Below are 69,355 nucleotides of genomic sequence, written 5' to 3'. Positions count from 1 at the left end.
TATGCCTCGTTAGATTCCGCGAAATTTAGATAACGCGATAATTTGCCCAAGTTTGATATTTTTACGTAAGCGGCGTTTTGATAGATCGATCATTTCCAAAGATTTGATCATTCATCCAAGTTGCAAAAGTCACGAGTATCGTAGATTTCTGTCAAGAAAAAAAAAAAAAAAAAAAAAAACAAAACAAAAAAAGAAAAAATAAATGTGAAACAAAGCTTGGTGGCAGGGTCGGGAATTGAAATTCTAAATACATGCCCGGTGGTTTGTCTAACAATAAGCAAATTTATTCGGGCAGGTGGTCAGGCATTCACGCCAAATGTCAATTATTAACAACGGTTGTTATTCAATCGAATAAACTGCCCTCGGAGTTCGTCACCGCTGTGCCGCGATTCTCTCTGTATAAGCTCGCAGCGCGGAGAAATACGAACGTTTTGCCGTATAAAATCGAGTAAATTGAAACAGACCGAGAGGGGAAAAGTGTAAAATACATTTCCCGACCGACCCAGTCGCCCCCGTTTTCATTGTTCCCGGTGTTTTACATTTGCGGATGGATTTATATTTTCTCTATTGTCCGCAACGCAATTCAGGAATATATATTAATTTTAAATCCATCTGTCGAACAGCATTACAGAGCTCCGCAGCGAATGTTCGATCATTCGGAGCTCCCAGGGATTTTACGGTTTCGCAATCCGTCCTCATCAATAGTTGTACGTTCCATTCAAATGTTCCGAATTTAATTATTCAAACAAATTCCCTTTCCAAATGCGTAAAAGAATTTTCAGAAAATAATTTTCACTCGTTCTTCGAGCTGCGAACCCTGTATCCGAGCCGTTTTTTCGCGTTCATCATCTTGTCATCGCCGAGGTTGCGTCTCCGCGTTCGTCGACGAAAATTTGCGAATGCGGAAGCGTCGCTCGTTTTCCGATAATCGATGCGGTCTTGTTGCAAGGTGGAAATTCGACGATGCGAAATATCCCGTGCCCGAAGTGTATCTGAAAGGTCGACAGGTTTTCCTCCCTTTGGACGCGTCGTCCGAGTGTCGAGATGTCCAGCAGGGCTCGTCGTTTTCCGTACGTATTTCATAGCGCCGAGTCGACTGTTTCTGATACCAAAAAATTCTCCTTCACCGATGTCTAAACGCGGCCAAGCTGAATTTCCGAGTTATTTCCTCGTATGATTCCTTGATGTAGACCTTAAATGGCCAGGGTATAAAATCCTCAACGAACACGCTCATCGCGCTGCAGATGTCTTAAGGGAATCGTGCGATAAGATCGTTCGTTGCGCCAGTGCAGCGCGCACCGAGTATAATCTCTGAGATTTTCAAGCTAACATAATAGGATACACGTGTGTCTGTAGTCACGTAAGAACGTGAGTTAATATGATTTGTGAGAATCGTTACTACTGGCCGGCTCTCGCTGCTCGAGATATTATACGGTCAAAGTAAAAGCAGCGTCGTCGTAACATGGAATCAGATCGACACAGCTGCGAGTTTCAACGTATGTGAATATTTCTACATTTCTTCGTCACCAGACTCATTGGTTTTACTTGATATATCGGAACTCTTCTTACGGACAAACTTTTTCAGCTGAAACGAAAAGTCACGGCAAGAAATTTTTGGAAAAATACTTTGCGGAAATGATGAACGGCGCATGCAAGTTCAGGTCCATGGGCATGCGTACTTGGTATTGTATTATCCCCGGCAATAACGGCGAACCAGTGCCAAATGGTTGTATTACATGGTCTTGTGCTTGTATGGTTGGAAGAGTGAAGGATTCATGCATCATCCCTGAAGCAATAACTGTCAGAAGTAGATCAATTAGGAACGCCTCAATCGGCAATAGAGTTGCGGATTGATCTCATCCACATTAAGATCGCTTATGCACGCGTGTCACTCGGCTTCTTTGCAACATCATTCTATTTCAGGGGATGGTGTCATCTAATGCGCAATTACTAGTCCATGTAGCTTAGGGTGTGCTAAAAAAAAATAAAAAATTTTTTTCAACGCGCAGCAATATTTCAGGAGAGCATCTAATTTGCAATTAAATTATCTTGGTCTTATATGAGCTCTTAGTATTGATATGTGAAGGTATATATTTGATTTTTTCCATTTTCCATTTAAGTAGCACGTAATAAAAATCGGACAATTTTTGAATTTTTTTTGTCTCGTAAACGACCTTGCTTTATAAACTATCTAAATACAGATTCTTGTAGGATATTTTACGCTCTATAAAATAGCACTGATACAGAATTTTCCTATCTCTAACCGATTACGAGAGTTTCGCCTCTTAAAAATTAAGTCATCTTGAATATCTATTAATTCATTGGAGTAAGAAAAATTCTAGCTTGGTACTTTTTTATTGAGCGTGAAGTTTCCAATAAGAATCTGTATTTAGATAATATATGAATCACGCCATTTACGGGAAAAAAAAAATTAACAAATTTTCAAAATTTTCCTACTTCTTATTTAAATGGAAAATGTAAAAAATAAAATAGGCATCTCTAAATAAAAATAATAAGAGCTCATATTTGGCAGAGATATTCTATTTGAGATGGTCTACCGGAATCTAGATGAGCATTTGAAAAAAAAAAACTATTTTTTTCTTGGTACATATATCCTGAAGTAGCTAAATCGGAATGACAGAAGGTGCAGCATATTTTTGATTGTGATCCGTTATGAAATTTGCAAAAGAATCATTGCCAGGAGCTGAATTTTCACCATGCAGAGAGTTATGCGATAAGACTTAACGCAACATTGTAATAATGACAGAGGTGCAGCAATTAACATCACTGGAGGTTAACAGCGGTGTGGGTAATAAAGAGTTTTAGTAGGCTTTCGCGGTATTTGCGTGAAAGAATAAACAGCAAACGTGCAAAAAAAAAAACAAAAAAAAAACGAATTAAACACTACGAATTATAGCATTGTCTCTGCGAAAACGTTGCGACAGAGACAGAGAGTTTCGATCGCTCTGCTTACGGAGCGTTTGTACCGAGTACGAAAAACAAACCGGCCTCAATCAGTCATTGCAAACTCGGCGTTCACCGTTTGTTGCAACGACCGGTGTTTTCCACGCGACGAATGAACATCCGGTTGAAATTGTCGATGATTAACAAATTGCAGAACGTAATTCAGCGAGCGGTTTTTTCCCATTCAGCATTCAGGATATAAAAACGGGGAAAAAGTTCAAGGCAAAAGGTTGTTCGTTTTCAATGAAAAGAGCAGATCATCGATGACCCGGCAAAGTGCTCGGTAATTCCTGGTTCCACGAGTTCGGTTCAAACGGCTGACATTTGATTGAAGCGAATTTGCCCGCGTTCAGAGTCTCGCACGTTCAAAAACAATTCACCATAGGTACCAACTCCTTCGGATCAAGAGCGTTTGCAAGCACGGCTGAGAATCCGAAGGAAAATGCGATGACCGAGCGTTCGCTCGGCTCCCGTACAGCAGCTGACAAGGTGTATTAAAACTTGTGCAGAAAGTGAGATCTTTTGGTGAAATGATCGTTCAACGTTCAAAGTGGGCCCGGCAGCTGAGCACGCGTGAGGCCCATTCCGGCTCGACGAATGGTGGGGACCACCGGCCCGCCCGTCCTTGCCACTCGGCGATCTCGTTGTTACAGTTTGCTCCTCCGGGCCGCACGCGTGCGTTACGCAACGTACTTGCAGGTTTTTGGCGGGGATATGGGCGCCGTTTTTTCGGTATAAAAACCATGCACCACCAATGGTAGACATCACACCATCCTGTGTTCTCCAAAGGCAAACATGAAGGTGAGCAGAGCCCGAGTCCGGCGTCCGATCGTCTCGTAAGCTTCTAACCGTTTTCTTCTTCCAGGTCTTTATCCTCCTCTCGCTCTCCGCCGTCGCTCTGGCCAGTCTCGAGCCGGCTGGATATCGTCCTCCAGGATCTGCTTCTCCATCGGCCAGGTACCTGCCGGCCAGCCCCATATCAAACCAATACCTTCCGGCCAGCCATCACTCCTCCAGCTCTATCTCGAACCAGTACCTTCCGGCAAGCCACCACTTCTCTAACTCCATTTCGAACCAGTACCTTCCGGCAAGCCAACACTCCTCTAACTCCATTTCGAGCCAGTACCTTCCGGCCAGCCGGTACTCGTCCGCACCTTCGAACCAGTACCTGCCTGCCAACAAGTGGAGCCAAGTGCCCGCTGTCGCTCCTTCGAACCAGTATCTACCGGCCTCACCTTCGTCCTCGGCGCCATGGGCCAGCTCTGCATCCTCTCAGTCAGCACCTTGGGCCAATTCAGCATCCTCTTCGGCGTCCCGTTGGGCCGCCCCGTCGAGCCAGTACCTTCCGGCCGCTCAGAACAGCGTCCACAAGTCCTCGATAAGCGTGCCTTCCAACGTCTACATCCCAGCAAGCAGTCATGGATCGTCTTCCAGCTACTCGTCTCACAGTAACGCAGCTCCGTCGAGCCATTACCTTCCGGCGAATGCCGGGTACCGATACGCCCATCAGGATGACGAATCTGTGAGTTTGAGGTGCGGTGTGTGGTTGGGACAGTGATGATGGTTTTTTCGATCTTGTTTTCAGGCGCCGGCTAAGTATGAGTTCGAATACGAAGTCAAGGATGAACCCTCCGGCAATGACTTCGGACATCACGAGAGCCGCGACGGTGATAACACTCAGGGAGTCTACACCGTCGTTCTTCCCGATGGACGCAAGCAGATCGTACACTACGAGGCTGACCAGGAGGGGTACAAGCCAAGGATCTCGTACGAGGAACCCAAGCAGGGATACAACGGCGGATACAACCGTCAGGGTGGATACGCTCACGGACACCCGCAGGGACCCTACTGAGGGATTTGCCTCGGGATTGGATTATGTGCCAGTAACAACGACGACCTAGCGATCTAGATCTTAATATTCGCGTGCTTATTGCGTGCGCGTTTTTGTAATCGTCATTACCATTCGCGCACGGTTTACTTCTCTATTGTGTAAATTATTTTTTTAATAAAAAAGAATGAATTCGATTTGATAATAACTTGCGATTTTTTTAATGCGCGATTCGAACGAACCCATTGCCCCCTTCATTATTTTCATCTCTCTCATCTCGGCGTAAAAAATACAATCAACGGACGAGTGTGAGGTTGAGTTCCGATTTAAAATACGATAAAGGTGACCGCATCAATGATTTACCAAGACTGCTAACATTGGAGAAAGTATACAAGGTAAAGCCTGTTACGTTTCAAGGATTCGGAGAGCGTATGTCGATTCATTGACTCGTTCGATGCGTTGATTCTCGTTTCAAGATTTTCATTCTCGATTCAAGATGCAATCTGAAATCAGAAAAATTTAGTATAAACTAAAATATTCGTTATAGCTTAATACACGGAGCTATTGTTAATGAATTTGCTCTTGGCGTATCCATGACGGATGTTTCATCATTCGTTACGGTAATTGAAGAGCATCAGGTCTTCCTGCTTGAGAATGAGAAGCCATTTATTCAAGAATGGGATAAATTTAACAGTTGGTGATCGAATTGTCAATAAGAGGAACTTGGATGATTGCAATATTCTTTGAAATCACGAGGAATCAATCAAGATAATTCAAATTATTTGAAATTATTGCGAATCAAGTGAAATCATACGACAGCGTTAAAGAAACCAAGGGCAGGTGTTAGAAATCATAGAAATCATTGCAAATCTTGCGGTAAACGGCAAATGGTTACAATTAATTAACATCCAATTGATTTATATGCTCTGTCATGTTTTTTCGTTGGTTTACTTGGTCGGTTCACACAAATTTTCATTGATTTCCAATGATTTTCAGTAATTTGTTGTAATCCGTCGTGATTCCAATAATTCTGTAAATGACTGAAAATCTCCCAAAACGCTAAATTATTGGAAGTCAGGGCTAAAGTTGGTACGCAATGGAAATCACTCGGAATCAATGTCGATGAATTTGAGTCAGTTATTTGATTTTCAAGTGAATCAGGTGCCTCGTTCTTACGTGATTTGAAAGCAAGTTATAGTCACTGCCTTTATTAAAATGCCCGAGAACTTTCTTCGGAAGAGTTTCCTGGCCTAGAGGAAAACGAATTTCCTAGCATGAAAAATATATCCTAGTGATTTGTTAGGCTTACCACATTCACGGCATACTTAACCATAAATACCATAAAAATCTCATTCTTTGTCAATCACTGCGATAGTTTTACGCGTGATTTCGAAAAACTTGATCATTTAATGTCAAAAATCAAATTCCACGTTGTTCACTTCGCGGAGCTATCCGTTCAGACTATTTCAGAACAGAGAGAGAGGCTCTGAGGTCAAAGCCGAAGGTCGGGTGAGATCGATCCGTACCTGAGTAATGGGTAAGAAGAAAAGACGCGGTGATAACAATGAAGGGAGGGGGGGGGGGGGGGGGGAGAGTTTGAGAAAAAGGGCGAGTAGAAGTCGGGGTCTATTCGTTGTTGGAAATTCTTTCAGGATGAAAGAATTGAAACGTTTACAAGGCAGGAAATGTGTCAGCGTAGATTTTTTTTTATTATCTTGTTTTCCTTTTTTTTCACACCGTTATGAAATAATATATCACCGGCTCAGTTATACGTTTGCGAGAAAACTGTACAAGAAGTACCGTAATAGGGCTTTTGGGTGGAGATTGCGTAAGCAGGCGTGAGTAATGTTTCGCAGAGCGATAAATTAAACCCCGTTTATCGGAAGAGGGCTCTGACAAATGGGTGACAATTCTTTTCCTCGCTTGGGTTGTTATAATAACCCAGCGTGTACAATTTGACATTTGGAAATGACGAATGTACGATGCTATATATTAGATATCTTCCGCTCATTCTTACAGCTCTACTTATTATTCTTAAAAATTTCTTACCACCCGTCGGCTGGCAAACCCTGAAACCTCGACAAGACGAAGCGGTGCGAATACATCAGCGTGGTTAGCGATTGAGAAACATGGGACGGGGCCATGGATCGAATTAGAATAAAAAAATATCATCGGGATAAATTATGCGGTTTACATGGAAAGACGACGATCACCGCATGACGGTCCTTGCTAGAGTAATTGTGCGATTTGTCGTTATTCGAGAAAATTGAGTTCTCAGCACAAGGCACAGGTACGTATTCTCAAGAGTCGAATAACAAGATTAGTCAATGGATAACGAAGACGAGAAGCTAACGACTCATTATCTCTAAGATTTGGGGGCGTGTGGGTTATACCTGTTAGTTGAAAGTGCAGGCGATCCCTTTGCCAAATGAGGAAGTGATTGATTGGCACGATCCTGGCTCGCGCCGCGCGTCGGTTGCACAGTCTAGAAGCAACTTTGAAAGTGGCTAGCCGAGGAATCCTTGGAGTGAAATTGAAGAATCAAGGATGCCGCGTTCTCTGTGCAGCGAGATGGGCTGTGTGCGGCCTTGCTCTCGATGTTACAGTTGCGTTATGAAACACGACGGATAGAGATACACTCTTACCCACACCCGGGCACAGCCTCCATCGCTCATCTACGCCGAAGATGAATTATATATTATGCAGAATTTGAGAGAGATGCGCAGCTGCCGCTACATTCACACCGGGGGCATTTTTCACTCGGTTTTGCAACTCCCACATACAGCATACAGCGTACCTATGCAACTCGCACTTTCGCGATCGCCAGGGAACTATATAAGCCGGGGTGGATCCTTGCTTTTAATTACAACCGTTCGGCACGCAGAGGAATACATACCATGAAGGTAAGAGGAATGAACTAGATCGACACAATGTGATCTTTTGGGCTTCAGTTATCCGAAAAACGGTGCAACTTCTCTTGTCAATTTTCCAAACTGCAGTGATATTTCGAACACATGTAATCTGAATAATTATATCGCGACTCTTGTGATTCTACAACTACAACTGTACATTGAATTTTAACAGATCGTCGCTGTATTATGTCTGATCGCGGTGGCGTCCGCAAGCCTGGAGCCAGCCGGATATCGTCCTCCAGGCTCCGCTCCCTCGACGCGTTACCTGCCCGCCAGTAACTACCAGGCTTCATCGCCCCGTCAACAGCCCTCGGCCAGGTACCTGCCGGCCAGCCAGTCGGAGAACTCTGCTACCCTGGCTCGTTTCTCAGCCCCATCCAGCGCCTATCTTCCCGCGAACAACTACCAAGCTCCCGCTCGAGCCTCCCCGTCGTCCTCGACGTTCTCCAACGCCCCGTCCGCGTCCTACGGAGTCCCCGCTTCATCGCAGTACTCGGCGCCGGCTGCTGTTCCTGGAAATCGTTACCTCCCGGCCAACAACGCTTTGACCGGAGGTGCCAACTCGGGATACGGCTACGCGGATGCTGAAAATTCGGTAAGTCTGAGAATGAACTGATGCTGTAACCTCGTTTAACGGTAGACCGATTTTTGGGTTCCGTTTGTTGTTTATCGGTAAACGTTAAACTGGACGTGATTTGACGATGTGAACTTTGCTGCCGTTTCAGGAACCCGCTAAGTACGATTTCCAGTACGAGGTGAAGGACAACTACGACAACGACTTTGGACACCAAGAGAGCCGCGACGGCGATGACACCAAGGGCATGTACTTCGTTCTTCTTCCCGACGGACGCAAGCAGATCGTCGAGTACACGGCCGACCAGGAAGGGTACAAGCCCAGGATCTCGTACGAGGAGTCGAGGCAAGGATACAACAACGCATACAATCAACAAAACCGTCAAGCTGGAGGATATCCTCAAAGTGACTCCGTAGGGCCTTATTAGAACTTGACATGGATGATTCCTTGAATAATTTACATTTCAATGTATAGATGTATAATATATATGATTACACATAAATACACATAAAAAAAATTAGTGAACATTCGTCTGAGTTATAATTATAAAACCCTTGGATATGGGAAATGTCACACTAAAAAACCAACACAAGCCGCTTAAATGTGATTGAACGAGCCACGGCGAGACAAATACAAACTAGTTCGTTTTACACGTGTATATTATCAACTTATAACAAAGGTGACTTGGAACTAATCACGAAGATTAATCATACTGAGTTGTATCATTATTGCGCACGTTAGCCTTACTTTTTTCTTCATTTTTGACCGGAAAATTTTAGTCTCAGATACGTTTCGTATGACTCTTACCGAACTGATTGGGCCCCCCAGGAACTCAGAAAACGTAGCGAAAAGAGCGTGAGATAAACCAGAGAGAAATTACGAGGAAAAAGCACCTGCCAAAAAATGTCGAGAACACAGGTTCTCGTTTTTTGGCTCTAACTTTTGATGCGTTGATCGCAGCGTATTGGAACTGCGCCCAATCGATTTCTCTCGCGAAATTACGTCGGCATAGTGCCACAATTATTTTATTCCAGCACTTTTCAAAATCGCGAAAAATTTCGCCAAAAATGCGCTTTTTCTTCATTTTTCGACCAAAAATTTTTGGTCTCAGATTCGTTTCGTATGACTCTTACCTGACTAATTGGACCCCTGGAAACTCAGAAAACGCAGCGAAAAGAGCGTGGGATCAACAGGAGAGGAGTTACGAAGGAATTAGCACCTGCTGAAAAATGTCGAAAACACAGGTTCTCGTTTTTTGGCTGTAACTTTTGATTCATTGATCGCAGCGTTATGAGACTGCGCCCAGTCGGTTTCTCTCGCAAAATTACGTCGGAATAGTGCCACAATTATTTTATTCCAGCACTTTTCAGAATCGCGAAAATTTTCGCCAAAAATGCAAAGGGGTTAGCCTTACTTTTTCTTCTTTGTTCGACCAAAAATTTTGGGTCCCAGAATCGTTTTCTATGACCCTATCCTGACTAATTGGACCCCTGGGAACTCAGAAAACGCAGCGAAAAGAGCGTGGAATCAACAGGAGAGAAGTAACGAAGGAAAAAGCACCTGCTGAAAAATGTCGAAAACACAGGTTCTCGTTTTTTGGCTGTAACTTTTGATTCATTGATCGCAGCGTATTGGGACTGCGCCCAGTCGATTTCTCTCGCAAAATTACGTCGGAATAGTGCCACAATTATTTTATTCCAGCACTTTTCAGAATCGCGAAAATTTTCGCAAAAAATGCGCTTTTTCTTCATTTTTCGACCAAAAATTTTTGGTCTCAGATTCGTTTCGTATGACTCTTACCTGACTGATTTGACCCCTGAAAACTCAGAAAACGCAGCGAAAAGAGCGTGGGATCAACAGGAGAGAAGTTACGAAGGAAAAAGCACCTGCTGAAAAATGTCGAAAACACAGGATCTCGTTTTTTGGCTGTAACTTTTGATTCATTGATCGCAGCGTATTGGGACTGCGCCCAGTCGATTTCTCTCGCAAAATTACGTCGGAATAGTGCAACAATTATTCTATTTCAGCACTTTTCAAAATCGCGAAAATTTTCGCAAAAAATGCAAAGGGGTTAGCCTTACTTTTTCTTCATTTTTCGACCAAAAATTTTGGGTCTCAGAATCGTTTTATATGACCCTATCCTGACTAATTGGACCCCTGGGAACTCAGAAAACGCAGCGAAAAGAGCGTGGGATCAACAGGAGAGAAGTGACGAAGGAAAAAGCACCTGCTGAAAAATGTCGAAAACACAGGTTCTCGTTTTTTGGCTGTAACTTTTGATTCATTAATCGCAGCGTATTGAGACTGCGCCCAGTCGATTTCTCTCGCGAAATTACGTCGGTATAGTGCCACAATTATTTTATTCCAGCACTTTTCAAAATCGCGGAAATTTTTGCAAAAAATGCAAAGGAGTTAGCCTTACTTTTTCTTCTTCTTCCGACCAAAAATTTTGGGTCTCAGAATCGTTTTCTATCACCCTATCCTGACTAATTGGACCCCTGGGAACTCAGAAAACGCAGCGAAAAGAGCGTGGGATCAACAGGAGAGAAGTGACGAAGGAAAAAGCACCTGCTGAAAAATGTCGAAAACACAGGTTCTCGTTTTTCGGCTCTTACTTTTGATGCGTTGATCGCAGCGTGTTGGAACTGCGCACAATCGATTTCTCTCGCAAAATTACGTCGGAATAGTGCCACAATTATTTTATTCCAGCACTTTTCAGAATCGCGAAAATTTTCGCCAAAAATGCAAAGGGGTTAGCCTTACTTTTTCTTCATTTTTCGACCAAAAATTTTGAGTCTCAGAATCGTTTTGTATGACCCTATTCTGACTAATTGGACCCCTGGGGACTCAGAAAACGCAGCGAAAAGAGCGTGGGATCAACAGGAGAGAAGTTACGAAGGAAAAAGCACCTGCTGAAAAATGTCGAAAACACAGGTTTTCGTTTTTTGGCTGTAACTTTTGATTCATTAATCGCAGCTTATTGGGATTGCGCCCAGTCGATTTCTCTCGCAAAATTACGTCGGTATAGTGCCACAATTATTTTATTCCAGCACTTTTCAAAATCGCGGAAATTTTTGCAAAAAATGCAAAGGAGTTAGCCTTACTTTTTCTTCTTCTTCCGACCAAAAATTTTGGGTCTCAGAATCGTTTTCTATCACCCTATCCTGACTAATTGGACCCCTGGGAACTCAGAAAACGCAGCGGAAAGAGCGTGGGATCAACGGGAGAGAAGTTACGAAGAAAAAAGCACCTGCTGAAAAATGTCGAAAACACAGGTTCTCGTTTTTTGGCTGTAACTTTTGATTCATTGATCGCAGCGTATTGGGATTGCGCCCAGTCGATTTCTCTCGCAAAATTACGTCGGAATAGTGCCACAATTATTTTATTCCAGCACTTTTCAGAATCACGAAAATTTTCGCCAAAAATGCAAAGGGGTTAGCCTTACTTTTTCTTCATTTTTCGACCAAAAATTTTGGGTCTCAGAATCGTTTTGTATGACCCCATCCTGACTAATTGGACCCCTGTGAACTCAGAAAACGCAGCGACAAGAGCGTGGGATCAACGGAAGAGAAGTTACGAAGAAAAAAGCACCTGCTGAAAAATGTCGAAAACACGGGTTCTCGTTTTTTGGCTGTAACTTTTGATTCATTGATCGCAGCGTATTGGGATTGCGCCCAGTCGATTTCTCTCGCAAAATTACGTCGGAATAGTGCCACAATTATTTTATTCCAGATCTTTTCAGAATCGCAAAAATTTTCGCCAAAAATGCGCAGGGGTTAGCCTTACTTTTTCTTCATTTTTCGACCAAAAATTTTGGGTCTCAGAATCGTTTTGTATGACCCTATCCTGACTAATTGGACCCCTGGGAACTCAGAAAACGCAGCGAAAAGAGCGTGGGATCAACAGGAGAGGAGTTACGAAGGAATTACCACCTGCTGAAAAATGTCGAAAACACAGGTTCTCGTTTTTCGGCTCTAACTTTTGATGCGTTGATCGCAGCGTGTTGGAACTGCGCCCAATCGATTTCTCTCGCAAAATTACGTCGGAATAGTGCCACAATTATTTTATTCCAGCACTTTTCGAAATCGCGAAAATTTTCGTCAAAAATGCAAAGGGGTTAGCCTTACTTTTTCTTCATTTTTCGACCAAAAATTTTGGGTCTCAGAATCGTTTTGTATGACCCTATTCTGACTAATTGGACCCCTGGGAACTCAGAAAACGCAGCGAAAAGAGCGTGGGATCAACAGGAGAGGAGTTACGAAGGAAAAAGCACCTGCTGAAAAATGTCGAAAACACAGGTTCTTGTTTTTTGGCTGTAACTTTTGATTCATTGATCGCAGCGTATTGAGACTGCGCCCAGTCGATTTCTCTTGCAAAATTACGTCGGTATAGTGCCACAATTATTTTATTCCAGCACTTTTCAAGATCGCGAAAATTTTCGCAAAAAATGCAAAGGGGTAAGCCTTCTTTTTCTTCATTTTTCGACCCGAAATTTTGGGTCTCAGAATCGTTTTGTATGACCCTATCCTGACTAATTGGACCCCTGGGAACTCAGAAAACGCAGCGAAAAGAGCGTGGGATCAACAGGAGAGAAGTGACGAAGGAAAAAGCACCTGCTGAAAAATGTCGAAAACACAGGTTCTCGGTTTTTGGCTGTAACTTTTGATTCATTGATCGCAGCGTATTGGGACTGCGCCCAGTCGATTTCTCTCGCAAAATTACGTCGGAATAGTGCAACAATTATTCTATTTCAGCACTTTTCAAAATCGCGAAAATATTCGCAAAAAATGCAAAGGGGTTAGCCTTACTTTTTCTTCATTTTTCGACCAAAAATTTTGGGTCTCAGAATCGTTTTGTATGACCCTATCCTGACTGATTGGACCCCTGGGAACTCAGAAAACGCAGCGAAAAGAGCCTGGGATCAACAGGAGAGAAGTTACGAAGGAAAAAGCACCTGCTGAAAAATGTCGAAAACACAGGTTTTCGTTTTTTGGCTGTAACTTTTGATTCATTAATCGCAGCTTATTGGGATTGCGCCCAGTCGATTTCTCTCGCAAAATTACGTCGGTATAGTGCCACAATTATTTTATTCCAGCACTTTTCAAAATCGCGGAAATTTTTGCAAAAAATGCAAAGGAGTTAGCCTTACTTTTTCTTCTTCTTCCGACCAAAAATTTTGGGTCTCAGAATCGTTTTCTATCACCCTATCCTGACTAATTGGACCCCTGGGAACTCAGAAAACGCAGCGAAAAGAGCGTGGGATCAACGGGAGAGAAGTTACGAAGAAAAAAGCACCTGCTGAAAAATGTCGAAAACACAGGTTCTCGTTTTTTGGCTGTAACTTTTGATTCATTGATCGCAGCGTATTGGGATTGCGCCCAGTCGATTTCTCTCGCAAAATTACGTCGGAATAGTGCCACAATTATTGTATTCCAGCACTTTTCAGAATCGCGAAAATTTTCGCCAAAAATGCAAAGGGGTTAGCCTTACTTTTTCTTCATTTTTCGACCAAAAATTTTGGGTCTCAGAATCGTGTTGTATGACCCCATCCTGACTAATTGGACCCCTGTGAACTCAGAAAACGCAGCGACAAGAGCGTGGGATCAACGGAAGAGAAGTTACGAAGAAAAAAGCACCTGCTGAAAAATGTCGAAAACACGGGTTCTCGTTTTTTGGCTGTAACTTTTGATTCATTGATCGCAGCGTATTGGGATTGCGCCCAGTCGATTTCTCTCGCAAAATTACGTCGGAATAGTGCCACAATTATTTTATTCCAGATCTTTTCAGAATCGCAAAAATTTTCGCCAAAAATGCGAAGGGGTTAGCCTTACTTTTTCTTCATTTTTCGACTAAAAATTTTGGGTCTCAGAATCGTTTTGTATGACCCTATCCTGACTGATTGGACCCCTGGGAACTCAGAAAACGCAGCAAAAAGAGCGTGGGATCAACAGGAGAGAAGTGACGAAGGAAAAAGCACCTGCTGAAAAATGTCGAAAACACAGGTTCTTGTTTTTTGGCTGTCACTTTTGATTCATTGATCGCAGCGTATTGGGACTGCGCCCAGTCGATTTCTCTCGCAAAATTACGTCGGAATAGTGCCACAATTATTTCATTCAAGCACTTTTCAGAATCGCGAAAATTTTCGCCGAAAATGCAAAGGGGTTAGCGTTACTTTTTCTTCATTTTTCGACCAAAAATTTTGGGTCTCAGAATCGTTTTGTATGACCCTATTCTGACTAATTGGACCCCTGGAAACTCAGAAAACGCAGCGAAAAGAGCGTGGGATCAACAGGAGAGAAGTGACGAAGGAAAAAGCACCTGCTGAAAAATGTCGAAAACACAGGTTCTTGTTTTTAGGCTGTAACTTTTGATTCATTGATCGCAGCGTATTGGGACTGCGCCCAGTCGATTTCTCTCGCAAAATTACGTCGGAATAGTGCCACAATTATTTCATTCCAGCACTTTTCAGAATCGCAAAAATTTTCGCCAAAAATGCGAAGGGGTTAGCCTTACTTTTTCTTCATTTTTCGACTAAAAATTTTGGGTCTCAGAATCGTTTTGTATGACCCTATCCTGACTGATTGGACCCCTGGGAACTCAGAAAACGCAGCAAAAAGAGCGTGGGATCAACAGGAGAGAAGTGACGAAGGAAAAAGCACCTGCTGAAAAATGTCGAAAACACAGGTTCTTGTTTTTTGGCTGTCACTTTTGATTCATTGATCGCAGCGTATTGGGACTGCGCCCAGTCGATTTCTCTCGCAAAATTACGTCGGAATAGTGCCACAATTATTTCATTCAAGCACTTTTCAGAATCGCGAAAATTTTCGCCGAAAATGCAAAGGGGTTAGCGTTACTTTTTCTTCATTTTTCGACCAAAAATTTTGGGTCTCAGAATCGTTTTGTATGACCCTATTCTGACTAATTGGACCCCTGGAAACTCAGAAAACGCAGCGAAAAGAGCGTGGGATCAACAGGAGAGAAGTGACGAAGGAAAAAGCACCTGCTGAAAAATGTCGAAAACACAGGTTCTTGTTTTTAGGCTGTAACTTTTGATTCATTGATCGCAGCGTATTGGGACTGCGCCCAGTCGATTTCTCTCGCAAAATTACGTCGGAATAGTGCCACAATTATTTTATTCCAGCACTTTTCGAAATCGCGAAAATTTTCGTCAAAAATGCAAAGGGGTTAGCCTTACTTTTTCTTCATTTCTCGACCAATAATTTTGGGTCTCAGAATCGTTTTGTATGACCCTATTCTGACTAATTGGACCCCTGGGAACTCAGCAAACGCAGCGAAAAGAGCGTGGGATCAACAGGAGAGGAGTTACGAAGGAATTACCACCTGCTGAAAAATGTCGAAAACACAGGTTCTCGTTTTTCGGCTCTAACTTTTGATGCGTTGATCGCAGCGTGTTGGAACTGCGCCCAATCGATTTCTCTCGCAAAATTACGTCGGAATAGTGCCACAATTATTTTATTCCAGCACTTTTCGAAATCGCGAAAATTTTCGTCAAAAATGCAAAGGGGTTAGCCTTACTTTTTCTTCATTTTTCGACCAAAAATTTTGGGTCTCAGAATCGTTTTGTATGACCCTATTCTGACTAATTGGACCCCTGGGAACTCAGAAAACGCAGCGAAAAGAGCGTGGGATCAACAGGAGAGGAGTTACGAAGGAAAAAGCATCTGCTGAAAAATGTCGAAAACACAGGTTCTTGTTTTTTGGCTGTAACTTTTGATTCATTGATCGCAGCGTATTGAGACTGCGCCCAGTCGATTTCTCTTGCAAAATTACGTCGGTATAGTGCCACAATTATTTTATTCCAGCACTTTTCAGAATCGCGAAAATTTTCGCAAAAAATGCAAAGGGGTAAACCTTCTTTTTCTTCATTTTTCGACCCGAAATTTTGGGTCTCAGAATCGTTTTGTATGACCCTATCCTGACTAATTGGACCCCTGGGAACTCAGAAAACGCAGCGAAAAGAGCGTGGGATCAACAGGAGAGAAGTGACGAAGGAAAAAGCACCTGCTGAAAAATGTCGAAAACACAGGTTCTCGGTTTTTGGCTGTAACTTTTGATTCATTGATCGCAGCGTATTGGGACTGCGCCCAGTCGATTTCTCTCGCAAAATTACGTCGGAATAGTGCAACAATTATTCTATTTCAGCACTTTTCAAAATCGCGAAAATTTTCGCAAAAAATGCAAAGGGGTTAGCCTTACTTTTTCTTCATTTTTCGACCAAAAATTTTGGGTCTCAGAATCGTTTTGTATGACCCTATCCTGACTGATTGGACCCCTGGGAACTCAGAAAACGCAGCAAAAAGAGCGTGGGATCAACAGGAGAGAAGTGACGAAGGAAAAAGCACCTGCTGAAAAATGTCGAAAACACAGGTTCTTGTTTTTTGGCTGTCACTTTTGATTCATTGATCGCAGCGTATTGGGACTGCGCCCAGTCGATTTCTCTCGCAAAATTACGTCGGAATAGTGCCACAATTATTTTATTCCAGCACTTTTCAAAATCGCAAAAATTTTCGCCGAAAATGCAAAGGGGTTAGCGTTACTTTTTCTTCATTTTTCGACCAAAAATTTTGGGTCTCAGAATCGTTTTGTATGACCCTATTCTGACTAATTGGACCCCTGGAAACTCAGAAAACGCAGCGAAAAGAGCGTGGGATCAACAGGAGAGAAGTGACGAAGGAAAAAGCACCTGCTGAAAAATGTCGAAAACACAGGTTCTTGTTTTTTGGCTGTAACTTTTGATTCATTGATCGCAGCGTATTGGGACTGCGCCCAGTCGATTTCTCTCGCAAAATTACGTCGGAATAGTGCCACAATTATTTTATTCCAGCACTTTTCGAAATCGCGAAAATTTTCGTCAAAAATGCAAAGGGGTTAGCCTTACTTTTTCTTCATTTTTCGACCAATAATTTTGGGTCTCAGAATCGTTTTGTATGACCCTATTCTGACTAATTGGACCCCTGGGAACTCAGAAAACGCAGCGAAAAGAGCGTGGGATCAACAGGAGAGGAGTTACGAAGGAATTACCACCTGCTGAAAAATGTCGAAAACACAGGTTCTCGTTTTTCGGCTCTAACTTTTGATGCGTTGATCGCAGCGTGTTGGAACTGCGCCCAATCGATTTCTCTCGCAAAATTACGTCGGAATAGTGCCACAATTATTTTATTCCAGCACTTTTCGAAATCGCGAAAATTTTCGTCAAAAATGCAAAGGGGTTAGCCTTACTTTTTCTTCATTTTTCGACCAAAAATTTTGGGTCTCAGAATCGTTTTGTATGACCCTATTCTGACTAATTGGACCCCTGGGAACTCAGAAAACGCAGCGAAAAGAGCGTGGGATCAACAGGAGAGGAGTTACGAAGGAATTACCACCTGCTGAAAAATGTCGAAAACACAGGTTCTCGTTTTTCGGCTCTAACTTTTGATGCGTTGATCGCAGCTTGTTGGAACTGCGCCCAATCGATTTCTCTCGCAAAATTACGTCGGAATAGTGCCACAATTATTTTATTCCAGCACTTTTCGAAATCGCGAAAATTTTCGTCAAAAATGCAAAGGGGTTAGCCTTACTTTTTCTTCATTTTTCGACCAAAAATTTTGGGTCTCAGAATCGTTTTGTATGACCCTATTCTGACTAATTGGACCCCTGGGAACTCAGAAAACGCAGCGAAAAGAGCGTGGGATCAACAGGAGAGGAGTTACGAAGGAAAAAGCACCTGCTGAAAAATGTCGAAAACACAGGTTCTTGTTTTTTGGCTGTAACTTTTGATTCATTGATCGCAGCGTATTGAGACTGCGCCCAGTCGATTTCTCTTGCAAAATTACGTCGGTATAGTGCCACAATTATTTTATTCCAGCACTTTTCAAAATCGCGAAAATTTTCGCAAAAAATGCAAAGGGGTAAACCTTCTTTTTCTTCATTTTTCGACCCTTAATTTTGGGTCTCAGAATCGTTTTGTATGACCCTATCCTGACTAATTGGACCCCTGGGAACTCAGAAAACGCAGCGAAAAGAGCGTGGGATCAACAGGAGAGAAGTGACGAAGGAAAAAGCACCTGCTGAAAAATGTCGAAAACACAGGTTCTTGTTTTTTGGCTGTAACTTTTGATTCATTGATCGCAGCGTATTGGGACTGCGCCCAGTCGATTTCTCTCGCAAAATTACGTCGGAATAGTGCCACAATTATTTTATTCCAGCACTTTTCGAAATCGCGAAAATTTTCGTCAAAAATGCAAAGGGGTTAGCCTTACTTTTTCTTCATTTTTCGACCAATAATTTTGGGTCTCAGAATCGTTTTGTATGACCCTATTCTGACTAATTGGACCCCTGGGAACTCAGAAAACGCAGCGAAAAGAGCGTGGGATCAACAGGAGAGGAGTTACGAAGGAATTACCACCTGCTGAAAAATGTCGAAAACACAGGTTCTCGTTTTTCGGCTCTAACTTTTGATGCGTTGATCGCAGCGTGTTGGAACTGCGCCCAATCGATTTCTCTCGCAAAATTACGTCGGAATAGTGCCACAATTATTTTATTCCAGCACTTTTCGAAATCGCGAAAATTTTCGTCAAAAATGCAAAGGGGTTAGCCTTACTTTTTCTTCATTTTTCGACCAAAAATTTTGGGTCTCAGAATCGTTTTGTATGACCCTATTCTGACTAATTGGACCCCTGGGAACTCAGAAAACGCAGCGAAAAGAGCGTGGGATCAACAGGAGAGGAGTTACGAAGGAATTACCACCTGCTGAAAAATGTCGAAAACACAGGTTCTCGTTTTTCGGCTCTAACTTTTGATGCGTTGATCGCAGCTTGTTGGAACTGCGCCCAATCGATTTCTCTCGCAAAATTACGTCGGAATAGTGCCACAATTATTTTATTCCAGCACTTTTCGAAATCGCGAAAATTTTCGTCAAAAATGCAAAGGGGTTAGCCTTACTTTTTCTTCATTTTTCGACCAAAAATTTTGGGTCTCAGAATCGTTTTGTATGACCCTATTCTGACTAATTGGACCCCTGGGAACTCAGAAAACGCAGCGAAAAGAGCGTGGGATCAACAGGAGAGGAGTTACGAAGGAAAAAGCACCTGCTGAAAAATGTCGAAAACACAGGTTCTTGTTTTTTGGCTGTAACTTTTGATTCATTGATCGCAGCGTATTGAGACTGCGCCCAGTCGATTTCTCTTGCAAAATTACGTCGGTATAGTGCCACAATTATTTTATTCCAGCACTTTTCAAAATCGCGAAAATTTTCGCAAAAAATGCAAAGGGGTAAACCTTCTTTTTCTTCATTTTTCGACCCTTAATTTTGGGTCTCAGAATCGTTTTGTATGACCCTATCCTGACTAATTGGACCCCTGGGAACTCAGAAAACGCAGCGAAAAGAGCGTGGGATCAACAGGAGAGAAGTGACGAAGGAAAAAGCACCTGCTGAAAAATGTCGAAAACACAGGTTCTCGGTTTTTGGCTGTAACTTTTGATTCATTGATCGCAGCGTATTGGGACTGCGCCCAGTCGATTTCTCTCGCAAAATTACGTCGGAATAGTGCAACAATTATTCTATTTCAGCACTTTTCAAAATCGCGAAAATTTTCGCAAAAAATGCAAAGGGGTTAGCCTTACTTTTTCTCCATTTTTCGACCAAAAATTTTGGGTCTCAGAATCGTTTTGTATGACCCTATCCTGACTGATTGGACCCCTGGGAACTCAGAAAACGCAGCAAAAAGAGCGTGGGATCAACAGGAGAGAAGTGACGAAGGAAAAAGCACCTGCTGAAAAATGTCGAAAACACAGGTTCTTGTTTTTTGGCTGTCACTTTTGATTCATTGATCGCAGCGTATTGGGACTGCGCCCAGTCGATTTCTCTCGCAAAATTACGTCGGAATAGTGCCACAATTATTTTATTCCAGCACTTTTCAAAATCGCGAAAATTTTTGCAAAAAATGCAAAGGGGTTAGCCTTACTTTTTCTTCTTTTTCCGACTAAAAATTTTGGGTCTCGAAATCGTTTTCTATGACCCTATCTTGACTAATTGGACCCCTGGGAACTCAGAAAACGCAGCGAAAAGAGCGTGGGATCAGCAGGAGAGGAGTTACGTAGGAATTAGCACCTGCTGAAAAATGTCGAAAACACAGGTTCTCGTTTTTCGGCTCTAACTTTTGATGCGTTGATCGCAGCGTGTTGGAACTGCGCCCAATCGATTTCTCTCGCAAAATTACGTCGGAATAGTGCCACAATTATTTTATTCCAGCACTTTTCGAAATCGCGAAAATTTTCGTCAAAAATGCAAAGGGGTTAGCCTTACTTTTTCTTCATTTTTCGACCAAAAATTTTGGGTCTCAGAATCGTTTTGTATGACCCTATTCTGACTAATTGGACCCCTGGGAACTCAGAAAACGCAGCGAAAAGAGCGTGGGATCAACAGGAGAGGAGTTACGAAGGAATTACCACCTGCTGAAAAATGTCGAAAACACAGGTTCTTGTTTTTTGGCTGTAACTTTTGATTCATTGATCGCAGCGTATTGGGACTGCGCCCAGTCGATTTCTCTCGCAAAATTACGTCGGAATAGTGCCACAATTATTTTATTCCAGCACTTTTCAGAATCGCGAAAATTTTCGCCAAAAATGCAAAGGGGTTAGCCTTACTTTTTCTTCATTTTTCGACCAAAAATTTCGGGTCTCAGAATCGTTTTGTATGACCCTATCCTGACTAATTGGACCCCTGAGAACTCAGAAAACGCAGCGAAAAGAGCGTGGGATCAACGGGAGCGAAGTTACGAAGGAAAAAGCACCTGCTGAAAAACGTCGAAAACACAGGTTCTTGTTTTTTGGCTGTAACTCTTGATTCATTGATCGCAGCGTATTGGGACTGCGCCCAGTCGATTTTTCTCGCAAAATTACGTCGAAATAGTGCCATAATTATTTCATTCCAGCACTTTTCAGAATCGCGAAAATTTTCGCCAAAAATGCAAAGGGGTTAGCCTTACTTTTTCTTCATTTTTCGACCAAAAATTTTGGGTCTCAGAATCGTTTTGTATGACCCTATTCTGACTAATTGGACCCCTGGGAACTCAGAAAACGCAGCGAAAAGAGCGTGGGATCAACAGGAGAGGAGTTACGAAGGAATTACCACCTGCTGAAAAATGTCGAAAATACAGGTTTTTGTTTTTTGGCTGTAACTTTTGATTCATTGATCGCAGCGTATTGAGACTGCGCCCAGTCGATTTCTCTCGCAAAATTACGTCGGTATAGTGCCACAATTATTTCATTCCAGCACTTTTCAAAATCGCGAAAATTTTCGCAAAAAATGCAAAGGGGTTAGCCTTACTTTTTCTTCATTTTTCGACCAAAAATTTTGGGTCTCAGAATCGTTTTGTATGACCCTATCCTGACTAATTGGACCCCTGGGAACTCAGAAAACGCAGCGAAAAGAGCGTGGGATCAACAGGAGAGAAGTGACGGAGGAAAAAGCACCTGCTGAAAAATGTCGAAAACACAGGTTCTCGGTTTTTGGCTGTAACTTTTGATTCATTGATCGCAGCGTATTGGGACTGCGCCCAGTCGATTTCTCTCGCAAAATTACGTCGGAATAGTGCAACAATTATTCTATTTCAGCACTTTTCAAAATCGCGAAAATTTTCGCAAAAAATGCAAAGGGGTTAGCCTTACTTTTTCTTCATTTTTTGACCAAAAATTTTGGGTCTCAGAATCGTTTTGTATGACCCTATCCTGACTGATTGGACCCCTGGGAACTCAGAAAACGCAGCAAAAAGAGCGTGGGATCAACAGGAGAGAAGTGACGAAGGAAAAAGCACCTGCTGAAAAATGTCGAAAACACAGGTTCTTGTTTTTTGGCTGTAACTCTTGATTCATTGATCGCAGCGTATTGGGACTGCGCCCAGTCGATTTTTCTCGCAAAATTACGTCGGAATAGTGCCACAATTATTTCATTCCAGCACTTTTCAGAATCGCGAAAATTTTCGCCAAAAATGCAAAGGGGTTAGCCTTACTTTTTCTTCATTTTTCGACCAGAAAATTTTGGGTCTCAGAATCGTTTTGTATGACCCTATCCTGACTAATTGGACCCCTGGGAACTCAGAAAACGCAGCGAAAAGAGCGTGGGATCAGCAGGAGAGGAGTTACGTAGGAATTAGCACCTGCTGAAAAATGTCGAAAACACAGGTTCTCGTTTTTCGGCTCTAACTTTTGATGCGTTGATCGCAGCGTGTTGGAACTGCGCACAATCGATTTCTCTCGCAAAATTACGTCGGAATAGTGCCACAATTATTTTATTCCAGCACTTTTCGAAATCGCGAAAATTTTCGTCAAAAATGCAAAGGGGTTAGCCTTACTTTTTCTTCATTTTTCGACCAAAAATTTTGGGTCTCAGAATCGTTTTGTATGACCCTATTCTGACTAATTGGACCCCTGGGAACTCAGAAAACGCAGCGAAAAGAGCGTGGGATCAACAGGAGAGGAGTTACGAAGGAAAAAGCACCTGCTGAAAAATGTCGAAAACACAGGTTCTTGTTTTTTGGCTGTAACTTTTGATTCATTGATCGCAGCGTATTGAGACTGCGCCCAGTCGATTTCTCTTGCAAAATTACGTCGGTATAGTGCCACAATTATTTTATTCCAGCACTTTTCAAAATCGCGAAAATTTTCGCAAAAAATGCAAAGGGGTAAACCTTCTTTTTCTTCATTTTTCGACCCGAAATTTTGGGTCTCAGAATCGTTTTGTATGACCCTATCCTGACCAATTGGACCCCTGGGAACTCAGAAAACGCAGCGAAAAGAGCGTGGGATCAACAGGAGAGAAGTGACGAAGGAAAAAGCACCTGCTGAAAAATGTCGAAAACACAGGTTCTCGGTTTTTGGCTGTAACTTTTGATTCATTGATCGCAGCGTATTGGGACTGCGCCCAGTCGATTTCTCTCGCAAAATTACGTCGGAATAGTGCAACAATTATTCTATTTCAGCACTTTTCAAAATCGCGAAAATTTTCGCAAAAAATGCAAAGGGGTTAGCCTTACTTTTTCTTCATTTTTCGACCAAAAATTTTGGGTCTCAGAATCGTTTTGTATGACCCTATCCTGACTGATTGGACCCCTGGGAACTCAGAAAACGCAGCAAAAAGAGCGTGGGATCAACAGGAGAGAAGTGACGAAGGAAAAAGCACCTGCTGAAAAATGTCGAAAACACAGGTTCTTGTTTTTTGGCTGTCACTTTTGATTCATTGATCGCAGCGTATTGGGACTGCGCCCAGTCGATTTCTCTCGCAAAATTACGTCGGAATAGTGCCACAATTATTTTATTCCAGCACTTTTCAAAATCGCGAAAATTTTTGCAAAAAATGCAAAGGGGTTAGCCTTACTTTTTCTTCTTTTTCCGACTAAAAATTTTGGGTCTCGAAATCGTTTTCTATGACCCTATCTTGACTAATTGGACCCCTGGGAACTCAGAAAACGCAGCGAAAAGAGCGTGGGATCAGCAGGAGAGGAGTTACGTAGGAATTAGCACCTGCTGAAAAATGTCGAAAACACAGGTTCTCGTTTTTCGGCTCTAACTTTTGATGCGTTGATCGCAGCGTGTTGGAACTGCGCCCAATCGATTTCTCTCGCAAAATTACGTCGGAATAGTGCCACAATTATTTTATTCCAGCACTTTTCGAAATCGCGAAAATTTTCGTCAAAAATGCATAGGGGTTAGCCTTACTTTTTCTTCATTTTTCGACCAAAAATTTTGGGTCTCAGAATCGTTTTGTATGACCCTATTCTGACTAATTGGACCCCTGGGAACTCAGAAAACGCAGCGAAAAGAGCGTGGGATCAACAGGAGAGAAGTGACGAAGGAAAAAGCACCTGCTGAAAAATGTCGAAAACACAGGTTCTCGGTTTTTGGCTGTAACTTTTGATTCATTGATCGCAGCGTATTGGGACTGCGCCCAGTCGATTTCTCTCGCAAAATTACGTCGGAATAGTGCAACAATTATTCTATTTCAGCACTTTTCAAAATCGCGAAAATTTTCGCAAAAAATGCAAAGGGGTTAGCCTTACTTTTTCTTCATTTTTCGACCAAAAATTTTGGGTCTCAGAATCGTTTTGTATGACCCTATCCTGACTGATTGGACCCCTGGGAACTCAGAAAACGCAGCAAAAAGAGCGTGGGATCAACAGGAGAGAAGTGACGAAGGAAAAAGCACCTGCTGAAAAATGTCGAAAACACAGGTTCTTGTTTTTTGGCTGTCACTTTTGATTCATTGATCGCAGCGTATTGGGACTGCGCCCAGTCGATTTCTCTCGCAAAATTACGTCGGAATAGTGCCACAATTATTTTATTCCAGCACTTTTCAAAATCGCGAAAATTTTTGCAAAAAATGCAAAGGGGTTAGCCTTACTTTTTCTTCTTTTTCCGACTAAAAATTTTGGGTCTCGAAATCGTTTTCTATGACCCTATCTTGACTAATTGGACCCCTGGGAACTCAGAAAACGCAGCGAAAAGAGCGTGGGATCAGCAGGAGAGGAGTTACGTAGGAATTAGCACCTGCTGAAAAATGTCGAAAACACAGGTTCTCGTTTTTCGGCTCTAACTTTTGATGCGTTGATCGCAGCGTGTTGGAACTGCGCCCAATCGATTTCTCTCGCAAAATTACGTCGGAATAGTGCCACAATTATTTTATTCCAGCACTTTTCGAAATCGCGAAAATTTTCGTCAAAAATGCAAAGGGGTTAGCCTTACTTTTTCTTCATTTTTCGACCAAAAATGTTGGGTCTCAGAATCGTTTTGTATGACCCTATTCTGACTAATTGGACCCCTGGGAACTCAGAAAACGCAGCGAAAAGAGCGTGGGATCAACAGGAGAGGAGTTACGAAGGAATTACCACCTGCTGAAAAATGTCGAAAACACAGGTTCTTGTTTTTTGGCTGTAACTTTTGATTTATTGATCGCAGCGTATTGGGACTGCGCCCAGTCGATTTCTCTCGCAAAATTACGTCGGAATAGTGCCACAATTATTTTATTCCAGCACTTTTCAGAATCGCGAAAATTTTCGCCAAAAATGCAAAGGGGTTAGCCTTACTTTTTCTTCATTTTTCGACCAAAAATTTTGGGTCTCAGAATCGTTTTGTATGACCCTATCCTGACTAATTGGACCCCTGAGAACTCAGAAAACGCAGCGAAAAGAGCGTGGGATCAACGTGAGCGAAGTTACGAAGGAAAAAGCACCTGCTGAAAAACGTCGAAAACACAGGTTCTTGTTTTTTGGCTGTAACTCTTGATTCATTGATCGCAGCGTATTGGGACTGCGCCCAGTTGATTTTTCTCGCAAAATTACGTCGGAATAGTGCCACAATTATTTCATTCCAGCACTTTTCAGAATCGCGAAAATTTTCGCCAAAAATGCAAAGGGGTTAGCCTTACTTTTTCTTCATTTTTCGACCAAAAATTTTGGGTCTCAGAATCGTTTTGTATGACCCTATTCTGACTAATTGGACCCCTGGGAACTCAGAAAACGCAGCGAAAAGAGCGTGGGATCAACAGGAGAGGAGTTACGAAGGAATTACCACCTGCTGAAAAATGTCGAAAATACAGGTTTTTTTTTTTTGTCTGTAACTTTTGATTCATTGATCGCAGCGTATTGAGACTGCGCCCAGTCGATTTCTCTCGCAAAATTACGTCGGTATAGTGCCACAATTATTTCATTCCAGCACTTTTCAAAATCGCGAAAATTTTCGCAAAAAATGCAAAGGGGTTAGCCTTACTTTTTCTTCATTTTTCGACCAAAAATTTTGGGTCTCAGAATCGTTTTGTATGACCCTATCCTGACTAATTGGACCCCTGGGAACTCAGAAAACGCAGCGAAAAGAGCGTGGGATCAACAGGAGAGAAGTGACGAAGGAAAAAGCACCTGCTGAAAAATGTCGAAAACACAGGTTCTCGGTTTTTGGCTGTAACTTTTGATTCATTGATCGCAGCGTATTGGGACTGCGCCCAGTCGATTTCTCTCGCAAAATTACGTCGGAATAGTGCAACAATTATTCTATTTCAGCACTTTTCAAAATCGCGAAAATTTTCGCAAACAATGCAAAGGGGTTAGCCTTACTTTTTCTTCATTTTTTGACCAAAAATTTTGGGTCTCAGAATCGTTTTGTATGACCCTATCCTGACTGATTGGACCCCTGGGAACTCAGAAAACGCAGCAAAAAGAGCGTGGGATCAACAGGAGAGAAGTGACGAAGGAAAAAGCACCTGCTGAAAAATGTCGAAAACACAGGTTCTTGTTTTTTGGCTGTAACTCTTGATTCATTGATCGCAGCGTATTGGGACTGCGCCTAGTCGATTTTTCTCGCAAAATTACGTCGGAATAGTGCCACAATTATTTCATTCCAGCACTTTTCAGAATCGCGAAAATTTTCGCCAAAAATGCAAAGGGGTTAGCCTTACTTTTTCTTCATTTTTCGACCAAAAATTTTGGGTCTCAGAATCGTTTTGTATGACCCTATCTTGACTAATTGGACCCCTGGGAACTCAGAAAACGCAGCGAAAAGAGCGTCGGATCAGCAGGAGAGGAGTTACGTAGGAATTAGCACCTGCTGAAAAATGTCGAAAACACAGGTTCTCGTTTTTTGGCTGTAACTTTTGATTCATTGATCGCAGCGTGTTGGAACTGCGCTCAATCGATTTCTCTGGCAAAATTACGTCGGAATGTTGCCACAATTATTTTATTCCAGCACTTTTCGAAATCGCGAAAATTTTCGTCAAAAATGCAAAGGGGTTAGCCTTACTTTTTCTTCATTTTTCGACCAAAAATTTTGGGTCTCAGAATCGTTTTGTATGACCCTATTCTGACTAATTGGACCCCTGGGAACTCAGAAAACGCAGCGAAAAGAGCGTGGGATCAACAGGAGAGGAGTTACGAAGGAATTACCACCTGCTGAAAAATGTCGAAAACACAGGTTCTCGTTTTTCGGCTCTAACTTTTGATGCGTTGATCGCAGCGTGTTGGAACTGCGCCCAATCGATTTCTCTCGCAAAATTACGTCGGAATAGTGCCACAATTATTTTATTCCAGCACTTTTCGAAATCGCGAAAATTTTCGTCAAAAATGCAAAGGGGTTAGCCTTACTTTTTCTTCATTTTTCGACCAAAAATTTTGGGTCTCAGAATCGTTTTGTATGACCCTATTCTGACTAATTGGACCCCTGGGAACTCAGAAAACGCAGCGAAAAGAGCGTGGGATCAACAGGAGAGGAGTTACGAAGGAATTACCACCTGCTGAAAAATGTCGAAAACAAAGGTTCTTGTTTTTTGGCTGTCACTTTTGATTCATTGATCGCAGCGTATTGAGACTGCGCCCAGTCGATTTCTCTTGCAAAATTACGTCGGTATAGTGCCACAATTATTTTATTCCAGCACTTTTCAAAATCGCGAAAATTTTCGCAAAAAATGCAAAGGGGTAAGCCTTCTTTTTCTTCATTTTTCGACCCGAAATTTTGGGTCTCAGAATCGTTTCGTATGACCCTATCCTGACTGATTGGACCCCTGGGAACTCAGAAAACGCAGCGAAAAGAGCGTGGGATCGACAGGAGGGAAGTGACGAAGGAAAAAGCACCTGCTGAAAAATGTCGAAAACACAGGTTCTCGTTTTTTGGCTGTAACTTTTGATTCATTGATCGCAGCGTATTGGGACTGCGCCCAGTCGATTTCTCTCGCAAAATTACGTCGGAATAGTGCCACAATTATTTTATTCCAGCACTTTTCAGAATCGCGAAAATTTTCGCCAAAAATGCAAAGGGGTTAGACTTACTTTTTCCTCATTTTTCGACCAATAATTTTGGGTCTCAGAATCGTTTTGTATGACCCTATCCTGACTAATTGGACCCCTGGGAACTCAGAAAACGCAGCGAAAAGAGCGTGGGATCAACGGGAGCGAAGTTACGAAGGAAAAAGCACCTGCTGAAAAATGTCGAAAACACAGGTTCTTGTTTTTTGGCTGTAACTCTTGATTCATTGATCGCAGCGTATTGGGACTGCGCCCAGTCGATTTTTCTCGCAAAATTACGTCGAAATAGTGCCATAATTATTTCATTCCAGCACTTTTCAGAATCGCGAAAATTTTCGCCAAAAATGCAAAGGGGTTAGCCTTACTTTTTCTTCTTTTTCCGACCAAAAATTTTGGGTCTCGAAATCGTTTTCTATGACCCTATCTTGACTAATTGGACCCCTGGGAACTCAGAAAACGCAGCGAAAAGAGCGTGGGATCAGCAGGAGAGGAGTTACGTAGGAATTAGCACCTGCTGAAAAATGTCGAAAACACAGGTTCTCGTTTTTTGGCTGTCACTTTTGATTCATTGATCGCAGCGTGTTGGAACTGCGCCCAATCGATTTCTCTCGCAAAATTACGTCGGAATAGTGCCACAATTATTTTATTCCAGCACTTTTCGAAATCGCGAAAATTTTCGCAAAAAATGCAAAGGGGTTAGCCTTACTTTTTCTTCATTTTTTGACCAAAAATTTTGGGTCTCAGAATCGTTTTGTATGACCCTATCCTGACTGATTGGACCCCTGGGAACTCAGAAAACGCAGCGAAAAGAGCGTGGGTTCAACAGGAGAGAAGTGACGAACGAAAAAGCACCTGCTGAAAAATGTCGAAAACACAGGTTCTCGTTTTTTGGCTGTAACTTTTGATTCATTGATCGCAGCGTATTGGGACTGCGCCCAGTCGATTTCTCTTGCAAAATTACGTCGGAGTAGTGCAACAATTATTCTATTTCAGCACTTTTCAAAATCGCGGAAATTTTCGCCAAAAATGCAAAGGGGTTAGCCTTACTTTTTTTTCATTTCTCGACCAAAAAATTTTTGGTCTCAGAATCGTTTTGTATGACCCTATCCTGACTAATTGGACCCCTGGGAACTCAGAAAACGCAGCGAAAAGAGCGTGGGATCAACAGGAGAGAAGTTACGAAGGAAAAAGCACCTGCCGAAAAATGTCGAAGACACATGTTGTAGATATTCGGCTGTAACTTGAGATGCGTTGATCGTTGACCAACAAACCCCGACTCTGTGAGGAAATTCAGTTGCTCTACGGTAATTAACATTTTTTCATTTATGTCAACGTCCCACGTCAAGGTTACTAAAATGTTGATATCAGAATACTAATAACGATATTTTATTCTCCGCAGACTTTAGCTGCACTTTCCCGCCTATCAAAACTTGAGCAATTCATAGTCAATACATGATCATACCTACCGTGTACAATTTTTCCAGCATTCTGTTAACGTCAACATACACTGTACACCTTTCTTTGCATACATAACTGTAATGTCTTATGTAATATCAGATTTTTTTTCTCTATATCTATTTACCATTCACGTTAATTGTATTAGTTGACGATTTAAATTATCACCCACCGATACTTGAACACTTGTACTAGAATTAAGGCATCCGAAATAAACTGATGCTCCAAGCTAATGATCTGCGATATTATAACACTAATATAGTAGTAATATACTCCCTTACTTCTTTGAGCACCCTTCGCAAATCTTCTGTATTCATGAACGGAATTTTTGAAAGCTATTCATACGTTGATTTTCGCTGCTTCTACAATTTTTGAGGCTGATGGGTCCTTCAGAAATCCAAAATGAACACGAAGAATGACAAAGGATCAACAGCTGAAAATATACTGAGACTGTTTCCTCTTTTTTGGCTATAACTTTCATTCCGTTCGTGCAAGCGTATTCGGATTGTGCACAATCCATTCCTCTCGCGAAATCACGTTGATACCGTATATAAAAAGATTGATTTCGGAATTTCGGGAATATCGTCAAAATATTCAACGAAAATTTAAAGGGGTTAACTTTACTTTTCCTTTGGGCAAAAACTATTTAGGCTCAGATTCAGTTATGTTAGCCCTTTTCTATTAATTCTACCCTCAGGAACGCAATGAACACAGCAGAAGCGAGCTGAAAACATTGTATCTTGAACTTAACTCCACTGAACTTGCTAGATATATTGGACTCCAAGAAAAGCAGAAATGTCATTTAGAATCGGATTACGACTTTTTTCGTTGCACGCTGAAGAGCTGAGGAAATCCTAAGTGAGAGACAGAAAACTCCAAAGCACAGGTCTCTTCTCGTTCATTGGTTTCGCAATTCCTTCACTCGTTTTGTGAACTGCTACTCAGCTTCAGTCTCATTCGCTGCTTGGGCTGTCAGGACCGTATTATCAATTTCACATTACTCATTTAATCAAGAACTGGACCAAGGAATGCACAGAGATCAGACGCAGGTAAATATCACGTGGTACAAAATTTCTTTATTTTACATGGTATTAATACATCGGTAGCCACAATATGTACATTTAAATACATGATCGCCTTTATGACGTGTCTATTTATCAAGCCACCATTACGGAATTCATTTCACTCTTAGTACGGTCCTTCGGGATAACCTGCTGCCTGACCATTTCGTTGATTGTATGCGTTGTTGTATCCTTGCCTCGACTCCTCGTACGAGATCCTGGGCTTGTACCCTTCCTGGTCGGCCGTGTACTCGACGATCTGCTTGCGTCCGTCGGGAAGAAGAACGAAGTACATGCCCTTGGTGTCATCGCCGTCGCGGCTCTCTTGGTGTCCAAAGTCGTTGTCGTAGTTGTCCTTTACCTCGTACTGGAAATCGTACTTAGCGGGTTCCTGAAACGGCAGCAAAGTTCACATCGTCAAATCACGTCCAGTTCAACGTTTACCGATAAACAACACACGGAACCCAAAAATCGGTCTACCGTTAAACGAGGTTACAGCATCAGTTCATTCTCAGACTTACCGAATTTTCAGCATCCGCGTAGCCGTATCCCGAGTTGGCACCTCCGGTCAAAGCGTTGTTGGCCGGGAGGTAACGATTTCCAGGAACAGCAGCCGGCGCCGAGTACTGCGATGAAGCGGGGACTCCGTAGGACGCGGACGGGGCGTTGGAGAACGTCGAGGACGACGGGGAGGCTCGAGCGGGAGCTTGGTAGTTGTTCGCGGGAAGATAGGCGCTGGATGGGGCTGAGAAACGAGCCAGGGTAGCAGAGTTCTCCGACTGGCTGGCCGGCAGGTACCTGGCCGAGGGCTGTTGACGGGGCGATGAAGCCTGGTAGTTACTGGCGGGCAGGTAACGCGTCGAGGGAGCGGAACCTGGAGGACGATATCCGGCTGGCTCCAGGCTGGCGGACGCCGCCGCGACGAGACACAGGGCAACGAATACCTGAGCAGTCGTAAACCACAACGTTATTTATGTCTTATTCAGTATTTTGCACAAAGATCAGATGCGAAAATTTTAAGCTGCGCTGTGTTCAGGCGCATTGCAATCTAGCGCATATTCGACGATCACACTTGTCGTACATATATCTAATTGTGAGAAGTAATGAAATGGGAAAGAATGCCGGTGTATGATTCAAAGTCACTGATCGCGAATCAAGTATCATATCGATTGTAAAATCTCCGTTCTCTCCACATCGCTTCTATTCATCAGAATTCAGACTGACTCGCGAGTTTATTTCGAAAAGAAATCACCGATGAGTTCAAAGTTTGAGATGTAATTCAGTCCTGATTTTCAGCGAGAGCGATTCGCTGGCACCATACAGATTGCGAATATTTGCACTAGCCGTTTATTCTCACCTTCATGCTTCTCGGAGGGATGCACAATTTGATTTGATTTTTCGGTAGCGATCGCGGATTCTTATACCATCCATCACGGCATCCCCCTCCTCACAATTTACGACGAAATCAATCTTTCCCCGGCGTTGGGCTTGCGAGCATAAAGCAATATTGGGGATCCGCGTCGATCTGACGCAATCTGTAACATCGGGATCAGAGGCAAGGCCAACTCTGTACGCGAGCCTCGGGATGGGCGCGTGATTAGATCACCTCGTATGATCTGCCTCTCAAAGATGTTTCTCCGTTAAGTTTCGCCGCCCGCGTTTTCGGCGCACTTTCAAATTCGAGGCTCCAACGACGCCTCGGCGAATGATCCTTGACTCCCGCACTTGATCATAATTAGTCAGACGCATGCATTATCTGAAACAAAAACGGAAAGCTCGAGGCGTGCGAGACGGCGCGAAAAGTGCAAAAAAAAAAAACAAAAAAATGTCATTCAAATCCCCGTAAGATCGTTGCAACATTTTCTACCTCAGGTGAATTTTTTCCATGGTAGGTAAACAGCGACAAGAGCGAAAAGTCTCTTTCACATTTCGTACTGTTATTATTCAGAAACAAACGCTGCTTCCACTCAAGTTTTAATGAGACGATAATGAAGCTTAATTGCCGATGTTCTGCAGACGTCGTTGCTTTCATCGGGGACAAAGAGCTTTTCACCGAACTGAAAACCTCACGCTCTCTGAATGAGTCGAGAAGTAACGATAAAAATATATCGATTTTCACCCATCGTTGGTGGAAATCAACGCGGTGAAGATCGTCCTCGCGCTCGGCGATTTCTGTTTTCAACATTTGCAACACCGCAGATGCGCCCGAGGCGATGCAGTACGTTATTATACGGCAGAACTCTCGCGCAAAGTGCAGGAGCTGCTTGCTCCTGCTCTCGAAGGTGGCCGTGCAGTTTTAATTATAATTGATCGACTCTACGCGAGAGAGTAATACTTCGAAGCAGTAGCCAGTTCTTTAATCGAAGAAATACTGCCCCTCGCGTTCACGTAGGAACGAAGAAAGTCACGTAGAGGAATAACTCACAGCCGTTTTCTGTGTATAAAAACTCACCCGAGTAGGTAAGGGTATACGTAGTACCCATGTACACCCTCGAATTCTCTGTATAATAAATCTATCGTGTAATCTGATTTGCGAAGAACGGTAAAGCGGCTCGCTTTTTCGACTCTTGCACACCCTTTTCGTAATTTCAATTCCACTCACGCCCATGATGAGCTGTAAAAAATTTCACTCGTCGGTGCAAATTCGAAACTTGGATAAAATTTCCGTCAAACAATTGGTGTCGAGCTTGCGCAATTCTTGCCTGTTTCAAATCGGAGTATGAGATAATCGGATATTTTTAACAACCGGGGATTATATCCGCGGTGAATCAATACGGGAATCGCGTTTCGCGGAACTGGTGGCGAGTAAAAATATAGAGCAAACTTTCATCGAAATGCAATTACACCAAGGGGAGGGGGAGAGATCTGTGTAACGCGTAAGACGAGAATTAAGAAAGTTTTGACAGCCGGCGGTTTGATAACCGCGCTCGCTAGACTTTATCGCGAGAGTAGCGGCTGGTTTCCGCGATAGTATTTCAATTACGCGAAATGACAGACGGACGGGCAAGTAAATTCGCGTTCGTTCATGAGAGCATAATTAACCATACACGTTACACCAACGTCTCCCCTCCGAACAGTACACACACCTTTCTCGCATCGGTGTAATTTTGCGAGATATTATGTGTACCTGCGGAGCGAAAAATCTCTCGTTACGCTTCGGCCGCAAAATTATATCGCGTATCATCGCGGGACCGGCTCTCGCGAAATCCTTTATTTTTATCGCTCGTTTAGTCTCATTTTACTCCTTTTCTCCCTTTTTTTTTTCGTTTCGTTTTTCTTCTTCGTCTTCTTCGTTTAAATTCAACTTTATTCAATGCAGAGAAGCGCCTGCGGGTGAAAGGAACCTCCGTACATGTGTAGTATCATTTCGTCTTACGTATGTACGCGTAAGTGTTACGTTAATAAAAGGCATACACGCATCGATGTATAAATGGCTATTGAATTTTTTTATTCATTTAATCGTTCACACAATATGTGGTTTTTTTTTTTTTTTTATTTTACTCAATTTTATTTCTTTTCGTGTAAAATATATCATGTGTGTAATGTATATATGGATATGTTATAATATATGTATGCGTATTCCCCGTGTGTGTAAGCACATGTGGATCACGTTACGCCGTTATGCAACAGCCGTCGACCGGCTTTAACCGATTTTCGCCAACGCATCACGCGTTCAATATGTGTAACATCGTTTATATATCAGATTATTGGTAATGGTTTGATCACAGTATGTGTATTATCAGTAATTCGGAGGCCGGGTGAAAAAGGGGGATGAAAATGTCGGGTTTAGTCTATTGAAATCAGCACGGGCAGAAGATTGAGCAAGATTGGGATTCCTTTATAAAATATCCTCAAAATTGAGGACTCGTTTCTCACAGTGTTCTAAAAGATTCTAAACAATGAATCTGAAATTTCTACAGTGGTTAAAAAAAAATAGTGCTAAACTTTCAGCTTGAATAGATACACCAAGAAAAAATAACCAGCTTGAGTAAATTTCTTTCGTAATCGCCGTATCGATATTTCGAGAAAGAAAGTTGAGGAGTTTTTAAATGGATTCGTCTTTCCTGAATATGATACTATTGAGTAACCGGCAACGTGTGACAGATGTTATAAGTTTCGACAACACTCTGGATAAAAACCGCGAATTCTTTCTAATTTCCCTTTTATCTTCACCCAGCGCCTGAATAACTTTGTAAATTTCTAAAGGTCCAGAGTGACAATTAAGAACGACGTCTTCAGGAAGCTAGTATCCGTAGCCCCCGTTTCCTCCGGTATTTCCGCCCCTGGATCCCTCGTCCGTGTATGTGACCTTCGGCCGGAAACCATTCTCGTCGGCTTCGTATTCCACCGTCTGTCTGCGACCGTCCGGCAACAGGACGTAGTAAATGCCACGAGCAACGCCACCCTCGGTGTTCTCTCTGTGTCCGAAATCGTTCCCAGATTCAAAGTCGTTTACGGTATATTCGAACTCGTACTTCGCTGGTTCCTAAAGAGGATTCGAAAAAAAAAAAAAAAAATTGAGCAGTGTTGTAACAGAAAACGGGTATGACAACGTAACGTAGAAAAATGGTCATTCGTGCGGTGTAATTATCTTTACAAAAGTAATAAGATCATCCTAGTTTTCACCTAGATTCATTCGTTTTCAATGTAATGAGAAAAAAAGAATCTTTCGTTTGGTAAGCTTTATTTTTGTGGATGCCCTAAGGTTGATGGCCCGTCGGACAATCGAACGATGGAAAAATACTCACGCCGTTGGAACCATCGTCGTATCCCTGGTGGGCACCAAAGGTGTTGGAATTCGGCGGTAAGTACTGAATGCCTCCGGGTCCATGGGCCGGGTTGGATCCTACAAAGTCCGAGGGTATTTGGGAGGGAATGAACTGTTGATTCGGTGGCAGATACTGGTTCACCGGGGGTTCGGGTCGGGCGGCGACCGCGGCCAGGAGAGTAATTAGCAAACTCGTTGCGGCGAATAACTGAAAGAAGAAAAGGTCGACGGTTGGGTAGATTGCAATTAGGGATTCGATTTACTCTCCCCGAGCTACGAACCAGGGCGGGAGATATTCCCTGGTAGAGTAAGTCTGCGTTAATTATATGCACTTGCTACTGCAGCGGTTATCGCTAAATGACTTAATGAACCGCAGTCTGGTTTAACGTGTATTATAATTACCCTCGAGTGGCGGTCAGCGAAGATCGAAAACATCGCCGCAGTCTCCGGGCTTATTATGCTAATAAACAAGCGTCAATGTCGAAACGTCGTCACGTTGATCCGGAGTCAAATGCCGACAATTAGCACGTGTGTATCGGGATGAATCGCAAAGTCGGATCACGTATAGCTCGTATATGTCTGGGATTAAGATGCCCGTAGAGTAAAAAGTAATTTGTGGCAGCGGCTAGATAACAATTAACTTTCTTAAGTCATCCGCGTAACGTCCCGCGGGCTTCTAATTGTAAGTACGATACGGCAGACGAGAGGTTGGTTATATCGCGTCTTACGCAACGCCCACGTGTCACGTACCTGGGATATTCACGGCATATTCGTAAATCGTACGTGAGCCGAGTGATCTGTATTGCGATCGCAACGGTCAGCTGACAAGCTACTCGTACATACGTAGGGGAAAATACTCGCCGGAGAAAGGATTCACATCCGCGATCTTCCAACGATGGATGTAAAGCAAGAAAAAGAAAAAAAAAAACGCGAGAGATTGATCACCGCCCATTTGCATCGCGAAGATGCGTGTCTCACTCTTGACCGAGAAGAAGAACACTTCGAATTGGATTGAGCATGCAAAGTATTGCGGAATCGGCTTCTGACTGTTGGACTGCAGGACTGGGAACAAGACGTTCCAAAAAGAATTGACTAAAATTAATGGTCCCGACTAGAACTGGATGTCGTTCACTGAGAATCTATTTTTAGTCAAATCTTGGTTACCTCCAATCAATACAGCGACCATTGCCAAATGTGTTTTTTGCGGAAAAATTACGAACACGCGGTAAGAAATGGGCTGAATTACGAGATGATTACGCGAGTGGCCAGGTCCTCGAGTCCCTGAATACCGGGACGCTTGCAGCTTTAAGGGTCGAAAACGGCGGCGGTTTGGTTTCAGGGAGGGTGGGTGGAGAAAAAGGTCTGAGATCGGATTAACGAGTTACGGTAATTTATCGGTTTACTCTTTTTAATTAAATTAGTATCGTTAAGCGGCGGTTTTCGCGAGCCATAAGCGTACTCGTGATCGTCAAAGTTGCCGCGGAAAAAAGAGGTTGAGGGTGCGACCTCAAAGGTTAATTGGATCCGCGCGGTGGTTTTTCCGCCTCTTCTTCTTCCCCTCCTCATCTTTCTCTGAGCAGGAGGAAGAAAATCTCCGCGTCCTCTTTGCTTTTCCCGTTTTCCGCGTGAACCACGCAATGGTTTAAAAAAAAAAAAAAAAACGGCAAAAATATCATGCCCGGCACACTCACCTTCATCTCGACGATCGGTGCGGCGATTCCTCTCTTCAGATTCTGTGGACTAGCGGTTTTTCGGGCTGCTCTGCGTCTGGGGATGAGACGGTGTGAAGTGCTCTGGCATCTGCCTCTCCCAGGCTTTATACCTTCCCGGTACCTGGTGCATCCTCCGTTCTCCGATATATGTAACATCTCGAGCAAGGTCGTTGCGACAGAATTGCCTCCGCGGAACGACCTGCCTAGCCGACCCTACACGCTTGTCACATCCTTTTGTTCGCGCTCCTCACCGCAAACCATCTCCACCTTTATCTTCTTTTCTGACAAATACTCAATCCGCAATCCCGCGAACTGCAAAGTGCCAATTATAACTGCTTCGAAGAGGTTGTTGCAGTCTGTACTGTATACATTTTTTTTTTTTTTTGCTCACGAAATTAATAAGCAGCTTATAAAATTCTATGCGGATTTCATTTTCCCCTCCTCGAAGATCTATGTCTTAGTCCTTTTTTTCTTCCCCGCTCATTTCATGCAAAGCTCTATCTCGCGACGAGCGGTAATAGCCCATATTTTTACGCCGATATCGTATTTTTCTTCCCGACTTCGACAGAGGATACCTTCAACACGGAGATGCACTGCGGTGTATATATTCGTGGGTATCCCGGCAGCTGACGCGCGTTCAAATTTACCATCTCAAGCTTTCCTCAAGCTTGTCGTTTCAAGAATTGTTTTTTCTTTATTTTATCCATTTTATCCGGAACGCGATGCATCTCTACCTCGAATTTATTTTACCGCAAGACAGCCGCAGCTTGAATCGCTGTCTCCTTTGCATTTGTCAAAGGAATCAATCGGTGTCTTGAAAATTTTTAATTCCGTCATCGATATTCCGAATGTCAGGTTTAGAAAGATTCTTACCTTCACATACGAAAAATGATGAGTTTTGTTTCTCAAGTAGATTCTTGTTGAGATTCCGTACCATTAAAATCAAATATAAATCTACCGTATGATCTGGCGATTTTTTCAGGATAAGTCAAGCCAGAAAAACCCCTTTGCAAATAATTTTCCAATGGTTGAAAAAGCGATAAAAATTAGAGCGTTCCAGCATTTATAAAATTTTTCGGGTTTGATATCGACGAGAGACGAAAGGATGTCGCGGTCTGTCAATAGCATCCGATTTAATCGACTAAAATCGAAACGACTACCTCCACGGATATTGCAGCTTTTTATCGCGCAATCAGTACCTACTACATACGTAGGTGAAGTTTTAATTACGTCTGGGGTTTCGCCTCTGGTTGAAATTATTTGTTGTCACGGTATACATCGCAAAGTGATAGAAGGAAAAAAAGTTATGAATTTTGATGAAATTTTGAATTTAGGGTATAATCCGAGCCTCTTTGTTCGGTGCGAAAAAGGCCTGCAGCGGCTGATTGACGGCCGAATTACGCGATCCGCGAATATAATAAGTTATGCAAACAACGGTGATACGTACGTATCGGCAATGCGTATCTGCATGCATCTGTGGGTGGATGGTAGATAGGAGTGAGAATAGGGGGGGGAGAAACAGGCGGGTATACGCGGTGCAGCTCATCTCATGAATACATTATTTCCTTCTATTACTCGGGGCGTTCCATCCGAGAGATGCAAATGGGTACGCCTAAATTTTGGAAATTCGTGGCGTGATTGTAATTGCGGAGAGAGAAAGGCTGCGGAATAGTCCGACTTGACTTCCCTCTCGATCGGATTTTAATTAGTTTTCATCGCAACTGAGGCGTAGGAGCGGATCCTGGATTGCAATGAAAATACGTTGACCCCTCGCAGCTCTCACTTGCATGTGCTACACTGCAGAGTCGCTGCGGCAGCTGCAGTTGGCGGCTGCTGGGGCAAAACTCAATTATTACGGGACTGTTTCTGCATTTTTTGATAAACCGCCGGAGCGCCGTGAACGAATTAATTCTGTTATTACGTAACGTTTTTCCCCGTCGCCGCGCGGGTGTTCTTCGAATAAGCGCTAATGCAACGAAGCTAGGAAGAAAGCAAAGCTGTTACAACGCTGCGCGTCGATGACTCGATTCCGGAGCGCGGAAAAGCGGCTTCAGTCGGAATTCAAGTCGGTTATTCGTTTCACAGAACCGACCTTATCCGCGGCTACGTAATATCGTTAGGCCGCAGGGTACGTCTGAAAATTTCGAGAGTAACTCGCAACCAAGTGGGTGAGATCAAAGCCACGCATTGCGTATCCTTTGATCAGGCACTTCTCGCGTACTTAAAGTTTCGTTTCAGGTGATCGTACCTACATGGGGTTTGTAAAGATATTCATCCTACCTTGCAGCATCGAACCTGGGTGGAAACTGACCCGGTTTGATCAGACTTGAAGAACGTGTCATGTCAGTCAACGAGTTAAAAGTTGAATTTTTCAGTCGAAAGAGCAGAGAGCTAGTTTTGTTTCGTTAGGCACCCGAAATTCCGAGCAAAACGTGCTCATTTCAATTGTTTATTCACTTTTATTGTTAGATGCATAATCAGCAGAATATGCGAATCAGGCAAAAAACAGATTTCTGTTAGTTTACAGGACAAATTCGAAGACATAAACAAAAGAGCGAGAAAAATATCATTCAAGGCATCAGGTGACGCTTTTCCCTGCACATATCCTGGAGCCTGTGAACGCCGAGTGTCCTGCAGGATCCGTAGTGGTGCTCCCAAGCGTCGAGTAGCATGTCGTAGTACTTTGGCTTGGTAAAGTACTTGAGGTACTTGTGACTCTGGTTAGTTGGGAATATCTTTTCGAACAGCTCGAGCTGGGTGAGTTCGTCCTCGAAAGTAATCAGGTTGCGGATATCGTCGGATGTAAGGTCCTGCAATATGGTGTCGAGATACTCGTCCCTGGAGTTGCGGTAAATGTAGTTAAACTGCTTCCGCGTTGCTTGATGCGTGAGGGTTTTGTCGCTGAGATGAAAGTTCTGACAGACAGAGCCAGCCAGATCGTATCGACTGGACAGTTCCTTCAGGACTGATTCAGGGACTCCGGGGTTCAGCTGGAATCCAGCGATGTTGAAGAGCGTCCTGATCAACGGTCCCTTCACGGCTTTGTGGACGGCGGAGTCCGTGTGAAGGGACGGCGCTGTGTTGACCTCCAGCAGCCAGGGCCTACAGTTCTCTTCGATGAGGATATCGAAGCCAAAGAGCTCGAAGCACGTGTACCGAGAGGTCAAGGTCCTCTGGATGACGGGACCGACTGCACCGTCGGTGGCTATCAACGTTTTCACCACAATGTCCTTCATCTCAGACCACAGCTTCGGGACGTTAACCGATTCTCGTTCCAAAAGCGACCACAGACTTTTCAGCGACCACAAATGGCCAGTGGCTGTGTTCACGTTTAGACTCAGCTGGTAGGCCTTGCTGTACTTATTCACACTGGTGTTTGTCAGGTGCATGAAACGGTTCTTGTGGTGCTTGGCGTCCTGGTCGTATTTCGTCGTCGCTATTCTGACCAGCCCGTCAGAGTAGAGGTACGCTCTCAGGGGATCGAAGCTCGTCACCAGCACGTAGATTCTCAGGTCGAACTTTGCCCCGTCTATCAGCCTTGGCTTGGCCAAGTACCGCTGGACCACGAGGTACGAGTTCACCGGCACTTCCCACCACTGGTGGACCACGTGGACTCCCGTGCCACGTGCCGAGCTTGGCGGCTTAATGATCCACTTGCTTCCGTCGTTCCGCTTCCAGGTGACCATCAGCTGTCGCTTATCTCGGGGCAGGACGAAGGACAGTGGCATGAAGCCAAAGTGCCGCTTTCCAAACTTCTTTATCATCTCGCTGATGCTTGCCCAGAGCTGGTCCTTGTGCCCGAGTTTGTTGGTCCCAGGAAAGTGGTTCACCTTCTGGTACCAGCGGAGGCGCTCGTGATTCTTCGGGAACAAGTGGTCCCAGTTACCGCACCACGAGTCCGAGTCCCGGGGGTCGCAGGAAACCACGCGGAAGCCGGAAGCCTCCACGATTCGGCGGACGATCTGCGGTGTGCAGGGATTCAGCCGCCACTTCATGTGCTTTGAGACTGATTTCGGTAGCGGCGAACACGTGCAGTTGTCGCAGTGGAAGAAGATATAGGGTGGCACGTGGGAAAAAAGGCTTCTTCTAAACGGGAATTTGAACTTCTTTCTTCCAGCCACTGCTACCGTCGTTTTTAGCTCTGATCGAACCACGGGTTCGATGGTCAGAGGCTGATGGTATCCTCCATCCTCTGTGTTGGCAAAAAACTCGTCATCTTGATCACTGTCCTCGTTCGTGAGACGCTGAACGAGAATTAGACTCTTGCTCGTCCTTCTCGAGGCGCAAATTAGCCTCGACTCACTGCGGAAATAGTTTCTTTCATCGATTACCTCGAAGTCTCCGACATCTTGTAGGCCATCCTCGGAATTGCTCAAAAGTTTTTTGATACTTGTGCGTCGGTTAACAGGGGCAGATCTAGATCGCCGAACGGTCGATTTTGTATTTCCGGCGATCGAAATGGATTGTGATTTGTACAACATGATCGCGAGTGTTGGTTTTGTTTAGGTTAACGGCGAATTTTGGCAATACATTTCCGAAAGAGGTTGTAAGTGATGTGTCAGACCTTTGGTTAGTTTTTCCCGATACTTGTCGGCATGGTTCGATCACGGTCGATACCGAGTATCGATTACCGACTGTTCGCATCGCGACAGTTTCGCGTGTCTCTAGAAATGAAGATAAAAATGATGAATGGCGGTTGCTTATGACATTTGGCTAGCTGCACTTTGTAGTGGTAGTGGACACGCTGAGGCTGAAATGACGCGATCAAATGGAATCCCGCAAAAGCGGAGGTGGAGCATGTATAGTACGTTGTATGAGTGGTGCGCGAGAAGACGCGTTTCATTTTATGGTTGCGCAAAAGACCTTGGTCCGCGTAAATAGATCGCTGCGTGTAACACATGTTAAGCAGTGTGTATTGGAGTGCCGGGCAACTTGTATAGGCTAATTGGATGGATGGAAAATGGTGCGCATAATCCACTCACCGTGGGCTCCGGGTCCAGCAATACGAACTCGTGTAACCATGATGTCTCGTCAGATCGCTTTGTCCGCTCGTTGTTGAGGATTGAAAAAAGGAATAATACGCGGAGAAAATAGACGAGGTGAAATTTATTCTTTCACAGAGATCAGCAACAGTAAATTTCCCCTCCAGCTTGCAGTCAGTTTCAGAGAGAGAACGGCAGATTTAAACGCAGCGTGTTCAATGTAATCAGTGATGAATTGGAGGGAGCGAGAAGTGCCGGAGAATTTGCTGCCCGGTACATGTGGTGGTGGTGGTGGTGGTGATGGCCGTATTTGTTGTTACATCAGATCTTCAGCCACGTGGTGATGCAATTCCGCAACGTCTCACCATAATCAGCATAGCACCAAGAAATATGTTATAACCGCAATGAAGATCTACGCAAAAAGTAGATTGCCGGCTGATGAGCAAAATCGATTTATGTAATATAATCACCGATGTGCTGCAGGGCTGCACTCCTTACCGTCACTCCCTTGGGTATATCGATAGCGAAAACGCTGACGAGCGTGAACTGTAGCTGCTTGTTATCCAGTTGCCGAGAGAAGGCTTCCATCTGAAATGTCATTATTCACTCCTGATCATTATCCGGGTCCATCACCACCGAACCTGAATTTGTAAAACGTTCACCCCGCAATGTATCTCGTGTCTCTCTCATTCTCCCCGACAAAATGTGCCATGACCCGAAATATACGGATCGGGCCGGCCGCTGGACCGTGAATTTTACCAATTGATTTAAATCATTCGTGCGTAGAGAACAGAGTCCGGCTGTACAATCGAGCCAATTAAACACCGGGGGTAATTACATCAATCTTTTTTCCAAATTGCCCGAGTAAATTCGCAGCACATTTTCATTACGGCATGGTCGTTATTTTATTCGATCAAAGTTTCTTTGAACACAAACCTCTTCGCTCAGGCCACTCGGTCCTCGAACAATTGGTGCACCTAGAAAATATCCGCCAGCCAGTTTTCCCTGAGGAACATGAAACGCTGAATTTCATACTTTTCCACTTCACCGATCTAACGAGCATCCACTCACCTCTGAAACGGTAGCATGACAGGCATTCGCGACGTAGAAGTATTTCGCCATGTGGAAGCATATCCACACCAGATGGAGGCCAAGGTCCATGATGCCGAGCGGATCGTCGCGGAGAGCGATAGCGTTCCGGAAGTGGTTTAGGATCGAGAACAGGGTGACAAAGAAGATGAAGAACATCCGAAAGCCATAAGTCTTATTAACAGCGGCCGCAACGTCATGCAGTTGGAAGTGCACGCGTCTGGCAAGTCGAAGTTTGGAAGCTGAATGAGAAGTAAAAACCTTGAGAACCTGGTGGTCAAAAATTAACACGATGCAGAACTACTTCACCGTTATCAAAGCTCGTTGACTGGACCAGTATGACACTGATCTTCCTCGGCGTCAGGGTCTCAGCGATGACCAAGTTGGTCCGTTCGAAACGGACGCGGATCTTGGCAATGACAGCGACGAATCCGCAGAGTATCACCACCTCGAGAAGCACCGGAACGTGGCTCAGGATCCACGCGACGTCGAAATCCACCCCGGATCCCGCCATGACAACAGCGAAGTACGTCAAGAGGTTGGTGACGAGGGTTAGAAAGGCATAGACGCAGAGATTGCTGACTTCCTCTCTCGTTCCAGCCGCGTGGTCGATCGGGGCGTTCAGGTAAAACAGAAGACGGTCGACGCAGTCGAGCTTCTTGTACCCCTCAAGGTCATCCGAGCTCCTGACGATGCTCGATAAGATGAGTACCGGCACCACAACAAGGTGCAGGCAGCTCTGCAGCTTCTGGTCCTTGAAGTAGTAGATCGCCTCGTTCAGTGAATCGTAGTAGCGCCAAATGTCCTTCCGGATCATGACGAACAGTCCGATGTACAAGATGATCAGGAGGATCGGATACAGGCAGCCAAACCACCGCCGATCGCCCGACTCGATCCTTCGAAGACCTGGAAAATGATTGGAATCCTTGCTTCGAGAAGCGTTTACCGGCTTGGCAGGCTCATGCCAGCATGTGGACTTTCTTTTTATCCCCTTTTTCATCGTGCCTGTGAATTCTGGACCACGTTAAGATTAGGGTCTGGTTCTGGACTGAATTATTACTCACCGAGAAGGCTGCTGAACAGAAATGGAAGACGGCTTTCGGCGAGGACATCATTCGGATTCAATAAGCCCATCTAGTTGCCTCCTTCGCGGAGTATGGAACATGCAAACCATTTGCTGGGTGCGCGAAAATTGAAGCACCGAGAGTCACGCCGGGCGAACAACCCGGCGTTTCAGTCTATCGTGCACGCTAGTTTTGTGAATTATTAACTATCCAATCCTTGTTTCATAAAATATGTACTATTTTTTTTTCATCCACAATATTTCCCGCAATCTGATGTATATTTTCTCCCTTCCATATGTTCAACGAAATCAATACTCGTCGGGGATTTATTATTATCTCGTTATATTTGAAACTTTAGCCGAGCTGCGGACTTTTCGCTTCAATTTCACTGATGGTGTTTTTTTTTTTTCTCTTCCTTTCACACAAATTCAAATTGATTTCAATCAGAAGACAATTATAATGCAGATTCGAATTTCTCTCGGTCTCGCGTGTAAAACATTTTCACTGCCTGGATTTAAAGTATTTTTAGCCGATGCAACGATCCGATTCGGCGATTAGCTGGGAGCTCGATTCGCGTACCGAGTTGATACGCGCACATATACGTGTGTTGTATAGATAACCACCGATCTGGGGAACGATTGGGAAAATTGGCATCAATTTTCTGCTGCACGAATTACATGTGCATATATACATAATTACCCGAGTGAAATGTCGATAGAAAATGTATCGCCGCTTTGAGTGTATTCCGAAAACACATCTGCCTCGCTAATGTTATCTGTTAATTACACCGTGCAAGCATGCAAGTGCATTGCAGCATAATCACCATGACAGAAATGACGGCATTATCATACACGCGTCCCGATGGCTTATTGTTCTTTATGGGGGCGCAACTCTCCTCTATACACGCTGTATATCATGCTCGAAATCATTCAGACAGCGGGTGGTTATACACCGTGCGTAATGGTTCACGGTTTACACTCGAGGCTGCGCATATGTTTGCGGCTTGTTTGCTATTATAGATGATGTAAGCGTCCCCCTATCCCCTTATTTCCCCTCAGGGGAAACCGCGCGTGATGGATTCGAGCAACGCCAATTGCGCGGTGCAGCTAAAAAAGGCTTTGTCGGTTTTTTGAATTTTGTCTTTTCTAAATTTCTATGCGCGTTTGTCTGTAACTCCGAAAACAAACATTGCGTTCAAATATACCGATATTGTCACTCGGACGACTCACTCGAAGACAGGTTTCTGTATCGCCGGGATCTGCACCCACAACTACATCGATCACGCTAAACGGGGCCCAGATGCCTTATCTTGCACCTTTTGTGCCGCCCATTCATCTTTTCATGCATCCAACTCCGTGGGCGAATGGAATGACTGCTTGAAACGAGCCTTTGTCTTCGAGTCATGACGCAACGCCGGCCTTGCAGGTCCATCAATCAATCAAGGATAACCCGTTCATCGGATCAAACAAGTTAGTGTTGGAAACTTCGACCGAGTTTGGAGTTTTTGGTGAGGAAATCAACAAGACTGCTTTTCAGCCTGTACAATTAAGGTTTTTAAACCGTTATTCAACTGCTCGGGAATTTATTACTCACCGAGTCGTGTTCTCCGGCCCTCGACACTTGCATTCAATCTATTTACTCGCTGTTTAGTATTCAAACACAATTACCGTGATATTGTGCCTGGTCAAATTTACTGTAACTCAAATTTCACCCGATCACAATCACCCCGGTGTTTGCGTAAACAACTCGATAAACTATGTGCGACACGCGGGCGAGGTTGGAGTGTAGATCAACGTTGAACAAGGTCTCCTACTTCAGACCATCAGAACGAACTTTGGCTTCTCGATTTTCTTCTTATTTATTTACAGCGCATTTTATTTCTACGATTTTTGTCAGTCGGGCAATATTTTACTGGTCCAATTAGTCTGCCGTCTCGGAGATAAGCGCAGAGAAAAAACTGTTCCCTCGATAATTTCGGAGAAAATTGAGTGAAAATATAATTTATTTTTATTTAACGAAATAAAGTTTGAACAGGCTTCGGATTTTTTACCGCCCTTTGCGGCCAACAATTAGAATCATCACTGATATTTGATTTTACAATGCCGGATTAGGTTTGTTTGAAAAAATGAGAAACGAATCGTTTACAAATTGTAACTGTATTATTGTCATTATTATTTCGATACAATAAGGTATTACAGCACAGCGATATCGAGTCGAATTCAATTTGATATTCAACGAGTGAAGCTGGAGCCGATAAAAAGTATTCGTCGTTAATGGCGCAGCGAGAAAGAAGCAGGTATAGAACCGAGCTGCCCACCCCTTCTTAACGAGACCATTAAACGATAAAAGGTAGGAACCTTCGGGGTTGATCATTGTCAGACTCGAAGCCTGTAACGTGACTCTGCGGGAGGTTAGAAAGGGCTTGAAAATGTTGAGAATTATAAAGATGAGGGCGGTTCAAAGGTCGCCTTTAATTTATCCAAACCCTCCCTCTTTCGTCTAAATTATACCCACAAATTAATTGGTGGAAAATTCTAATCACGAGATAATTTATTTCTCAAAGTATAAAACTCCCCGTTTTTATTCTGTAAAAATGAGAAATTCGTTTTCTGTACATAACGGTGGAACGTGCGATCAAATAAATTCCGAGATCTGTACATGAAATTCATTTCATCAGTTGCATGAGTCGTGTTTTTGTCGAGTATTTCTTTTATTTATTTATTTATTTATTTTTTTCTAAGCGAAGAAATTTGAAGCCTTACTTTTCACGAATATCGTGGCAATTTCCTGTTGATTTCGGGCACGCTGTTCAGCGCGGGGAAAAAACGAGGGCCTCTCAGATTTATTTGCCGAATAATCCGGGGAGCATGGCATAACACGTACATTTCCATCGAATACGATCCACGCACGCGATATTGCCGAGAAACGCGTGATGCGGAATTATTCCGACGAAGCCGGAGGCCATCGAAACAACAATCCCGAGATAATTCAGAGTGCCTTTATTGAAATTGAGAAAATTGCAAATTACTTCCTTCCACTTCTATTATTTTCAATAGCGCGATAGCTGCGGGCGCCTACACGCGAAAGCTTCACGTTTCAAACTGAATTAGAAACTCACGAAGATCGTGGTCCCAAAATTATTTACCACCATATTTCATTCTTATCACTCCGAAATTATTTCGCGATGAAAATGAGCCTGGACTTTCGCTCGACGATAAATATTGATTCTCGAATTCCATCGTTCGGATTGAAACCGACTAGCGAATATTAGGCTGCTGATCGATGTCGAGGGCGAGGACACCGCACGGTGCATCCTGGTATCCTGATCCTTCGGGGCTTTGAAATCGATGTGACGAAACCCGTCAGGGATTAGCTAGTAATTCTGTGTTTGGTATATGATTTTCGTACGATTATCCAGACGATTGAATTACGTTTCGCGGAAGAGAATGAGAACGAAGAAGCAACCCTTCTTATCGCGATCTCGCTACACATCCTCAATTAATGCGTGATTTGAATTAATAATAGTACTCGGGTCGACGTTGATTCAAGGGATGATCGGCGGTACGCGATCTCCTTCAAACAAGGTCTGTCGAATCGATAGCGATGTAAATTCTGATATTACCTTATACCGTCGCATTTACCCTCCCCCCTGTGAAAACATATTACTGATCGGTATCGAAGGAGGAAAGAAGAAAAGTTCTTTCGCAAAACCAATTACGTTGCAAACGTTCCCCGCCCCCTCCCCCCCCCCCCCCCCTTCACCCCACCGTCTCCTGTCAATTCCTCCTCCCCCCCCCCCCCCCCCCCCCACCCGCCTTTCTTATACCACTCGACATCCCTCGGAGAAGACGAGATGCTCCCACGTGCCTCTTCCTTCGCTCGTATTATATGTAGGTACAGATAAATCGCATTATTCAAATTCCGGGGCACTCGATCGCCCGGAAATACCCCCGCAGTCCTGCCATCCGGTCGTTACTTTTACGCCGGTTTAACCGTTAAGATAAATATGTTATTGGGACCACCTTACTAAATTCCAATTCGGGGTAGCTAGCCGCCCAGCTCCCGAACGGAAACACGGATAACGACAGCAGCTGTTCACCCCCCACAGATGCTCTTTATATTCACTGGGATATACTTGAATTTGTATTCATACCGTGTATCATAAATTCACCTTTATGTAACATGAGACTGTAATGCACGTGTATTTTTCACTCTCGCATATTTTTTCACAATATCCTATATAAAATAATATTCGCGAGTTTAACAATAATTGCGATAATAACGACGACAGTAATAATAATAATAATCATAATAATAACAATAATAATAATGATAATAATAATAATAATAATACTAGTTATAATAATGACGGTAACAGCAACAATGATTCAGGCAATAAGGGAGATTAAGATTTGCGAATTCAACCACCATCGAGATACGCGGTTTTAAGACCCTGGCCTTAGGCAGACACGATTTGTCAGTGGATGCGATAATGTCGCGCAATTTCTTAGCCCTGCGACACGTAGCCCTTGTTAATCCACAGTCATAGAGACACGGACGCACACAGGCACATATATAGGTATACGTATAACGTAGAAATGTAAACATGCATTTGTGTATGCTGTGTAATAATTGCAGGATTATACCTAATTCCTTGAAAATTAGACGCAAAGGGAAATGCGGCGTAAAATATAATTGTTGGTGCTTTAGCTTAGCGCCCTGCTAATGTATACATATACACGTACATATGTTCGTGTGTGTGTGTGTGTGTGGGTGCGTATAGCCACGATTTATAAACGCGTTGACAAATAATAACAATCATCTTTCACCGGAAAGAAATTGCCTCGTAATTTAATATCCATCATCACCTCTCGCAGGAAATTCGTTCAGACGTTTGGATCCTCGTGGTACGAGTTTTTTGTTTTCTTTTCTTTTACAACGGAAATTCGCAACTCGAACAACGATTGGCAGAATATTTGCGATTGTCTTTTCGTATTATACCGGGGATAATTTTTCCCGTGTTTATTATCAGTTCTGTGACTCGATTGCCGAAGGACGAATGATTGGAGATAGGTAATTTATCGGAAACGCGCGGACACTGATCGACGATTTTACCAAAGTCTTCGATTCTGGTTTCTAGTATCTGTAACCCTCGCCACTTCCGCTTTGACCACCTGGAGCCGGAAACGAGGCTGTTCCCTCGTAGCGGACCATCGGACGATACCCACCGCCGTCTGCAACGTAGTCGACTATCTGGGTTCTACCATCCGGCAGTAGAACGTGGTAGCTTCCGGTCGCCTCGTCGTCCTTCCGCATTTCCCGGTGACCGAAGTCCAGACCCGATGCTGCGTCCTGAACCTCGTACGAGAATTCGTAGTTCGCCGGATCCTGATCGAAAGATGCACAATTTTACGTTTAGATCGATTTGCGCGATTGGTTTGTGGCGGAGAATCGATCAGGTGATGAAATATGGTGACAAGATTACGCCTGAGTATCAGAGTTGTTCTCAAAATGGTCATTTTTTAATTTCGACAGGTTCACCTCCCAAGTTAGCTTTAAATAATTCAAAAATAATTTCCCAATTTTTTCAGATTTTCATTTCAACTTTAACCTGTGTCTGCAAGAGGGTGGATTTCCCCATTTCGCCCTTTCGGGGATACATTGAATTTACCCAACAGATTTCGATCAAATTTGGCGTAACAGGGTTTTTTGGATCGCCGATTACGAAACTGAACTCGAAATTTGAATATTCATAATGGCGGATCGAACATAGCGAACCAAAATCCCAAAAATCACTTGATGTTGCCATATTGGATCTACCATTCGGAATTTTGTAATTTTGAGTTCAGATTCGTAATCAGTGACCTTGAAAGCCCCTGAGTACCGAGTTTTATCAAAAGCGAATTATTTTTTGGATTTTCGTCAACGATATTGGATCCACAACTTTGAATTTTCAAATTTTTAATCAGTGACCCAAAATCCCCCTACACCAAATTGTGCCAAAATCCGTTAGGTAGATTTAATGCGCCCTGAAGGGCTTATATATATAATATTGAGACAAATTGAGATAAAAAAACTGAAAAACTTGGGGAATTATTTTTGAATTATTTGTGACGAATTTGAGAGGTGAGCCGGTCAAAATTCAAAAATCACCATTTAAATGTGTATAATTACGCAAAGTGCGCTCGGTATTTTAAAATGCCGAAGGTTTGGAACTTCTGCGGTGAAAAATGACTTGAAATCAATGGTGAACTCTTTCTTTGACTGAAAACGAGCTTTCTCAGAAAGACAATTAAGCTCTCCTCTTCACGATTGAAACCGACGAAGAGTCCTCATTTTTTTTTTATCTTTCTTCGACTCTGGCATAATTCTTCGTCAAGTACGGTAAGTCGGGTCAACATTGAGAGATAGGTGATTGGCAATTGAGCGGCGGGATTCGGCGAGATGAAACGAAGCACAGGAGAGTCCGGAATGAGGTTCGCAGGATGCGAGGGTTTAAATGTATTATGCATATGTACGTACGCCAGCCCATTCGTCGGGATGGCCGGCGGCAGGTCTTCCCGGTGAATTCCCAGTCGGTGGAAGGTACGCGGGTCCTTGGGGATCGGCCAGAACTGCCACCAGTAACGGCAACAAGAAAATCGTCTGAAAATTCAGTACGGTAGGGGGTTGAATATTGCAGGTGAAAACGTCCGTGCGCCGAAAGAAATCCTTTCGCCTTTCCAAACTGCACGAAAATGCGTCGTCGCGGTTTCGCAAAATTATTACACGATTCCGGCGCTTTCGCAGAACGCGAATTTCCGGTACACCCGATTACTTTTATGAATCGAATTTTTCCCCCATTCCTCAGTCTCGGTTCATAGTACATAGAACCCAACGTCGTCGTGGTATGGAAGTTAATCGCGCGTTCAAGTCGTTTCGAATTCCTCGAGGAAAATTGAAAAACCTTTACGACGGTTTACCAGTGGACCCTTATATTCGAGCTGCGGTTTAGAGGGTGGTTGGGAATTCCCTCCCTCTCTCTCCCCAATTTTACCGAACCAAATTTTTCATTTTTTTTTTTCCATGCACTTTCGCGGCGTATGAAGAAATTCGCGAAATTTCAACCCGTGTTTCATTGATTCATCGACTAGAGGTGAGGGGGAGAGGGAGGTTTTAATTATTCACCCTGTGTCTCGCAGGTGGGTCTGAATTGTGAGAACGAAAATGGTCCGCTGGTTCGAGTCTGGTTGCGCATCGACAATGAGTCTCTCAGGGGTTGGTGCTTGCAAGACGGTAACCGTGGCGACGCCTTCTTTCTCTTTCTCGCTCTAAGATTCTGCTGAGTGCCTATGCAGATGAATCAGATCTACTGGTTAAGTATTTGCAAATTATTTGAGCTGTCGCCAAGCCGAGTGCGGAGACTTGAATAAAATATAAGGAGCGAGGACTTCGAGGCGGACAATCGAATTGCGAGTCGCGGCGCTGCGCGGTTAAGCGCTAAGACAAACACCTGTTTCGAGCTTTTCCCGAAGCTTTGAAAGCGAATAACCGCTTCTTAGTTTCTTGTTTTTTAGGCGAAAGAAACAGTATTATCAGCTTTACCCACCTTTTCCAACATGGCGCTACTTCTTCTTCTTCTTCTTTTTCTTCCTCTTGGCGGATTGCGAGGACCGTTATCAGGCGTCGAAAGGGAGACTGAGATGAGCCGAGAAAACGTCGCCACCTTTTATACCTAGAACCGCATCGTCATCAGCGGGTACCGGAATGAAACACAGACCCGGGAATACAGTAATTTGGAGAATACGGTATGCATCACGGTAATTATATTTAATAATAAAACCGCAGATCCCGCGAAGTGGGAGCGGGAAACCGGCGATGTTGCGACGCAGGTAAAACACGTCTCAAATTCCGATGGATCGTCGATCGATGATCGAGGACGCTGCGAGTTCCTCGGCTAGAAAAAATATTCAGTCCGATCCTTAGCGGCGTTCGAATTGCGCAGGCATTATTATAACACGGGAAGAAAGTTCTTCCTCCTGATATCCTAATGCACATTAGATGAGCTCGAGAGTACGAGTTTGTCTCGGTCGCACGTGAGCCGATTACGAAAGTCTTGAGACAGAGTGCAGCAGCCGGCGCCGAGGTGCATCCACCACTCTCTCTGGGTAAAAATTTAGCCGGTGCACTGCGGTGCAGCAATCGATTACGTGCATCGGAGGCGGCGAGCATCTCTCGAAGATGTTCCTGTTACTCTTGGCAGCTGTTACGTGTGAGCGCCGAGTCTCACTTTCAGTACCGCTGCGGCCCGATTCACCGTTACAGTTTTATATCCAGGTTCGAGCCTGCGGTGCATCGGGAGATTCGAAGAAGGAAAAAGAACCAGAAGCCCAAGAAGAAGAAGAAGAAGAAGAAGATTAACACAACTTCTCCGCGAGATTTTACCCGTATTAACGATTGCGAAAATTTCTTACCGCATCGGTTTACACAGTATGCCGTATACTTACGCTCCTTGAGTCGAATAAACTGCTGCAGTTGTGCTAAATATTTACATCTTCTGCCCCAACGGCAAATGGCTTGAAAATTAAATCGTTCTACAGTCTATACCCGTTGTCGCAGCTTTTGTGGTTGGTCTAAAATATAGTTCAGGATATATTTGACGCTGTGTTGGTTACAGTTTGTTTTTTTTTTTTTTTTTTGAATTAGGTAGCTCATGATGAAGTAACTAATTGCGAAAAGCTCGTGCAAGGCTTCGATACCGACGAGATTTCACGTGACGGTGAACCCAAACTTTAAGAGGCATTAGTTTTGGACGATTTAGGATAAAATTTTAGCTATGTGTTGATTTGAGGAAGAAAATAAGTCAGTACAATTTACCTAGATACGCAAGCATTGTATAATGTCTTATGTTTATTATTATTATTTGTTATTTTTCATAAATTGTGAATAATTCAATACGGTGATACACAAAGATGATCGAGACTATAGCAACCGCACGATCCCGAGTTACAGGTATAAACTATGAGAGATGCGTAGTGAGATCTGATTAAATACATATAAGAGAAAATAAAAAACAAGACTAAAAATTAATTAGAAGTTTTACTACTTTGTGATATAGGAGAAACGGAACGAACTCTACTGATGCAACTGGCAAACATGCCGGACGAAAATTGAATAAGAGAGATCAAACTTGTCGAATTAAGTGAGCATGATTGTATAACGTATCGTTGACCTCGAGCCATCCTTGAAAATCCTGAGGCTGATCTCGGGGCCGAGATCTGGGATAATGGATGATTACATTATACGGGTGACATGATCGGAATCAGAGCTTGTTTCGCGTTACGCGTTAAATAAAACTAGGTATACTGCGTATTGTACGATTATAACGTACGTTATAGCGGCTTGATGATATAATAATGATAATAACATATATAACACGAGAATGTGATTACACAGTATATATGTATATAGTATGTAAATTATACGTTTGTATGTCTGTGCGTGTATGGCTAAATGAAAAACAATAAGTTAATCCGGTAAGTCGATATTATCGTCCGCGGGAACGTTCGTACAAAATACATTATATAACAGGCCATTTGTGTCTAACTAAATCGGTGCGGATTAGTATTGATAACCTCCGTTAGCCGCCGCGTCACCTCCGCTCCCCGACGGGTAACCGCCCCCGTTTCCACCCCCGTTACCGCTGCTCGGACCCCCGGAAGAGTAGCCACCATTCCCGTTTCCGCCTCCACCACCACCACCGCCTCGTCCGCCTCCGAATCCACCGTTTCCACCGTTTCCTGATGGTCCGCCGGACGGGTAACCGCCTGTGAAGTCCCGAGTTCAAGTTTGCCGACTAACGCCATTTTGCTTTTTTCATTTGGCGAAATACTCACCGCTTCCGCTGCCTCCGAATCCTCCGCCGTTACCGCCACTTGAACCACCCGCAGAGTAGCCCCCGTTACCGTTCCCGTTTCCGTTACCTCCGCCGAATCCGCTGCTTCCAGGTCTTCCAGAAGAGTATCCACCGCTTCCACCTCCGTTGCTACCAGGTCCTCCCGAAGAATATCCACCGTTTCCGCCTCCATTGCCTCCGGGTCCTCCGGAAGAGTATCCACCGTTTCCGCCTCCGTTGCCTCCGGGTCCTCCGGAAGAGTATCCACCGTTTCCGCCTCCGTTGCCTCCGGGTCCTCCGGAAGAGTATCCACCGTTTCCGCCTCCGTTGCTACCCGGCCCGCCGGAGGGGTAACCGCCGTTTCCACCGGAACCGGAACCTCCGTTGCCGCCATTTTCGCCTGGTCCACCGGAGCCGTAACCCTCGGATCCAGCCTCACCTTCGTACCTTATTTGAGGTTTGAATCCGTCCTGATCAGCCTCGTATTCGACTATCTGTTTCCTGCCGTCGGGAAGGAGGACGTTGAATTCACCCTGAGCTCTGTCGCCATCACGAGTTTCGGTGTGTCCAAAGTTGCTGCCGGATTCGTCGTCCTTTACTTCGTAGGAGAACTCGTACTTCGCCGGTTCCTGAATTTTCGTTTCGTCTTTTGTTTCAGAAAAATTGGGGTATGTGCTAGGAGGAGATTTGGGGCTTCGGTTGTACTCACGTTTCCACCATCTTCACCGCCCTCGCTGCCGTATCCGCTCCCACCACCTCCGCTGCTACCACCATTTTCAAATCCTCCGCCGTTTCCTCCGGGCCCACCAGATGCGTAACCATCGGCCCCTCCACCGCCGCCTCTGTTGGCACCTGCAGCAGGGGCTCCATAGCTGTCAGAAGGATTGCCACCTCCGAATCCACCTCCGTTTCCTCCCGCGCCAGGAGCACCGTAGCTGCTTGATGGTCGGCCAGCTCCGCTTCCTCCATTTCCATTACCGTTGCTACCTCCTCCAAATCCACCACCGTTGCCTCCGGCACCAGGGGCTCCGTAACCACTCGATGGTCTACTTCCTCCGTTGCCTCCAGCACCTCCAGCACCTCCTGGCGCTCCGTAGCTACTTGATGGCCTACCGCCTCCATTTCCACCTCCGAAACCTCCACCGTTGCTTCCTGGCCCACCTGGAGCTCCGTAGCTGCTTGATGGCCTACCACCTCCGCTTCCGCCTCCATTTCCACCTCCATTTCCACCTCCGAAACCTCCACCGCTGCTTCCTGGCCCACCTGGAGCTCCGTAGCTGCTTGATGGCCTACCACCTCCGCTTCCACCACCGTTTCCGCCACCGTTTCCACCTCCCAAACCTCCGCCGTTGCTTCCTGGTCCACCCGGAGCTCCGTAGCTGCTCGATGGTCTACCACCTCCGCTTCCGCCACCGTTTCCACCACCGTTTCCACCTCCAAAGCTTCCGCCGTTGCCTCCTAACCCACCTGGAGCTCCATAATTGCTCGATGGTCTACCACCTCCGCTTCCGCCACCATTACCACCACCGTTTCCACCTCCGAAACCTCCGCTGTTGCTTCCCGGTCCACCCGGAGCTCCGTAGCTGCTCGATGGTCTGCCACCTCCGTTTCCACCATTTCCACCGAATCCACCCCCGTTACTTCCTGGTCCACCTGGCGCACCGTAGGAGCTCGATGGTCTGCTACCGCCATTTCCATTTCCACTTCCGCTTCCACCTCCTCCAAACCCACCTCCGTTACCGCCAACGCCTCCGGGTGCGCCGTAGCTACTTGATGGTCTGCCGCCGCCGTTTCCGCCATCACCACCTCCAAATCCATTTCCACCACCGTTACCGCCTGCACCAGGCGGTCCGTAGCTGCTAGATGGCTTGCCACCACCAGAAGGACCGCTGCCACCTCCAAAACCTGGTGCTCCATACTGGTTTGACGGGGGACCACCACCGCCCCCGGAATTACCGCCGCCTCCAAAACCTGGTGGACTGTATTGATCCGACGGCGGTGCACCGCTGCCTCCAAAACCTGGGGAACCGCCGCCACCGTTTTGTCCACCTCGACCCGGTGGCAGATACGAATTCACCGGCGGCTCTGGCCGCGCTAGAGCTAACGCCATTATGGCGGTGGCTAGGACACACTGGAAAGTAACGATAACAGTGTTAAAATATCGATGAGTTTGTTGGTCGCGGTCACATTGTTTTGCAGCCGACTCGTAATTGGGAGGCGAAAACAACTGGTAAGGAGGAGGTTTCGAACTACAGTCTTCGAACTTTTTCATCTAATCTCGGAATCTTCAGAATTCGTTAGAATCTCAACGTGGAAAGCATTTTTGGGAGATGAAAAATTTAAGATTCAGAAGTGAATCTCTTGGGTTTACGACACTCCAATACACTGAATAAAACACGAAGCTCACCTTGAACTTTTAGATCAAATATCGGAATCAATCAAGGAAGGAAATATCTCGACAGAAAAATCATTTTCACAAATCTTAAAATCAACGGACTAGAAACGAATCTCTTCGACTCGCAGTGGCTTTAACACTATGAATCGACTATGAAACTCACCTTGAACATCTCAAATATCCGTGCGTTGAGCGATAAAGATTTTCACCAACGGTTGAAGCGCAATGTGATTTCGCGATGGTCGGGGCTCTGATACCTTGTTTTCCAAGGATGAGCCAGCACCACAGAGTGGTGTTCAGCGAATGATAAACCCTTGAAGCAGATCGTCTTTATATACCCCCTAAGCATCGGCTCATCCGTGATTCTCGATCATGGATTTCGTGCAACGAGGCTAAGATTTACTGCAGCGTTGATGCACCGCTCCGTGTCTTCTCTGCATCGGTAGTGGTGCAGAGTGGGTAAGCGGGGGCAGAGAGAACCGCTCAAAGACATCGAAGACAACGTCGTCACCTACGGATCATGGATCTTTCCGCTTATTCCTTGAGCCTGCAACCGCTCTCGTTACGAGATCCGATTTCTGCATCCACGTGGAGCAATCGGTCATTATCTCACAATGATCGGCTCAAACAGTACGCGATGGTATCCATTATGCTCATCAGCACCCAACTAATTCGGCATAACCACTCGATATTTCTCAATCAATAAAAGCTATGAAACTTTTGTGGTTAAGGAGCCTTGGATAATGCACGGAAGTAATCGTAGGCTGCACCACTTATCAGCTGTTAACGAAGTAACAAAAGTAAAACGATGTCTCGGTAATTCTTGCATTCTTCTTGTCTTCTACCGCCAAGAGGATGACAATTTTTTTGCAAACTTCCCGGCGTTATTTGGTCAAAAATCGTTCCTAATTCCTGCTCAAAAATCAATGACTGCAGAAGTACTGAAATTCTTTATCTTTGAATATGTCAAATTTCCTCACTTGAGCTTTCCTCTTCATTTTGAATTCCCCAACATCGTTCTCCACCTTCTTCTTCGACAATTACCGCTGGATTCTCGCAAGTTCGATATCTCTTCTTCACAGTAACCAGTTTTCGATTTGCGATCATCAATGATAACAGCCGATTCGTTATTTCTCTTCTAATATTGGTTTCGATGTGAAGAAATTGGGTTCCTTTAACGGGTATTAAGGATCGTATAAATCGTCGCATCTGATGAGTCGCCAGTGCGTTGCAGCTGTTGGAGCCTGAGGCAGAGGACGAAAGAGATACGGGAAGTCACTAAGAGGACGAGAATTTCGCATCGGAGAGTGAATTGACCGGGTTATAAAAGTCGGAATGCATAACACATGTCTGTGAGAAGAAGACCAGGTATACCGGCACATCGCGCATTCTTCGATTGAAGTGGCAGCGAGTTGCCGCGCTGTAATTATGTAACGATATATTGTGAGGCCGCCTTTGATTTATATTACAGTTTCGAGCCTTCTACAACTCCGTGTGGTCTAGTTAGCCGTGCGTCTCATCGCTTAATGACTCAATTCGCTCGTGTTGCAAGTGAAGTGAAAAGAGCCGGTGAATTGAACGATATAAAACAAAACAAAAAAAAAGAAAAAATCTCACCGAAGATAAGTCGCTGCTGTAAAATTATCGCTCCTCAATCACTGTCAAGAACCACGCTGAAAAGAACGCTATAAAGAAAAATGTAAACGATCGAACGATTGAGTCCGATTTTAGTCTATTACCATTCCCCGATCTTCCACTCCGGCTAATGAAGTCCTCGATATTTTCTTCCAAGATATGCTTGGCGATTTTTTCCCGACTTCAAGGCGATCGTTTCGGATCTTTGCACCGTACAGCGATCTCTGTTTGCTCAATACATCGTAGTACGGAATGACAATGCGAGTATTTTACTTACATAATTAGCTCGAGGTTTAGCACTGGTGCAACGTGGGTAGATATGGATGAGTACCAGCCAGCAGAGAGAGAACGAGAGAGAGAGAGAGTGAGATAGAACTGCAAATAGTTTCGCAACTAGGACGTATGTATCATCGGTCTCCGTGCTCCTCGCGCACACACGTATGTGGATGCGCACAACCGTACGTGTGGGTATATAGTCGACAATACGCCTCATTCCACATTGTCGCCAGCCGGCGCATCCTGGTCTAGATAATCGATTTCGCAAAGGAGAATTTCGCACGTATCGCATCAACGCGCGCGCTATGCACTAAGAAACGGGGAATTCTCACTTCGAATTTCAGCCTCGGAATGAGTTATTATATTTTCACGATCACACGCGAAAGCGTTTCCCTCTCCTTCTCCTCTTCTTCATTTCGTACGTGGCTCAGCGCTGCAGCAGCATATCCACCGGAAGTGAACCCGGAAGCTTCAGCAGCTGCAGCGCGACACGGAGAAAATTGGATCGCGAAGACAATCTTATGCGTTCGCCTGCGTCCGCCGAGTTGAAGGAATTGTAACACCGTCTGGTCTCAGTTTTCCTTTCTTTTTGTCAATGCGTTTATTTTTTTATTTTATTATTACGATCATTGTTGTGCTCCTACAAGTTTCCTCGAGCGACTCGCCGACGGTAGAATATCGGAAAAACTCGAGTTTCCATTATAATATCAACTGAAAATTGACTCACGACTCGGATCCAATCTACGAGCTTATTTTACAAGGTCGAGATCCCGCGCGATTTGCGAGTATTATAATAACCGCTCGGTATAACTATTTCTGGAAGCTGTCAGGTAGGAAAAACAATCATATACCTACCACGCGTACAATGTAAGTACATGCACGCAAAATGATCTAAATACTTGTGGCTGCGGTATGAAATTATTCGAAATAATAAGCACCGTGACTCGGTTTCGCTGTATGCATTTATTCTCGTCATCCTCTCGAGCATTCGCAGATTTTACTACGCGCGATGATTTCACATCCCGATTGCGGAATCACGTGTCGATTTTCAGCAAAAACAAATACAAAAAAAAAAAAAAAACGAACAAGTTTACCGCATATCCGTACTCGTAAGCAAATCGTTCTACAACGTTCAAATCTTTCCCCCTCATCTTCTCTCTTGAAAATCGTTTCCGATATTTTTTTTTTTTTAACCGCATATAGCTTAGAATATAAGCGAACGATGCAACGCGAGGCGATATGTACGCTACGGTTGGAACATCGTGGAGATTTTTTTTTCCTCCTCTCCCCCTTGCGCAAACGGCTGCAAAGTCGAGGATTGAAGAGCGAGCCGACTCCGGTTAGGTAAAGGAATACCGACGTATGTATCCGTGATCCATGCGCGGTGTGGGTGTACCAAGGATGTGGGTAACACGCTCGCTCCGCTACCACATCATCTTTTATCCTCATCCCCGATACGTGTAACACACCTGAAACTCTTATCTCTATATTTTACGATATGACACAATACCGGCGTGCCGTTTTTTACGTCAAGCCTCGAACCGAAACGAAATTCTACCCCGGTCCATCCCTTCGTGCACACGCCAAAGTATAACAATAAGTGACACGTTTTATGACCCGTTTCTACACCCTTCGCGGAAATCGATCCACGTGCTTAGGAAACTTTACGAGAATTATTAATATCGCGCGTAAGAGATATCAACGATTGTATTTCGTGGGATTTTCAACGTCTGTCTTATTATTTTTACACCTTACCTCGCCGATTATTCGACCAAAAATTATAATTTTCCGGTATACCGAACGGTGATATTTTGATAAAATTTCTTTCTCAGGTTCATTGTTTTGCAATTTTTTTTTATCTTTATTTAGACGAGCTTTAAGAAAAACCAGAACTGTGATAGGAAAAGAAACCCTTGCGTACGTAAAACCCTGAGAAACTCACCGTGTACAATTTATTCCATTCTTTTTCACCAACGCCGCTTGCGTAAAATGAATTGTATAGTATCAGCCCAGAGAAACGCGAACGGATTTGAATCGTGGGTGAAAAATTACTACGCCGCACACCGTCTATCGAAAGATGTACGCTTAACGTGTTGTCTATAGTCCGAGAAGAGTTGCAGTTACAGTTGGCCAATCGTATGTGTGTTCCAATTTAGAAAATATCTGCTACAGATCTTCTCATCTGCGGATAGACGGTATATCCGAGCATCGGATCGGCAGCTGAATGCGATTGCGGAATCTTTTTTATGCGAACCGTGAATAAATACCGCGGATCTCCGAGACGGTTGCACACTGCGATAGTCGCGCTCGTTTCTGACGGATCTATGGATCTGTGGATCCGGAATTGTCGAATATATTCACCACCGAGAACAGGTATCGCCGATTCTTACACCCCTGAACGATTTTTCCATTCTCTGATTTGACAGCTTTGACGATATTTCACTGCTTTATTACGCTAACTCTTTGGCTTTGTTCTGGCCTTTGTTCAAAAGGACGTAAACCTGGCGGCTAACCAGATTTTATCTCGCATCGTTAGAACTTTATTTACACATTTACATGCCGCGGTTAGATTCTGGCATCGAGATACTGGCTTCTCTTCTCATATATTTGTGCTCCAGTGTCTGCTTGGCAGACTCCTGGAAATGAGTACCGAGTTCCGAACACGTTCGGCAAGTTGCATCGCTCCGCTTGGCGGTCCTGACAGTGAAACGCTCAGAGGCCACCCCTTCCACCCCCGAGACGTTCGGGGAATATTCAAATCCGGTTAACGTTTTCCTCATATCTGATGACAGTTGATAGATTAACGAGAATCTTGTAAGAAGTAGCATTGTAACGATGGAAAGGGATCAGATTTCTCTAAAGGATACCGATTACCTAATCGTTATTCAGTCGTTCTATCGATTCTTGTTCGCGAGTTCGTTGAAAGTCGTCTTTTTTTCTTTGTCTCACTCTTCTTCTTCGTTAAATAGAAATAGGGACTCGCAAGTTCTGGGTAAATATTTAATATTAAACGGTTTGATTTTTTTTTTACCTACTGTAACAACTTTAAAACAGTATCTCCATTTTCTGTGTTATAAATCCAGCTTAAAATCGCAAAAAACTCATGGCTATAGTGTGATTTACAGGGTTTAACAATGGAATGAATGACGTTGGACAGTTTCAACAATGCTCAAAATCTAGGTCGAGTCTTCAGCTACGCTCTGAGCTTTGTTTGAACTCTTCAGCACCCTCTGTGCCAGAGTGATCTGTCGGAAAACACGAATTAAACATTTTCCGTGCCTTTGAAATATAGGTATTCACAGAAGTACTCCGAGTACTGGAGAGTTGAAATTTTGATCGTATTGTGGGTGCAGATTTCATCTAAATTTTAAGACTTGTCACAACTTTGCAGAGCTTTTTCAAGGAATCAAGGAATTTGTCAAACATGACTACAAAAATGTTTTCTCGTGTTTCGAATAACAATTTACAAAAATGGTATACCTACGAGGTGGTTCAAACAAAGCTCACAATTTTTAGACAAGTCTTAAAGTGCACCTTGAATTTCGTTTGATCACTTGCCATGTATTAGTGTATCGAAAAACAGTAAAAAGGCAAAATCGATTTAATTCCCGCGTTTCTTCTCCACTTCCACATTCCAAAATTGTTTTCACAAACAGAGTATCCAATTAACAAATCTGCGTAAAAGTGAGGATGCTTAAAAACTATTCTCATGTATAATGCATGTGAATTTAAAGCAAGCCCGATTGCACAATATAAGGAATAACTCCGAACCGTCTCTGCCGCGATATTCAATGCATCGAGAAAAGCACAAGACACGCACGCTCAGTGAATAACTGAGTTGAGATTTTCATTGTTATACGTGAGTCGATATCACCGCTTGAGATTCATCGAGCATCTGAACTCATAGAGCCGGATAGAATACGAGAAAATATTCCCACGCAGTCCATTTCCGTCGATATTCCGTCGGGTCAAAATACTTCAGAGTTTAAGCTTTGGCGAAAAATTTGTAACGAGTAACGGAAATATTTACGTCGGAAGCTACGTGTCGCGGTAATTGTGTAGATTATTTGAAAGAGGGGAATGTTTGGGCCAACGATTTTGCAGGATAAGAAGGAAAACGGTGAAAAGAGAAGGCGGAAAGTTGAAGCTGAGCTTTTGCACGTAACGCCGCTCTGATATTGGTTGTATCTTCCCGTTTCTGGACGTATGTGGAAACCGATGTACGAAAGGAACGGCCGCCGCGCTGTCTTCATATATAAGTGAAATATCTCTGCAGGTTGTGTAACGCTGCGCCCTGACTCCGCCGTTCCTAGATTTTTCTCTATTTTTACCGCCCGCCATTGCCTTATCCTCTTGAATTCCACGTCCAGCTCCCGAGATTCTCATCCCTACAGTGCATCGGTATGAAACATTCCCGATATCGTCCACTCCCATAATGTATACCCACACGAAGAGCCGAGGGTATCTTGCCGTTTCGTAATACGGAGGGTAAGAAATCTCTGAAACAAGTTTTACCGCCGAGAATCGATGATTGGCAAAAGATTTACCCTTTCTATTCTATTCATACAGTAAGTCTGATTAAAGTTTTATAACACAGGTCAGCAAAGAAATAATTTTCTTTTTTTGTTCTTAGTCTCTGTCGAGATGGATAAATTTTGATTCTATCATGGCCAAAACCTTTATTAATTAGTTATAAAGTTTGTTTTTGTGTGTTTTACCTTGACAAATAAGTCTTGAAGATTTTGGTTGATCGCTAATACGGGTGCCTGTTCGGAAGAAAAAGAAATACGTTTTTTATCAAGCATTTCGTTTAATTTATTTTCAAGGTTCGAAGTTTGACAAGGGGATTTGAATTCAGCGTGAATGAATATCATGCAAGAAAAAGCAACGCGATCGGTTAAAAATTTATAGTAACGTATTTCCATACCTTGTACATTATACGAACACTAAGCTAGAAAGTAGGAAGATGTAAGAAAATCGAGACATGTAAATCGTTAATGGGTGTCGTGACTGCAGTGCCAGTCGAGTGGGTTCGCTCTGATTTGTTTCAAGTCACGTGAGGACGTGGAAATTTTTTTCCTCTCTCCTTTTCCTCAGGACTTCGTGTCGTCAACGTCGTTCTTGGGTTCATTTATATACTTTTCCCAGGTTGTATAGGTTATATACGTACCAGCTAAGCAGTCAAGCAGCGCGTGACGCCCCCGAACTCACGTCAATAAAGCAGAAATGCCGGTGTGCAGTTTGAACTAAAAGTGTATGAATCAACCGAACGAGGAATGAATATATATATACACATCAATTGATTTGTGTGACAGATTTGGGGGGTGAAATCGGATCACGAAAGCAGCGTCTGGAACTTTTCTGCACTTGTAGAGAGAGGGTAGAACATATTTTGAAAGCTGGATGGGATTTTCATAGGAATTATTAACGATACACGAACGATTGATCACTGATGGTACTTGCCGAACATTAGACATCAACAGCTGGGATCGATGACTGTTTTATCGACCGCGGATGTTTGATCGGTCGGTATTTCAGTGGGTGACATGACCAAGGAGGTGATCTTGATCAAAAATTGAAGAAGATCAGCGAACGCAAAATAACCTTGAAGGAATTTCTTTGCAAATCAATGAAATTCTGTTTTCTAGAGCGCTTGCGAGTCACACGGTGTAATGCAAGTATTTCACCGATCCATAATTTCACGCAGAATATTTGGCGAGTATGATGCGGTCCCGAAAGAATTTCGGAAGGTGGAGGTAAGGCGTTGCGCCGAAGCTGCAGGTGATATACGGTTATGGGTAATCGCCTAATTGATCCAAGGCGAATTTCACCAGCCGAGCCAAGAGATTCCTTGATACGTATTTTATTTTTATGGGATTTTCACCAGGCGTTCACAGTCTAAATCATCGAGTAAAATATGAGCCAATTTTTGCAAAGTGTTCGCTTCCCCGCTCTCCCTACTTACTTTTTGTTACACTCCGATCCGCTGCGCCCCTCGTCCCTTTCAGCTGTAAATCAACGGTGTTTGTAAGATGAAAAATTAAAACGCGTACGTCACCTTTCTGACACCCAGCTTACACCGTCCTCGCTAAGATACTGAGATACCTTCTCCTATGCAAATTCCGTCCTCCTATAATACTTTAGCGGTGTGTTATGCGTCAATTATTCAACCCCTGAGCCGTGTCGAGTATAAATCCACCCGACTTTTTCCTCGGGGTTCTTGAAACAATAAGAATCAAACCGCATCAACCTGAAACGTGGTTTTCAGACAGTGAATCCACGCAACGGAATAAAATGTCGGAAAAAAAACGGAGCTGATCCATGCGAGATGTATTAAATCTGATTTGTTACTTTAGTCATACATTGGAAGAAGTGCCAGTGTTGGCTTCGACCAAAGTTGGTCAGCACTGTTAGATGGACACTAAATCACAGTCTAAATAAGTCAACACCACGCTGTTCTTATACAATCTTAGTAGAAATACAGACTCGTCAGCATCTGATCTAATGAAGTATATTCCGACATGATTGAACTCGTAACTCGGCCAGATCCAGTTACACCTGGTTACATCCAATCAGATATGTTAAGATAAACGTGAAATCGTGACCTGATTGTATTTGCCGAGGCTGAAGTATTTCGAGATATGGTTATAAAGAGCTTTATGTAGCAATACTTTTCGCCCGAATGGTGAACCCGTCAATCAATTATTCACGGAGGTTTCGACCCCGCGGTTCCATATAAGTACGTAAGGTAGCCGACAAGTGCCTCAGCTAACGGTGGCGTTACAAACGCGAGGAGTCTCGTTGCAAATCGGTTTCTTTTGTGGAACCCTTGGTAGTGACCCAGAGGTCGGTCGTCTTTCTGGGGGTGATCCATCACCGGCTCGGGACTTGGACCACCCACGGGAGTCGGCAAGGAGCTTGGCTCCGAAGTGAAGAAGACGGAATAAGAAGAAGAAGAGGAAGAAGAGGAGGATGGAGAATAGGATGGAAAGGACCGGGCCCAGAGTGAGATGATTTCAATAACCAGGCGGCGTTATCAGTCCGTGGGTAGACAGGCGCACGTCGACATCGGGCAGGAGGACGAAGATGTGTCACCATCCCTTGGCACGAATGAAAACCTGGGTGCGGGGCATCCATCACCGCGATTTTCATCGCCACCGCGGTTTCGCAGGTCAACCAAAAGGCACGGCATTCAGGTTCTGTCTGGCCTCATCACGCCGCCTATTACCGGCTCATATCGCTGTTACCGTTTCATTTATTCTGCACCCAGGAGCCGGTCTCCTCTCTTCATTCACCAAGTTCAAGGAACGAAGACGAAGCTCTGCATCGCCGGCTGAAAAGCCCACCGCACTCCGTCAACGTCGAACTCCGAAACAGCCTCTTCGCGGTCTTCCCGAAATCGTTTCTTTCCCTTTGCCCTCCCTAACGACCTTGTCGCACCTCGCCTTGGCGCCCACGTAACCCACCACCCTTCGTTCCTCGATCTTTGTTCCTTTTCCTTCTAAGCTGTCGATACACTCCAGCCTACGCCCACAATTCCCCGTACTCAGATTCTATTTCCCCGTTCCACTTCCATCCACTAAATCAAACCTTCGCTCCAGCCACTTTATACTGATCCGCGAATTTACCCCACGCCTACCACCTTTCCTGTGACTGGTGTGTGACGTGAGGGGAAGAAGAAGTAAGCCTGCTATTTGGTAAAAAAAAATCCGTTTTATACCTTGAAGACAATGAGGAAGAGCAGAAAATTCATATAACGTTACCGTTAAAGCTGGCTGTTCTGTTACCAAAAGAACTCTCCAGTCTGGAAAAGCCTCTGTTTCGACCTTTGGGAGCCTTGAAAGGAGCTCCTTCGTTCCATTAAAGACGAACGCCGTTGAGCACCTGATCGCGGCACGCGGCTCGATGGCACAGTAACCTGCGGTGAGGTGCAACGAGGATGTGGAGTAAGAACCGGATGGCGAGATGCGCGGGGATGAGCTCATTAACAGATTCCAAGCAGCCTCCCACGCGGTTATGCAACGCACTTCAGCGGCTCTCAAACTGGGCCAAGTGTTCTATAATCTCGCGAGTCAACAGAATGCAAAGTCTGCAAGTGCGAAATCGAGACGCGGTGCGATGCACTTAGCCGATGGAGTGACGGTCGTGGATCGGTGTCCAGCAAATTCGGAAGAATGGCTACCACTTGATTGGGACACTGTTGGCTTGATGAGGTTTCGTCCGGTAGATACGTTGTTCGCTGATCCATTACGAAGCGAATGAATGGGTTCCTCTCCGAGTAGAGTCGTCATGATCTTGTCCAATTACCTTTTAGATTGAGCTTTTTTGCCGCCCAGACTGTGATGTTTAATTCAGTGTCTAGCCCGTTTCCACTGCTCGTGTGTCGGCTGAACTCCCGGTGAGGTCTGACGGCGTGAGATTATCCCTGATCCTGACTAATCCCTTGGTTGTAACGTTCTTTTGAACCTTGTATGCAGTCGCGAGGTCGCACCGACCGACCGATCGATGCCGCCAGTCCCGGTACTGCGGAAAGCTCAGGAGTTCCGGGTAAAGGAGCTCACGACGCTTTGTCGACTAGAACAAATTGCACATAGGTTATGTATGTATTTACACGTGTACACACGCCTCGACTTGTGAGTAGAAATGCGATCTTGGTGAGAACCGAAGGGAAGAGGCCTACCCGTACCTACAGAGTTCATAAAACTTTACCGCTTCAGTCTCCTCTTGGGGAGCAAGATAACTTCGAAACTACAAAAGTTTGTGAGGCATGAGTGCATGTTCAAGGAAACCATCGTGTCGCAGACATTGATCATTACAGGATGCAGATATCGATTTTTTTTTCAAGTACCGCTTGTGAATTTCAACCGTTTGTAAGAATTCATGGTTGACGGATGAATTATTTGTCGAAACATCGGAAACCACACTTTTTATATATGTGATTAATTCACGGGCAGTACATAGGTCAGCGCGTATGTCCATTTTTCAGCACAACCGGTTCATTGACGTACACTGTTCAAAATTTCTGTACGGAACTTCCTACACTTTATTAAAAGTTTTATTCGGATATGGAACACTGAATTCACCATAAATTTACTGTTTACTCAATTTACAAATACAACAAATTTAGTACACAATTTATTAAATTCAAATTACTTTTTTTGTGTTTCTCTTGTAAATTTTAGTACAATTAAAAAATTTGGGGTACAAATTTCTACGGTGCATCGCTCTTTCGTAGCGGATTTCAAGAAAGTTACTCGTACCCCGAAAATCATCAAAAACGTATTTAGTTTTTTGATGCATGTTACTATATCCACATTTCCCGCATTTCGGGGGCCAAAAAGTGTATAATCGAGATACTTTCCGCAATTCCGGAAAGAATGAGGTGTGATATGAGCCATCGTTAAACTGTTTTCATGCAATATTGAGGACGATAAACGAAAACTAGGAACAACAATAATTTTATAGAAAAAGATGCACCGTCGAAAGAACCCTTTCCATTCATACGGCCATGTCGTATAGAAAGAAAAAGGGTGAGTCTGCTCGGTCGGTAAGGGTATGACTACTACATGACCTTAAGAAGTGGGTTATGATAATTGTGATCCAGACATACGATCCGAATCGAATTCTCTTCCCCCTAGCTTTACGGTTCCTGTTCGTCTCCATCGATCTTATAAAAATCGCTCTTCGAATCAGGTTTGAAATTATCCATCCAGGGGGAAGCCTATTGTGTCCATTCGATTTCGAGGAGATCACCTTCTGGCGTCGCCGATAGTCGCATCAGGGGCGACGCCCACCATTCGTGGTCCGAAGCCGGTGAAAGCTATCACCGTCAACGTGGACTAATCTCGCCCCTGAGCCCCTCTTAACCTCGAGCTCTTTTCCCGGGGCGAGAGCTTGCGCCCTTCCTCGTTCAAGCCCGAGGGTAAATAGCCGCCCTAACGTATCGCCGGTTATCAGACACTGTCACCGCAGAACTAACCCACTTTAAAAAGCTTCGAAGGCTCATTCAAGCCGCCCGGAGAAGAAAAGTCATCCACGCACGCTGCGACACCCTTCAAGCTAGCATTTTTCACCTTGAAACGAACGAATTTTCGCACCTCAAGGCGTGTTGACGCCACTTTGCCTTTCTTCTTTCATCAGCCTCACCCTTACGGACGACGTACACACAGCGTCGGCCGACCTTTTCCGCCTTACAAAAGCAACGCTTAATGAAACACTTATGAAACCCGCGGTTCCTGCCGACGCTATTATTACTATAAAAAACGTGACTAACCTTGATATTAACGGAAAATTGGATCGTGACGCGTCTCTGGTCGGCCTCAGCTGCGCTTTATCTATTGCGCACCTATCAATTTGCACTTGAACCCACTTCGTTCAGTGTTCTCTCAATATCAACGGACGGTTCCACGCGATATTCATTATCAAGAACACTCGCTGCATTATTTCCGCCGTTAATTGTATTGCTGTTTGAAAGTAAAAGGCATGTACTCGCTGTCTTCGGTATACAGAAAAGCATTTTTTTTTTTTTTTTGCCGTTTCTGGAAAGTGTGTCAAACTGTTTCCTGACAGTACTTTGTTTGCAAATGAAAGCCTCTGAATTACAGAATCTGTACTCGAAACTATGATCTGAAAGATATTATTCATTTCCATTCTTTTGTATCTGATTGCACTGGTATGGTCAGGATGAAAATTAGATTTTCAATTAATCAAAAAAGACTTTTTACCATAGCAGGTGAAATTTCGCAGAATATATAATTTGCACCAAATTTCAAGGTGAAAAAACAACATGAAGTTAACCCTTCCAGCCACATATTTTACAACTCAATATTTTGCCCTGAATTTTATTACTCGGGGGTTTTTGGGGTCGCTGATCACGAATCAGAAATGAAAATTTGATAATTTTCAAATCCAAAATGGCGGATGTAAAATCGAAAAAACTATAGAAACCCGATGATTCTGGCCGAAACTTGTTACTCTGGGGT

The 69,355-nt window shown here is 44.1% G+C and overlaps 8 protein-coding genes across 10 annotated transcripts; 2 read left to right on the top strand and 6 right to left on the bottom strand.

Annotated features, from left to right (window-relative positions):
* The first annotated feature begins 3,618 nt into the window (after positions 1–3,618).
* Positions 3,619–5,000, top strand: LOC124223177 (pro-resilin-like). The gene is made up of 3 exons (XM_046634925.2): positions 3,619–3,765; positions 3,830–4,486; positions 4,550–5,000. The coding sequence occupies exons 1-3, from the start codon at positions 3,760–3,762 to the stop codon at positions 4,814–4,816; spliced, it is 930 nt and encodes a 309-aa protein (XP_046490881.1). The 5' UTR covers positions 3,619–3,759; the 3' UTR covers positions 4,817–5,000.
* A 2,613-nt stretch (positions 5,001–7,613) lies between these two features.
* LOC124223178 (pro-resilin-like) lies at positions 7,614–8,917 on the top strand. The gene is made up of 3 exons (XM_046634926.2): positions 7,614–7,695; positions 7,877–8,299; positions 8,430–8,917. Exons 1-3 carry the CDS (start codon positions 7,690–7,692, stop codon positions 8,703–8,705), a joined length of 705 nt encoding a protein of 234 aa, XP_046490882.1. The 5' UTR covers positions 7,614–7,689; the 3' UTR covers positions 8,706–8,917.
* Positions 8,918–30,573: 21,656 nt separating this feature from the next.
* LOC124223264 (pro-resilin-like) lies at positions 30,574–31,973 on the bottom strand. Its single transcript, XM_046635067.2, has 3 exons — positions 31,936–31,973; positions 31,100–31,522; positions 30,574–30,969 (listed from the first exon to the last, which is right to left on the bottom strand). Exons 1-3 carry the CDS (start codon positions 31,939–31,941, stop codon positions 30,706–30,708), a joined length of 693 nt encoding a protein of 230 aa, XP_046491023.1. The 5' UTR covers positions 31,942–31,973; the 3' UTR covers positions 30,574–30,705.
* A 2,083-nt stretch (positions 31,974–34,056) lies between these two features.
* Positions 34,057–37,148, bottom strand: LOC124223292 (pro-resilin-like). The gene is made up of 3 exons (XM_046635114.2): positions 37,038–37,148; positions 35,327–35,554; positions 34,057–35,064 (listed from the first exon to the last, which is right to left on the bottom strand). Exons 1-3 carry the CDS (start codon positions 37,041–37,043, stop codon positions 34,822–34,824), a joined length of 477 nt encoding a protein of 158 aa, XP_046491070.1. The 5' UTR covers positions 37,044–37,148; the 3' UTR covers positions 34,057–34,821.
* Positions 37,149–39,628: 2,480 nt separating this feature from the next.
* LOC124223748 (tubulin monoglutamylase TTLL4-like) lies at positions 39,629–41,539 on the bottom strand. Its single transcript, XM_046635984.1, has one exon. It carries the CDS (start codon positions 41,537–41,539, stop codon positions 39,629–39,631), a length of 1,911 nt encoding a protein of 636 aa, XP_046491940.1.
* Positions 41,540–42,161: 622 nt separating this feature from the next.
* On the bottom strand, positions 42,162–44,583 carry LOC124222777 (uncharacterized). Of its 3 annotated transcripts, XM_046634113.2 has the most exons (6): positions 44,194–44,583; positions 43,439–44,035; positions 43,112–43,371; positions 42,977–43,045; positions 42,539–42,628; positions 42,162–42,452 (listed from the first exon to the last, which is right to left on the bottom strand). In XM_046634113.2, exons 1-6 carry the CDS (start codon positions 44,261–44,263, stop codon positions 42,411–42,413), a joined length of 1,128 nt encoding a protein of 375 aa, XP_046490069.1. In that variant the 5' UTR covers positions 44,264–44,583; the 3' UTR covers positions 42,162–42,410. The 3 variants fall into 3 exon arrangements, with proteins under 3 accessions (XP_046490069.1, XP_046490068.1, XP_068993870.1); XM_046634112.2 differs by having other exon boundaries at positions 43,439–44,266; XM_069137769.1 differs by lacking the exon at positions 42,977–43,045 and having other exon boundaries at positions 43,439–44,266.
* A 4,271-nt stretch (positions 44,584–48,854) lies between these two features.
* Positions 48,855–52,528, bottom strand: LOC124223747 (pro-resilin). Its single transcript, XM_046635983.2, has 4 exons — positions 52,443–52,528; positions 51,361–51,418; positions 50,716–50,838; positions 48,855–49,581 (listed from the first exon to the last, which is right to left on the bottom strand). The coding sequence occupies exons 1-4, from the start codon at positions 52,526–52,528 to the stop codon at positions 49,330–49,332; spliced, it is 519 nt and encodes a 172-aa protein (XP_046491939.1). The 3' UTR covers positions 48,855–49,329.
* Positions 52,529–53,050: 522 nt separating this feature from the next.
* On the bottom strand, positions 53,051–56,773 carry LOC124223186 (resilin). The gene is made up of 4 exons (XM_046634941.2): positions 56,626–56,773; positions 54,777–56,198; positions 54,069–54,696; positions 53,051–53,999 (listed from the first exon to the last, which is right to left on the bottom strand). Exons 1-4 carry the CDS (start codon positions 56,632–56,634, stop codon positions 53,794–53,796), a joined length of 2,265 nt encoding a protein of 754 aa, XP_046490897.1. The 5' UTR covers positions 56,635–56,773; the 3' UTR covers positions 53,051–53,793.
* Positions 56,774–69,355: the final 12,582 nt, after the last annotated feature.

The sequence above is a fragment of the Neodiprion pinetum genome, chromosome 7 (assembly GCF_021155775.2).
Source record: "Neodiprion pinetum isolate iyNeoPine1 chromosome 7, iyNeoPine1.2, whole genome shotgun sequence".
Taxonomy (NCBI): domain Eukaryota; kingdom Metazoa; phylum Arthropoda; class Insecta; order Hymenoptera; family Diprionidae; genus Neodiprion; species Neodiprion pinetum.
This window is presented reverse-complemented; position numbering and strand designations above follow the sequence as displayed.

What these genes read in the sequence shown, in the direction of transcription:
- LOC124223177 (XM_046634925.2), top strand. An exon ending in CCCATCAGGATGACGAATCT is followed by an intron (nt 4,487 to 4,549) that starts GTGAGTTTGAGG and finishes TCTTGTTTTCAG; the next exon opens with GCGCCGGCTAAGTATGAGTT.
- LOC124223178 (XM_046634926.2), top strand. An exon ending in ACGCGGATGCTGAAAATTCG is followed by an intron (nt 8,300 to 8,429) that starts GTAAGTCTGAGA and finishes CTGCCGTTTCAG; the next exon opens with GAACCCGCTAAGTACGATTT.
- LOC124223264 (XM_046635067.2), bottom strand. An exon ending in ACGCGGATGCTGAAAATTCG is followed by an intron (nt 30,970 to 31,099) that starts GTAAGTCTGAGA and finishes CTGCCGTTTCAG; the next exon opens with GAACCCGCTAAGTACGATTT.
- LOC124223292 (XM_046635114.2), bottom strand. An exon ending in ACGACGATGGTTCCAACGGC is followed by an intron (nt 35,065 to 35,326) that starts GTGAGTATTTTT and finishes AATCCTCTTTAG; the next exon opens with GAACCAGCGAAGTACGAGTT.
- LOC124223748 (XM_046635984.1), bottom strand. Translation starts at nt 41,539, where the DNA reads ATGTTGTACAAATCACAATCCATTTCGATCGCCGGAAATACAAAATCG.
- LOC124222777 (XM_046634112.2), bottom strand. Translation starts at nt 44,129, where the DNA reads ATGAAAAAGGGGATAAAAAGAAAGTCCACATGCTGGCATGAGCCTGCC. An exon ending in GTCATGCTACCGTTTCAGAG is followed by an intron (nt 43,046 to 43,111) that starts GTGAGTGGATGC and finishes CATGTTCCTCAG; the next exon opens with GGAAAACTGGCTGGCGGATA. An exon ending in ATATACCCAAGGGAGTGACG is followed by an intron (nt 42,453 to 42,538) that starts GTAAGGAGTGCA and finishes CTTTTTGCGTAG; the next exon opens with ATCTTCATTGCGGTTATAAC.
- LOC124223747 (XM_046635983.2), bottom strand. Translation starts at nt 52,528, where the DNA reads ATGCACCGCAGGCTCGAACCTGGATATAAAACTGTAACGGTGAATCGG. An exon ending in GTGAGACTCGGCGCTCACAC is followed by an intron (nt 51,419 to 52,442) that starts GTAACAGCTGCC and finishes ATGCGCAACCAG; the next exon opens with ACTCGAACCAGCGGACCATT. An exon ending in ACCCACCTGCGAGACACAGG is followed by an intron (nt 50,839 to 51,360) that starts GTGAATAATTAA and finishes CTGAATTTTCAG; the next exon opens with ACGATTTTCTTGTTGCCGTT.
- LOC124223186 (XM_046634941.2), bottom strand. An exon ending in GCGGTGAAGATGGTGGAAAC is followed by an intron (nt 54,697 to 54,776) that starts GTGAGTACAACC and finishes ACGAAAATTCAG; the next exon opens with GAACCGGCGAAGTACGAGTT. An exon ending in ATTCGGAGGCAGCGGAAGCG is followed by an intron (nt 54,000 to 54,068) that starts GTGAGTATTTCG and finishes GGGACTTCACAG; the next exon opens with GCGGTTACCCGTCCGGCGGA.